The following is a 60,948-nucleotide window of genomic DNA, read 5'->3' as shown; positions in this document are numbered from 1 at the left end:
CAAAATTTTCGCTAAAATACCCCAACTTTAAACTAAGCTGGCCAAGCTAATATCTAATCTATCATCAAAAACCAACGTCAAATTTCAACCGAACGTGTACCATTCTTGTACAACCTACCACACAACCCCCCCCCCCACACAGCAAAGTCTATCAACCACAAACAACCACCACACAACAACACCCACCGATTCGTACACCGGGTTAGCAAAAGCCACCAAAACCCTCCCACGCGTGTGTGCACACGCGGGAGGGCTCGGGAGGGCCCTCCCGCCAGCTAGCCAGCCAGCCCGTCAGCTCGCCCACTCGCACGCCCCCCTAGGGCCCCCCAAACAGCTCACACGCGCTGTGTACACTGCGCTCAGCCACTGCCCTCGCGCGTGCATTCGGCCATTTTCGCGCGCGCGCTCGCTTTCGTGTGCACGCAACTCCTCTACTTTGGCCTCCACGTTCTCGCCTCTGCGCCGGCACCGGACGAGAGAGAAACCGAGACGAGAGCGACGGAAGGGGGGGGGGAAGCCCCCCAAACGTCTCGTATGGTGGGGGGGCGACATCAAGCTGCGGACAGAGGAGGGGGGCTACGGGGCCTGACGTGCGTATGTATGGGGCTTGTGTGACCGTCTCTTCTCCTTCGCTCTCTCGCGCGCGCTCTCTCTCTCTGCGAGTCTCTCACACAACCCCCCCCCCCGGTCTGGTGTGTGTGCGCTCGAGGTGGTATTTCGCCGCATTATTTCATTATTTATGTTGCGTTGCCGCGCTCTTTCATTATTTATATCGCTACTATTATTTCCTCGCCGGCCGCGAAGTGCTCTGTATACGAGGGGCGGCGATCATGCGCACTGCGCATGCGCGGCATGCAACTCTTGCGATCGCCGGGTGTGTGAGGCGGGGGGGGGTGTGACGGAGGGGGGGGGGCGTACCTGCCGCGAGGGATGTCCGCTCCTGATTGGCCATCTCGTTAATTTATTTTTAGTTGCGATTGGTGGGTGCGGCAGGGGGAGGGGCTGGCTACGCTCGTCTCGTTCGCGATTTGGTAGTTGCTTTTGTGGGCGTCGCCTACTTTTGAGGAAGCCCCGCCCTATCCCCCCCCACTGCTGTACGCGTTTAATGTCCAGTGTACGGAGACGGTTGAGCCGCATGCACGCGGATTGGCAGCGTCTGCTTAAAGCGATATGAGAGTGGAAATTAACATAGGCTTTTTACATTATGGGGACGTGATAATAATGCCTTCATATGCTTCACTCAGGGCCTGGACATATGCAGTTAAGACAAAGAATGATTTGCCCATTTAGCTATATTTGTCAAATTCACTCGTTGTGGGTGAAGGCCTTTCCACGGTTGTTTGACCCAAACTTCACCACGATAGTGCGGATTGGTGAAGCTGACCGGTTAAGATAATAATTTCTGTCACTTGTCACTGATATTTAGCCTTGGCTAGTATTCGTACCGAGTCGGATTATTGCGCAATGATTTAAATGGTCTCAATCCCCTGACATTTGACTCGGTAAAAGTACAGAGGTTGTTTTTGTGGACATTATTGTACAATTATACTGTCAATGCGATGCGGCGCAGATAATTACATGCGTCAGTAATCCCGTCTTTATATAAAACAATCAGCAAATCACCAACAATGTACTCAATCTCAGCAGACCTCATAAGCTTAAACAGTGTTGAGCCTGGATAGAGCTTGGGATAGGGGATCACCATCCATACAACTTGTGTAATTCTAGATTTGAAGCTTTCGTGACTGCAAGGATTCATACTCTTAGGTTTTTTTCGGTAAAGTCACGTAGGTAAAAATAATAATATAAATAATAATAGAAATCAAATAATAAATCACGACGTTTCGGAGGCAACACAAGTCTCCGTCTTCAGGTGGGACCGTCACATCTAAATTTACTCTATCAAGTGAGGAAAAATCCAAAAAACAAGCTCTTATATACTAGTGGAGGGGGGAGGGGCTTATCTGAATGTGGTGGCCAAGGAATGGACCGGTGGGGGGGGGGGCTAAAGGAGAACAATTGGTGCACCTCGACTCGGGGTTGTGGCCGGTGTTAGCTGATAATAAACAAAAGAAAGCAGTACTAAATATCGATTTAAAGCTTTCGTCATTGCAGGGATTCATCTTGGTTCTTTCGGTAAAGTCACGTAGAATGGAAATAATACAATAATATAATGTTTTATTTTTATTATTTTATTATTTCCATTCTACGTGACTTTACCGAAAGAACCAAGAAGATGAAAGCAGTACTGTTAAACGCTGGGGACGTTAACACTCGGTAAAGTATGGAGACTAGGCTCTAAGAAAAGCTGTCTCGGGCATGGACCAATCAACTTCAATGACAGTGCATATCATTATCAGAGTTTCTTTTTGTTTGCATTTTGACTGCTTGTGTTGTGGTTATTGTAAACATGATGCCTTGTATAAAGGTGTCAGTTTTTGTACCAGTTGAAAGGGTAAAAACCTATCACTAAAGTAGAATAGTACCTGTCAAATAAGATGGTACAAATATGCGTAGTTAAATATTTTTTACATGGTTAATAACATCTTTCCAATGATTACTCAGTTTGTACCCATCATCACGGTTGAAGTTCAAGTAGTTGTGGACAGTCCAGCGCAATACATGATTGAATAATGTGCTGCTTTAAAGTAACCCAATATCTCTACCGCACTGCCGATTATCTACGTACGGTGCGAAAGAAGTTCAACGTACGGTGCACAACTCAATCGACTAAGCATACTGCAAGGCCACTTATGTCTCTATGTATATTTGAAGTGTTCGTGACTGCAGGGATCCATACTCTTTAGTTTTTCACGTAGTTATAAAATATCAACTTGAGCAATTGTTTGTTGCTGTGGTTGTCCCCACACCTGATGACGGATGCTGGTGATGCGCCCGAAACGTGGTGATTTAATTTAATACCTACGTGACTTTACCGAAAGAACCAAAGAGTACCACATTAGGTCGTGAACACAGATTGTTGTACCGTAATTCTAGATTTGGAGCTTTCGTGACTGCAAGGATTCATACTCTTAGGTTTTTTCGGTAAAGTCACGTAGGTAAATTTTTTTAAATAGAAATAATATAATAATAAAAAATAGATATTATTTGGAAATAATAGAAATAATATGTTTTTCTATTATTATTTCTATTATTATTTCGAAATAATAGAAATAAAAAAGTTTTATTTCTATTATTACTTCTATTATTTTTTTTTACCTACGTGTCTTTACCGAAAGAACCAAAGAGTACTTCTATGTTTATGTAGGGCGATGCTTATGTGCAATACTTATCGCTGGTAGGTGCGATTCAGACGGCACTTGCCGCTGATGTCAGCCGTGGTCTGGAGTCTGAATTCAGGGTTTCGAGTCTCGCGAACTTAACCGCTTTTAAGTTGCATCCTTAGTTCATTTGTCAAAAGACGTGTACATATAGATGTCCCGATTATAAGCGTGATGGAAATGTGGTATAATCGGTATGGATTTGCTACACGGTTTATAATTTAATCACATTTTTCTGAAGCCTTTATCACTTCAATAACCGCTTTTGATTAGAATCCTGTTGCAATCGGACACATCCAGTGGGTATAGAGATTAAGAGGATCAATAACAACCCCAAGGGACTTTTCGTAGCGTGATTAGTTGTGTAGTTAAGAGGCGTTAAAACTAAAATGCATGATTTGATTTAAAGCATTCGTGACTGCAGGGATTCATCTTCTTGGTTCTTTCGGTAAAGTCACGTAGAAGGGAAATAATTATTATGTTTTATTTTATTATTTCCCTTCTACGTGACTTTACCGAAAGAACCAAGAAGATAAAATGCATGATTTGATTTAAACTCGTTTATCAACCTCTGGATGAACCGTAATGCCATTTGAGCTCAAGATATTCACGTCAACTAAATATTTCCAAGTGTTCTCAAGACGTCAATCAATGAAAATCTTCACGCAAACAGTAACCAGTTTTCTATTTACGTGGCTTTACAAAAAGAACCAAGAATATGAATTCCTCCACTCACGAAAGTTTTAAGTCTAAAATTAACCAGTAGCTTTCATCTCGCCAGCCATACACCGAGGCAATATGTGCCGGTTCTATCCTACAAAGATGACTTTGAAGCTTCGTTAAGTTTATATAACAAAAAACGTACACTTTCAAGTTGTACTGCATTTTGAAACGTTTTGCAATCAACGTGCTTAACCACAACCGCGGTGTTCTTAACGCTTCCCGAATAGGGTTGAAAAGCGTCCTGTCTGATGATGGTAGTTGTGGGTTCACGTCGAGGTTGATCCAGGATAAAAGAACATGATTTGAGTGTAAAGCTGTATTGCTATACGAGATGTGCTATGTAGCAAATGGGACATTGATCGCAACACAATAGCTGATCAGGACACGCGTTTGTTGGAAAGCATTTACAGAGTAATTGCAGGTGCATCATTTGTTTAAGATTGTATCGTTAAGGAAGCTTCGAATGTTCACCACAGCCCGGGGAACATGTAGATCTAACGCACATAGAAGACGATGCATTTTGTGTAGGTTTACTTATGACTGACGTGTGCGGATAAAGCGAAACAAAAGCAGAAAAGTGTGCAATAATAATAATAATAAACTCATTTCTAGATTTGAAGCTTTCGTGACTGCAAGGATTCATACTCTTAGGTTCTTTCGGTAAAGTCACAGGAAAAAAAGGAATAATAATAAAATAATAAATGAGTTATTTTCATGTATTATAATTGTATTATTCTTTCACGTAGGTAAAATAATAATATAATCATGTAGGTATTTTCATTTATTATTCTTTCACGTAGGTAGAATAACAATAATAAAATCATAATTGAGATATTTTCATTTATTATTATTTTATTTGTATCCTTTCACGTAGGTAAAATAATAAAAGAATAATGTAGTTATTTTCATTTATTATTATTCTTTTTTTTACCTACGTGACTTTACCGAAAAAACCTAAGAGTAATAATAAACTCCGTTTAACAAAGCGGCTTTCACAGCACGGAGAGATTCATGCTTGGGGGGTTGTATTGAGACACAGAGGGCCACGTGGAACATTCTGAATATCGTCTTGGTTCCTTCGGTAAAATCACGTAGAACCAAGAATATGAATCCCTGCAGTCACTAAAGCTTCAAATCGAAAAATTCGGAATATCGTCTGGACTCATCTTCTTGGTTATTTCGGTAAAGTCACGTAGAAGGGAAATAATAAAATAATAAAAATAAAACATAATAAAATAATTCTCACGTTTCGGCCACAACGCAAGCAGCCGTCCTCAGTATTTTATTATTTCCCTTCTACGTGACTTTACCGAAAGAACCAAGAAGATGAATCCCTGCAGTCACGAAAGCTTTAAATCGAAATTTAACCGTCTGGACTATTACGCAATTTGGTTGTTGGTGGCTATATTGTGCTGTAACGTGGCCCCAAAGGTGGCACGAACGCACGTGTGCGAGCCCGTCCACCATCCGAGGTTGAAGGCCACACGCGCGAGAGATTGCGACAAGCGGAGACCTTATCCTTAATAGATGGAGGGGGGGGGGGGTGTTTTTTGTTGGGTTCGATTGCGTAAATAAAAGTGTTGTTAAACCCGCCACAGTCAATTAGTAGTTAAGATTTGTCACGTAAACGGAACGTGGCCAATTCCAGTACAGCACACCGGTGTGTCGGAGAGCGAATCCACAACATTTACTACAATTTGAGTACCAATAATTGAAACGAGCATCATCAGGCGTTAGCCTGATTTGTGGATAAATCATGTTGTTTCGGTCTTAAATATCCAGCAGTGGATCGATCATTGCTTTGCGGGGGGAGGGGGTGTTTGATTGAACCTGGTGGGGGCGAGGACACTTTCCCGCGCTTTTACACCAATCAGAGCCCGAGGCTTGAGGAAGCCCTCGCGGTGATTGCGCAACGCGGCGAGGCTACGGTAAGCGGCGACGTTCAAAACAACATCGGCTCAACAAAATAAAACGCGTTTTTGTAATGCGATATTTAAAAAAAAACGCGGTTCATTTTTTCCATTCGTTTACATTCATTGCTGTGCGAGAACACGTACGCGAAACGTATTTGTTATATACTTGCAAGAGTGTTAATAGTTAAGGCGCTTTCTAATAAACTCAGGAGACGGCGCGGCACATGGGGGGGGGGGGAGCGCTTCGCAAACACGACTCTAGAAAATATGCACATTCGCCTATAATGATAAACAAAACTTACGCATCATTTGCTTGTGCTGTTGTTTCCCCACCCCCTCCCTTAAACGTTTTGTGCAATAGGCTGGTTTGTGTTTTTGAAACTGTGAGGTAAAATGTGGCGTTAAGAGGGACGTGAGGCGAAAGTGACATCAGATTACTGACAACTCGCCTGTCAATCAATCGGCGAGGAACCCGCCCGAGATTCATGAGCACGGCACAACAATAAATAAATAATAAAATAATAATAGCATTTTTTTTATTTCTATTATTTCTATTATTATATCTAATATGTTATAAATAAGAAAATAAATCAGAACCAATAATAGAAATAATAATATAAATAAAATAATTATAATTTCAAATATTTTATAAATAGATAATAATAAATAAATTTGATTAATTAATAGAAATAATAATAGAAACAAATATATTTCTTATTTTATTTATATGATTTAATATTTGTAATATTTATTTATTTTTTACCTACGTGACTTTACCGAAAAAACCTAAGAGTATGAAAGCTTCAAATCTAGAATTACGATACAACAATCTGTGTTCCCGACCTAATGTGGTTGTACGGCGTCCCTCATGTGTCGAGCACGCCAGTAACTCGTTGTTTGAATGAACGGTGATGCCCAGTGGATTGTCCAATGTTAACATGCCACCTGTTAGCGATGCACACACCACAAGCACTTAAAAAAAACTGAATTGGCCAAACGTGCCAATGCAGAACCCACCTGCAAATGTAGTGTTTTGAGACTCAAGGAGGCTTTCTTAGATATTTAAGGACAATTGTCCTGTATATTAGAAATTACCTGTGTGACATGAATTTTACACGTACGTAAACTGTTATGATACACTGCTTAAACATGCTTTAACATGTGGTAAGGTTAAAGTGATTTAGGATTTTTTTACCACGGCCCACTTGCATTTAAGGCCCATGTGAGCACGTGTTGAGCTCGTGTTGATGAATCACAAATACATAGGAACACCAGATTAAAGTCAATTATCAGGTGGTGAGATGCAGTGTGGGTTACTCCCACTACTCACAATATGCCTGGTCGGCGTGGAATATCCTCAAGAGAGGCTTTCTAAAGCTCCCCCTAGTGGAGGCCCGTTTGCCAGCAGTGGTGTGAGCAAGCAGTGCAGGGCTCTCATTCGCCCATTAATAAAGGGAGACACCTCGTGAATTGACATGCATACGTTGCCCATTAAAATATAACAAACATTCTGTGACTTTTCCCTCGTCACCCTGTGCCCCCCTTGGCAGGGCGAGGAGGAAACGATGTCTTTCAGTGCAACCATTGTGTTCACTCCGCCCGGTGGAGGTGGCACATCCATGTTCAACGCCACGCAGTCCGTGACGCCTTCCTCCTCTGCCGCCGGGGCTCTCGGGGGCGACCGCACGCCGCTGACGGGCCCGTCTGTGGCAGACGTGTCGGCGGGCGCACAACAGCAGCAGCAGCAACAGCACTCGGCCCCTGTGCCCGTGAGAGGCCAGGGTGTCCTGCCGTCGAACCCCGAGCACCTGCTTCACCTCATCTACCAGCGAGTGGACCGCGCCGTGTCGCTGGCCGAGGCAGCCGCACTCGCTCAGCGGGCCAATGCGCGAGCCCTGCAGGCGGTGCAGGCGGAGCTGCGCGCACTCAAGCAGCAGGCGTACGGCGGTGCGGCGACGCACGATGCGTACTCCAATGGGGCCGACTACCGGGACGCAAGTACGGCGCGCTGTCTCTCTCCGCCTCCCCAGGCTTTCGATGTGACACCATAGAAGATTGTGCGCTTGCCACCTGATCACAATTATATGAAAACTTGGATGTAATCTTCCTGATCATGACGTCTTGAATTTGCGATATGACTGCAGTCACTTGACCCAATACCACCTATCCTACCCACCTGACTTCTATGCGATAAGTCATGTGACCTAAATCACCTTACCCAATCGCATTATTCAAACCTGCTCAACTTAACCACATGACTCGTGCCACTTGATTAATTTTACCTGATTCCAACAACGTGACTTAAATCACCTGACTCGACCGACCTTGCTCATTCCACTTGATCCTGTCACTCAACATTAAACACATTCCTGCGGAGGGAGCTGATAGGAATGTTGGGTTGCTCGGTCAATGACCAGGGTCAACGGCGGCGTGGTGTATTCAGCAAATATGCCCGACTGTGAGGGCGGGCACAAGCCGGCGTGAGTAAGTTAAACGTTGAGTTTTATAAGGGCACCACGGGGTGACCAGCCCCTCCCCACCCAGCCCCACTCCTCCCACCCCCCACCCAGCCCCACCCTCCCCACCCAGCCCCTCTCCACCCTCCCCTCCCCACCTAGCCCCACCCTCCCCACGCAGCCCCTCCCTATCCTCCCCTCCCCTCCCCACCCAGCCCCTCCCTCCCCACCCAGCCCCTCCCTGCACGACGGACGGACACAATAATCCCCTGTGGGCTGGTGTAACCAGGAGGTTCCTACCAGTATAATCTGACCCATACCACTTGGTATTTACCACATGACGACAGTCACCTAACCCCAGCTACATGACCTCAAACACTAGATTTCCACCACCTAATCCTTCCATATCCAAAATTCTAAACGATACTACGTGGCTATTGTCACCTGCCTCCAACCACCTGACCCATACCACCTTTTGATTGATATTCTTAGGTTTTTTCGGTAAAGTCACGTAGGTAAAAAAAATTAAATTAATAAAAGTAAAATAAAACAAAATAAAAAAAATCACGACGTTTTGGAAGCAACACAAGCCTCCGTCTTCAGGTGGAACCGTCACAGCCACGACAGCTGAAGACGGAGGCTTGTGTTGCTTCCGAAACGTCGTGATTTTTTTATTTTGTTTTATTTTACTTTTATTAATTTAAATTTTTTACCTACGTGACTTTACCGAAAAAACCTAAGAATATGAATCCTTGCAGTCACGAAAGCTTCAAATCTAGAACTGTTGATTGATATGAGTCCCACTAGCTGTTGAGTAAATAAATTAATTGTTCATAATCTCACCATTGGATCAGAAAATCTATCAAGAGTGGAAATAAAAATGTATTAATATTTCATAATTTTAAAGTTCAACCGATCAATTCACTGTTTTACTAAAATTTACATCGTGACAGATATTTTAATGAAGTCATACTGTCCATAGATCAGCCAGCTATGGAACCAAACAACCAGTGATTGAGTCTAGTTTTCATGATTGAAATCAGTCACTGATTTAACTGCTGTGACACAAATAACACAAAAAGTGGGTTTTTCTGCAAAAAATATGTAACCATGAGCATCGGTTCACATTGTTAAAGGTTATACAATAATTTCTGGGTCGAGGGCAGTGTCAGGGCAGTGTCAGGGCAGTGTCAGGGCAGTGATACGTCAATAATCATGATTCTTTAGATCGGCACCAATATTTCAAACTCTGTAAATAGGGATTACGTAATTGTATGATGTGCATAGCTAACAATACGGTTGACATTGAACATGGCGTACAAACTTCTAGACTAGTGGCAAAATTGGGCTGCAGTGTGTATACGTACTCTCTCTTAGGCTTGTAAGGTATGGTGAGTTGTTCCAAAATGCTTTGCAAACAACCAATTTTTCATCCTTAGTATGTTATTTATCCATGTTCTTAATCACTTACAATTGAATAAGGAATGCAAGCAGAGTCCAATGTTGGCTGTGTTAAAGATGGCTATGTAATTTAGCTCACACTTGTGACTTAAATGATGGCTTTGCTCCTTAAAAAAGTAATGCAAAATACTTACTAGAAAGGAATTGGCCAAACATTTAAATGCAGGACATTTCTGAACCTGAATTATGAAACTAAATAGCCATGGATGGACTATATATACATGATTTGGAGGCAGTGTTAGTGGATCGCACCTATTTCATGATTTACTGAGCCTCCAAAATCGCTAGCTCTGAGGTTGCCAAGAGATAGACATACATATCCTGTATAGGGCTTGTGACCCATTTATGGTCTCATGTTATATTCTCATATTTGTGTATTTTCTCTGGGTACTTTGATTCCTTCCACATGCTTCATATAAATTGTCCAAATATTTCAATGCAAGCCTTTCCTGGATAAGTATATATGTTTTAAAAAAATATATCCTTTTAAAGTTTCCCTGGCTACATAAAGGCCATTGTACTTAACCTAAAACATTGAAGCTGATTCGAGTATGTAACGCTGTTTGCACAGTTGCATGATTTTAGTTGGCGGTGGGCGGTTCAGTGCTGTGGTCAAGATATGTCATCTGTTGTTTCATGACCCCACCTTTATCACGGTGACTTACACTGGCAGTGTGTCCCCAGGACCAGAGATTGGAATGCTTCTTTCAAACCCCCAGTCCACATTTCACCACGGTGCCTACCCACCAGCCCTTCCCGTTTTATTCAAACGCGAGCCATCCTCCATCACCCCAGAACCTCCCATGATGCACATAACTCTCATAGTGTTCATCGGTTTTCCCGAGTCTTGGAGCAGCACCCAACACCACCCCCCCCAACGAATAAAAATTCATCTTCCTGCTCCTGCTGTTATTTATTATTCCCCAGGTGCATTACTGACTTCTGGACTTGGCAAGAGAGTAGCTGTTATGGCTCTTCTTTGAAATTCGCCTTGGCCAAGGAATCCATCATTAATTTTAGCGCAAACTCTTGCCCTAGCATTCGCCCCTCTATTTTTACTTTCACTCGTGCAATTACTACTATTCAACTCCTAACACTGGTTGGGTATTGCTGTGGCAAATGCACTCGATTTACAATCTGAAAGTTGTGAGTTCATATTTTTTCACATTTGAAGGGGTCAGATGATCAACTTTGTAGGAAATCATCAGTGGTTGTCCTGTGGAGAGATTGGTCCCCACAATAGGAATGTAGAAATGAATCTACTTGTTTCGGGCTGCCAGCACAGGTTGGGAGAACCTTCCAAGTTCATTTGAGTGAAGAGATGCTTGACTCTGACTTAACATTAGGGTTAGGGAATGTGTTCCAATTGTTAATGGAAAAAGTGAATTGTGACAGAGAAGCGTAATTTATGCTGTGGTTGACAACATAAATTACGTAATAAAATTGTTATTTGTGTCTTCAGCAAAGATTCACTGCCAGCATACATTTTAGGAATACATATCGTAAAAACGTCTCTACAATGAAATGGCTAACCAACATAAACACAGTATCAGAGTAGAGCAGATGCTGCTTTAATAGTCCACCGAATAAGAGTATTATTAGCATAAGTTTTTTTATATTAAAACATCTCTCTTCTTTAATCTCATGTCCAGCCTCTTTACGGACGCCACTGGGTCCCCGAACTTTCCGCAGAAGTTTTCCACTGTTGCCAATTGTCATCATTTCCCATCTGTTGCTGATGTTTCTGTGTTATTCCCTGTCCACTCTTAATGCCTCCTCCTCATCCGTTCCATCAGTAATGTTTTCAGTCGTACTATGTTTCTCTTACCGTCCACTAGCATTGCCATTCCTCTCACTGGATTCCCGTTTATTGTCATGCTTCGGTCATCTTGAATATGTGAAAATTAAATATCCCCTTATAAACGTGATTCACGTTTTGAAGCTACAACTTGGCACTTAATAATTCATGATATTAAGCACTAATGCCATGCACACACTTGCGGTGTCTGATAATAGTGTGGTCATATGGTGTGATATCAAACTAAGAAGTAATTATGTTTTTAAAGCTCAATGGAAATATTCAAGATCCAAACTGCAGCATATTAGGATTTGTAAGACTCAATGTGTCACAAACTGAGACTCGTATTCAATGGTTATTAAGGTTATGTGAAAATACCCAAAACATGGAGGCAATCGAATGATTATGTAATGATATTGTAGTTTAGCGGACATGTGAAGAATTCAAAACAGCCAGAGACATGTTGAGAATTCTAAAAATCGTGGGAAGAAACATCCCAAACTGACTAGAGTGGCTGTCTTGATTAAGGGTTTCTAGAAGCTCTAAGATCTCATAGCTGATAGCTCTTGTAGAGGTTCCTATATGGTATTGATTTGTTGATTTATGTCCTTAAACCAGAGGTGATAGCCCATTCAGATTCATTACACTGGTCAACACACTTTTTCCGGCATAAGGTATTACAACGGGTTTTAAGGTAATTTTGGGGTGCTGATTCCAAATCTGGCATCAGTTTTTGTCTATCACATCAGGTTTTTGAGATATTAAATATTGCATTTTCAATAAAAACTGCAGAAGAAAAATATTGAATAATTGTGGATATCTACATAAAATGATATTATAAACACACTATCCTAAAAATACAGCACCATATTTTAACACTAAAGCAGTCGCTCACTTGCAACAACTTGCAATCATAAGTGACAGAGTTAATTTGGGGTGAAATCAATGAAAATGGGGTATGCCGATAGCATAGAAAAGAGATGTGATAGAGCAAATCTGAGATCAGATTTGGAATCAGCACCCTGAAATTAGTCTGAAACAGCTGCAAAAGTCCAGGCCAGAATTTTTTTTTTTGTTGTCCAGTGTTATCTTACTCACCCATGTAACCATATGTTACTTAGAGACAGTTTATAAAAAAAAATCATATATATTAAAAAAATAATAATTTACATGAATTATTTCCACTTCTGGGATTCGGGCTGTGGCACAAACCCCAAATCAACTGTGAATTAATATTTACAGCATGTAAAACGTGTGTGCAATCTCGAAGGAAAATTCCATAATGGCCTTTCAGCTCATCACACACACATACAGTATATAATAATACTAAAACAAATTAAAATTATTTATTTGGTCAGGAAAATTGCACTGAATTCCTCTCAGATGTCTTTCCGCGTCGTATTGTGTGTGTTATAACCCAAAAACAGCACAACTGCAGAAACCCTCAGCAAATCTTTAAACAAACTTGACAAGTGCGCTTTACGGAAAAAAACCACCCATAAAATGTAAGTGTGTTCTTACAATAAAATAATTTCCAACTTGGTTGAATAACAACCATTGAATAACATCTTTTTCTTATTTATATTATTGTTAAATGAATTTGGACAATACCCAGTCAACACATTTTCTTACTGAATTTTTTGTTTAACCGCTCATTGTATTAATCATCGCAGTGCGGTTTCTCAAGCATGGTGGTTCAGTTCTCTTATTTACAAATTCAGACGTACAATGGCGGATGCATAATCACGAGCAGTATAAACTGTGGCGGGACTTTAAAAATTAATTTATGGGCAGACCTCTTGCAGTCGGCCGTCCTGCTCTGCACAAATTAATGGACGCAATAAAGGGAGGGAATTGGCATGCTTTTACTGCAGGTTCCTTGACTCGGAGGGGAACGCATTGGACATGTGAACTCATGATTGTTGACGCTCTCATGTGCCGATGGTCGTGGGAGTACGACAGCCAAGGGCGCAGAGCCAATGCATTCCAGATGCCCTTGACTTTTCCATAAACCACTCTTTGGTTAGTTTCCTATTGTTAACATAAATTTCTGTAGACTGTTTAAGTGTGCACACAATCGGTGTATGTTACAACGAGCACGCACACTTCACGTTAGATATAGTATGAGTGGTGAGAATAGTTTTCTAAAAGGCAAAGGTGCATCTCTGCAATTGCTTGCTCATGCCACTGCTGGTGGAAAGGAAGGAGGGGGGGGGGGACCTCGAGAGAGCCTCTCCAGAGAGTACTTGGCCTACTCATCCACGCTGGCCAGATATATCTTGGAATTGGTGGGCGTACCCATATTTTTATCTTTTCAAAAGCGGCCCGCCGATTGACTGCGATTCACCCGCTGCTCCTGCCGGCGGGACAGAGGCAGCAACAGGGAGTTAAGAAACTTTCACCGTCGTGATAACTGGTTTTTTACCCTTCTATCTGGCAACAAAACTGACACCTTTTTTTACAAGGAGTCATGTTTGCATAGACCACAATACCTGCAGTCATAATGCAAACAAAAAACGTAACTCTGATAATGTGCACTGTCCTTGAAGTTGATTGGTCCACACCCAAGACAGCTTTCCTTAGAGCCTCGTCTCACATGGGTTGGACCAGATGACGCCAAAAGGCGTTATGACTGCAGGTATTGTGGTCTATGCAAACATGACTCCTTGTAAAAAAGGTGTCAGTTTTGTTGCCAGATAGAAGGGTAAAAAACCAATTATAATTTTTTTTACTGGCAAATGAGGTTCCAATGGTGTAAATGCTTTCACCGTCGTCTCAACTGCTACGCCGGGAGATCAAACCGGCAACCTCTGCATGACAACTCCAGCATGGTCACCATTACTCCACTATAGCATTCCAAGAATTATAGTTTTGTACCAGTTTTTAATTGTCTTTCCCTTATTTAGTCTGCCAAGAGTTCAAGATTTATACTTTTTGCGAGCTGAACTGGGTGTTCTTGGTTTTTGTAAGCTCGTTTAATATTTTGGTACACTTATTGTGATTGATATTCTTTATGTAAACATACAAGAGCTGTCTGAGAAGAGAGACTTGTTAAATTGGTTAGTGTAAAGAGTGTTTGTTGTTTATTTCACCAGGTGAGAGGTGATTGATATTCATTATTTTGGAACGAAGAGGGTTACCAAAAGAAAATCTGTGAATTGATTCCAATTTAATTAAATATGAGATATGAGAAAAGGCATCAGCACACTTAGACCTGTAAATGATGGTAAAATGGTAAAGTGCTTTTAATTGGGATAATTCCTTGGGTAACTATCGAAACTGAAGTTTCACTAAATGGTAAATTCTACAATATAATGAAATGTCAGGTATCACCATGTTTAAAGATTTTGTCCAAATTGAGAAGACATGCACATTTTTAAGCTTGAGAAATATAGGTATTATTTTTTATTAAGCCTAAGAGATTATATTCTGTAAGGAGTGAGTGAGGGGTATGAGAATATATGTGATGAGGGAAAGACTACAAAATGTTTTTTGATGAAAATGAAAACACTGGGCAGGGAGAAACGTGGAAAGATGACCAAGATAAGGACGTAAACCTCTTACGAGCAGAATAAATACGTTGTAAATGCCAACCACCAGCGAGCGGGTGGTGGTTTGAGGCAATGAGGGCAGCAGCCGAGCGGCAGCAACGGGGACAGCCGCCCGCGTTGACGTGCCGCTTGCCGCCGTGCGGGTGTCCAGACTCGGGCGGCGTCTACTCGAGCTCGCCGGAGACCTCCACCGCGGCCAAGGATTCGCACGCGGCCGATGCCTCTCAGCAGCCCCACCTCATGAAGGACTTCCACTCGGTGGACTCGATGGCCGACTTCCACCAGGCGGCGCAGGGCTACGGTGGGCCGGGGGCCGACGCTTCCGCCGCCGCCCACTGCTACGCCGACTACGGCGAGAGCTGGGACGGCGAGGCGGCGGGGCTGGGCGCATCGCACGCCATGACGCCGCCGGCGCCGCACGGCCACCATCACCACCACGGGCACCACCACGGGCACCACCACGGTGCCGCCGCGGCGGCGGTGCCCGGCTCTTCCGTGCCCACGTCTGCACCCACCGCCGCCTCGACTCCGGCGCCGCTGCCGCAGGTGGCGGCGGCGGTGGTGGCGGCGGCGGTGGCGGCGGCGGCGGCGGCGTCTTCGTCGTCGTCGACGTCGCGCCGCGTGCGGGCACGCGGAAACATGGGCTCGTCGTCGTCCTCGTTCGGATCGCACAGGCGCAGCGGGGGCGGGGGCAGCGGGGGCAGCGGGGGCAGCGGCAGCAGCTTGCACAGCAACAACACAAGGCGGAGGAAGAGGGACCTCGTCGTGTCGGTCAGTGGGCGCGCCGTGGTTGGCTACGTACGGTGCGAAAGAAGTTCAACACAATCAGAATATACTGGTGGAATCCGATGAACTCTAAATCTCTTTTTCCACAGATTTCCAGTAAGGAGTCAGAACGTTACAACAACAAACAATACAAAAACACGATAGGGGTGCAAAGTATAGGAAAGGTAATTAAATCACTTCAAAATATACACAAAACTTAAGTAAATTTTACTTACCAGATAAAGCCTACTGAGGTACTAACTTATTTTTCATAAACGACCTCGCCACAAATGATCACTTCACAAAGTGGCTTATGTGTACATACATGCTGCAATTACGTAGCCGGTACTGATAGTGACGAAATAAACCTCGAACAGCGACAGCACTTCATCAATTCACCGCTGGACGAAGGCCTTTCCAAGTCCGGTCGATTATTCGGGTTGTTTCATCTTACTTCACCATGCTGGTCAGTGCAGGTTGGTGAGCCGGTGCCCAGGATGTTAGCCGTGGCCAGGAATTTAACTCGGGTCAGCAGGTTGTTAGTGCAGTGTAATAATCACTGCACAACAGTGTCATATTATAACTCACTCTGCAGCACGTACTAAATGTTTTTTTTTTACTTCGTGTGGCCTGATACATTTTTATAGCACTGTTCAATTTGAACAAAAAATTCAACAGCAAGACAAAGGGGTAAAGTGATTTTGTTAGCAATGAGTTCATACAAGGACTGCAGCACATCCAGTGCACATGGATTACGTTAGAAGGCTGTGTTAACATATTGCAGTGCACTCTCGCTTGACTGTCATTCTATCAGACTGATATATTTTGAGACTTTATAATGAGGACATAGGATCCAGGATGAAAAAACACAAAGTGGGAATGTTCTAACAGTGTTTACCATAAAGACGTGTTATTTCTTTTCATGTTAAATCAACTTAATATGTGTTAACTTGTAAGCAGTTTTAAAACTAATCACGTAATCATAATAATTTTTAAATCTTGAAATGAATAATCATGGAATAATTTTTTTTTCAAGTGACCCAACACTAGAAACGGTGGTGGTCTCAGTGCCTCTTATATAGGAAATAAAATTCAAAAGTTAAAGAGTTTTTCTTCGATCCATCGAATGGCGGGCGAAGACGGTATCGACAGCACGCTTCCTTGAGTCGCGAACGTTTTTGACTTTTGTGTTGACTTTCGTTTCTACCTGGTTGGGTAAATGTTCACGCAGTGCCTCTGCTGCTGATGTTTGTTCCACAGAAACTGGTTCATCGGATCCACAACCAGCAAGGCAACGACCGGAGGTTTAACGGGGCTGAAGGGTGAGTTTTTACCAGCGGTCGCAACTAAAAGGATACACGAATTCAGAAAAGTACTAAAATTACGCGTGTCTCATTGTACAGATGTATGTGAAGTACGCGCACAAGGTGTCTTGTCTTGACCCCGGGTAGCGCTTGGATTGGTCACCGCCATGCATAATAGGTGTTATAGGCCACTGGGCTATGTGGTGGGTGCAGTACCTCTACGCTCTCCACATCGACTCTCCACCTTCACCAACCCCCACTGACCACCGTGGTGAAGTATGGTTGTAAAATCCCAAAGACTCGCACAGCGTGAAGAAATCTTCCATCAAGCAATGGACTGCAAAGGGGTGTATTCATATGCCGTGAAGAAGCAACCACGAAAAAGCAGTACCTGTGTGTTCCAGGCTGTCTGACCTATAGAGGTTGAAGGCTTTGGTAATGTAAAACAAAGTTTCGAAAGTGACTTTCATAAGTGTTGACTTAACACTCTAATAACATCACGTGAGCGTGACTGCTTTGCTTTTTCATAAAGTGTCACTGCATTTAGCCACTGGAGCCAGGTGATAGCATGGCCTGGAAGGTCAATTTACAATCGAGTCTTCTCATTTATGTGTTTAGCTCCGATTAGCTCAGTTGGCTAAGTACGGTGGAGAAAGAAGTTCAACATACATACATTATCGGAACGTTAATTCCATGCGAGACAGAATGGGACACACAACCAGGTCTGTATCTACAAGATAAAGAATAATTTGGTTTTGGGAATTCATTTTCCTTAAGGTATAGTGATACTTCCCGAAGCTGAGCACAGTAAATCACTCTCATAATGACAAGGATTAGCACTAATACTGGGCTTGAGTTGTATGTTTACACATGCAAATACAGACCCTCCCGATTACTCATTGCTCATTGGGGTGGCACTAAGATGACCAGTCTTTGCAGTTCTGCATGTGCACCTGTATTCCTTAAGCGAGCAAGCTATACACCTTTTTATTGTTATGAAAATTGATGTGCTGTTATGAGCCGCAAACTTGCATCAAATTGCATTGTTGCTTTATCAAAGTTGTAGGCAACATTTAATGTGAACAATTTCGTTAAGGGAAGTTTTTTTTGTATGGGAGGAAAACCGGAGGAAGAAAACTTCCAAGTATATGAGTGGACAGCGATCACAGCTTGGCTCACAACTCTATTGCTCTACTGCCATTTTCAGGCCACCTTGCATTCCAGCATGTTTGAAAGTTTGACAACCTTGTGTGTTCGATCAATCCTTGCCTCCAGGGTGCTGGATTACAGGCGCGCACGTCCATATGTAAGGGGGGGCTGGGTTCGTGGATGACCACAGTTGGGGTTCCACAAAGTGATAATACAATTGTTTTACTCTGGAAGGTATGAAGGACTGAGATTACCTTCAATTGGAATTGAAACTTGCAACCTATTTTAAAAAGAGACACACTGTACCAACGGTGCTGTTTGGCCAGATATTTTAAGTCTTAGGTCCACAACATTATATACCAAGGAATTAGTATACAATCCCAAGCATAATTTTCATGATTAAGTGTCTTACAAATTCCTGTGTCGCTGGATAAATATCTGATATAAACATACATTGCTAGATGTTATAATAGCATTTAAAAGTCAACAATGTGTGCTTAAACAGTGAGCAGGCACACACACATTGACTGGTGTGCATGCGTTGAATGGTTTTATTATTGCACGGTGTTCACCTTACATTACTGCATTCCCCGTAATTTAAATTATTACTAAAAACTTTTGGCCTATGTCGGAATCACCAGCCACTCTTCTCGGACAGAGTGCAGTGTCATTGGAGTAGTTTCCCCTTATAAAGAAGAGCAGTAAGGAGTTAAGATGCACCAGATATTCAGCCATTCTCCATGGCATTCAGATGCAACAACTGATGTACCTGTTTCATTCACGTAACCAGTTTCCTCGTATTGCTACAGTGGAACACCCATAACTCGTCAACTAATCTCGTTCACAATTTCTCAATTAAGTCCTAGGGGTAGCCAGATGCAGCTCGCAAGTGTCACAACTAATAAGTGTAAAACACGTCTAGTTTTTTAAATTAAATTCAATTTTTCACGTTTTTATTTTTTCTTGCTTAATTTCTCTGCAGCCACGAGTGTTAGAAATATTTAGTCAGGACCGCTGCATAAAAACCCTGCTGCTGGTGCAACACGAGCAAGGACTGCAATCGAGGCTGTCGTGTGCTGTTGTGTGTGCTGTTGTGTGCTGCAGACTCAAGTCTGGCTGGAACATCACTGTGATGCGGTACTTGCTGGAGAGACTACGGGAAGAGCTGGCAGACCAACACTACACGGAGAAGGAGTTGAAAGGTGAGGCGTAGTGTTCACTGATGGCATACATCGGTTACTGAAGCTGGAAAGCCGAGATGGTTGATAGTACTCTTTTCTGGCTTCCGTGAGCCGAGCGATTTAAATTAAGTTCTGTTTGGCAGTGTTATGAGACGTGTTTGTATGCCGTTTTAATTAGTAAAGAGTTTAAATTCAACCTCATCCCAAGACTCGACAGTTTAACTAGATTTATAGCGGATGTGTCGGCAGAAACTCTATTGAAAGGGGTAAATGAGAGAGCATGTATGGAAGTAGAAAACAGAAAGAAGAAAATGGCTATTGTTTGGTAATAATGGCCATAGAAGCAGTGACAGACTCGGACTAATAATGGGTCCAGGCATTTGTAAACACACCAGCGCAAATTCGGGCTCTTGAAGTAGCTAGGTTTGCGATGTGACGTATTAGCGTGATTTTGGCGTGCGATCTCATTGGCCCATTTGGGACTGGGTCCAAAAAACAAATGGGCTGGTGAGGAAGAATCTTTGGGGCTGCCGAATATGGGGACGTAATGCCAACTGAGAGTGTAAATAAGCAATGAAGCGTACACATTCGAGATAATAAAATGTTTAAATAAATTAGAAATCATACTTTCTTTACTCTGATCACATTTGCAATTTCCCCACACAGACCGGCCCTCGGAATGAACCGGCCCACGGGCGTTTGCCCTGACTGCCCTATGGCCAGTCCGGGCCTGCATAGAAAACATGGAGGAAGGCAGGAAATTCTTAGTGGAGGGGAAAGAGGAGAGTCCAACACCTGGATTTAAATATGAGTGGCAATGTAAACTCTAGATAGCTGAGGGGATGGAGTTTCAGACAAGAGGGGCAGCAGAACAGTAGCGATCTCCCATTAAGAGGAGGTTGACTGGGTGTAAAGACAGGGGAGGGCTTGCTTGTGGGAGTTTAGGGCATGAGGGGACTAGAGTGAGATGAGAGGAGAAGAGAGGTATTTTAGTCAGATACCGGCAAGTATTTGAAGAGAACATTCGGCACGCGCGAAGTTGCGATTGAGCTGCCACCTGATATGCGACCTAATCGAGTTGTTCTTAAATGATTGCCGTTTGAGTTAAAAATGCAGCTCTTACTCGAGGTGTATTGACTACGAGCAACCCGAAAGTAACACAATGGGGCACTTGATTTCTCGCGCGGTTTCATCGGTTAGACTTCGGTGCCACGTTCAGCTACGCGTGTGCGAGGTGCAGTCACATCGACGCGTGAGAAACCCAATCTAACCGTTTGCGTGCCTTGAAATCCGACAGGTGCATGCGTGTCGTACTTCTTGACCAAGAGGCGCGAGTACCGCAACTCCCAAAACCCGGACCGGAGCCTGCGGGAAAGGGAGGAGAAGAAGCTGAGAAGCCGGCGATATCGGGTAGGAGAGCCCCCAGGCATTGTGTGCGCGAAAACGGGGCAGACGGGTTCCGCGCCCGCCTTGGCTCGCAGATGTTGTGTACATAGCGGAATTATATTTCATGTTTATACAGTGTCCTTTTGTTGGACAACCACTCCAAACTGCATTACAATAAGCGTGAGGATTTTCATTTCTTGAATGCTTAAATCCAAAGAACTTTGCAATACAAACAGGAAATACAATAATTGCAGATGTGTGCTGCATGTATGGCTCATCTGCCTTTATTTTGGATTTTGTAGTAATAATGCCTTGTCAGTGAATGTGACGGAAAGTTAATTGTTTCCTATTGGTGGGTACGTTGAGGCTATTAAACAACGAAGCACAGTGCATGGCTGGGATATGGCTCGGCTGTTGGTTGAGTAGAAGTGCCACTAATATAGTTTCAGTTAAAATCCCAGTAAGGCTCAATTAGGTCTCATCATCGCCATCCAATGTCAATCCTTGGTTCATCCAACATGAGCATCACGTGGTGAGGCTGCACAACTTGGTAGGAAGTGAACAGCTATTTGACCTGGAATAATATATATATAAAAAAAAAACTTTTTAAAAAACACGCTTTTATGAAATGTACTTAAAAGTATATATGTTTAATATACTGTTATTGTAACTGACTAAAAATAAAAGCGTGGGACATAACGTAAGGGACCGTGGGTAATTACAGCCAAAGTTAGTTGACCGTGGACAATTAGACTCAAGCCGAAACATAACATATAAAACAATGTTTAAAAATATATATTTAGTATTTTTCATGATAGAATATAGTATTGTCATCAGTATGACATAAGTATACCAAGTTTGCAGTCGATACCACATTGGAAAGTGGGTTAAATTTGGTCCCTTTCATAGGAATGTGGCATTTCCACCAATGGCTAAGCGTGACCAACATAAGTTAGCACCCCCTATTGCTTGTTAGGTCACTGGAACACTAGCAATAACCACTGTGGTGTTGTGGTTATTGAACCGTTGTATGGTTACGGTGACTCAGTTCATGGCCATGTACTACATCAGCATGGGCATTATCAGGAACACCTGAGCAGTTAACCCTGCGTACTGGCGCATGGAACTGGCAGGATTTCAAGGTCGCATGATTGGCTTTTGAAACGTCCGGAGATTAAATTACCATGGTTGAAGACTCAACTTCGTGGTCAAATATTTCCATGCCATTATTTCTTCATGCTTGATAACAGCCTGTAAGACTAAGCTGTGGATCTCTGTATGTGTGTATACACTCTCCATTGTGTTTGCGTGTCAGGTTAATAAGTGTTGCAGCTTGTCATCTGTGCACTTCTCTTTCAGACTCAGAAGGACTTACATTTTTTTCGGTTGTGACTTTCACAAGGGCACACCTGCTCAATAGGTGACTGTGTCAACAAGAAATGTCCTGGCTCACATCCAGCGTCTGAATCCGAGTGTTGCAATTCCAGTAATGTGTACAGTGCTAGGCACGTAACAAGTGTAGTGGATGAACTGTCAAAATGTTAATTGTGTTTTATGTACTTGTATGACTTTGTGTGTGTGTGTTTCACTGGTTAGCATGATATGCTGCTATCGCCATCCATCTAGGTTCATTTCTAGGTCACACAAATACAGTCGTGGGAATTGTTCTCCTAATCAAAGCCATCCTTTGCTAGGATGACTCATCACAACGTTAGTGTCCGCTGTGATATGTCATCACCGACATGTTCCAGACCGAGGGCGGATGGCGTTTGTGGTGTTGGTCACAGCACTCCACCATGTGCAAGTGCCGATCTTAAAAGTTCTTCGCTCATAGCAATAGACACAGCCAGTCTGCCCAAGATGAAAAGGAGGGTTTTTTTGTAATATGTCAAATATGCCAGATATGTCTGTAACGTTTGTTGTTCATGGTTGGGACAAGTTGCTGTGTTGTTGACACAGTGTGCTAAAAACCCTGCTGACCTGTGTCTGCACACCAGTGCGAACTGAAGCATGCACAGTGCGTGCCTTGCATTGGCCTCCCCAGGTCACATTGACCTGAAAGGAGCAGCTTGTGCTGTGCATTATCTTATTTCTTTGTTTTCTTCAACAGCAGTGATAAGCAGACACATGCTGGAGGCTGGGGGGTTCTTGCCGCACGACAGCCTTGCATCCTTTGCTGGCCTTCATAGACAACAGACATTAGCAATAATACTAACACAGTGAGACCCCTTGCTTAGCGCTCAAGATGCGTTCCTGGGGAAGTGAGTGCTAATCGAATCAGCGTTAAAAGGGGTCATTATAACATTGTATATATGGGGATGTGTTCCTGACAGCGTTATGTCTTTCGTATGAGCAATATAGGACGACTTCATTGGGGGATTGGTAATTTAGCCAATAATTCAGATGGTGAACATTTTATAACTTAAACAGTGTATTAGAATAACATCAGTAAGTATTATGCACTATGGTCACGAGTGTATTCTATTGTACTCCTACATGGCAGCGGTGGGAGACGAGGTTGGATGAGCTGCTCTGCTTCCAATCCGGGTCACTCTCAGAGAGAAGCTCCAGGACCTCTGCGATCTTAATGATGCCCTCAGTCTAAATTTCTGTGGTGAGGTTTCTTTTAGGTGAAGCCTGAGACTCTTATCCTGGTCTCGTGAGTTCTTACCTGGCTAAACAATTACTGTACTGTAATAACGGGTCGGCCATAGAGACTCTTTTTCTTAGCAAGTGCATGCTTCCATCACGCCATTCACAGGTGATGTGGCAGATGAAGTTAGCCACCTTCAGTGGGTGTGGTAATTAAAAAGCGACAACATTACCAAAAAGTGTTACGTAAAAATACCGACAGAGTAGTTTTAGTTTTGTTTGGTAACCTGGCAGTTAAGTGTGGAACAAAATGTGAAAAGTGTGAAAAGACGAATGGAGAGGTACATCTTTGGAATTAGGCAGGAAGAGGACCTCAGAAAAAAATTGCAAGTTAGAGACTTCATATTGACCGTGAAGAAAAACAAGCGGGCTTGCGTAAGACAGGATGACTATTGGTCCAGACTAACGTCAGAGTAGCGGCCAAAGGAGATAACATGAGAGTACATCCACCATGAAGATGGGGCGATTAAATGAGCTCATGTGCAGGAGCTAGATTGCCGTATCACGAGACTGAGAGATGGCGACGGCTTGGGGAGATCTTCGTCTAGCACTGAATAGAACATGGCTTCTTTTAACTTTTATTAAAGCATCACCCCACTTGCGCTAAATTTCTATCACTGTCTTTGCCGCTTGCGTGGGGAACTCACAGCTCTTCGGAAACCGCACGTCAACGGTGAAGCTGTTCCCACCGGAGGACCAGCAGCTGTGGGCCGGCGTGACGGAGGAGCTCATGTCGGACGAGGAGGACAGCGCCGTGGAGCCCGGCGTGTGGGTGGCGCGGCCCCCTCGCTTCCGCACGCCGGCGCTCACCGACCTTTGCCGGCGGCTGGACGCGGCGTCGCGTCACGGCGCCAAGCCCAACCGCGTGCTGGGCCCGCCGTCGGAGCGTGCCGCGTCGCACGAGGCCTACCGCCTGGCGCCGCATCTGGTGTGCCTGGACGACACGCTGCCGCCGGGCCCCGTCATCGACCAGCACGGCGTCATCTCGTTCCCGCTCAGCGACGACCCTTCGGAGCTGTGCGACGATGACCCGGACGGCGCCCATGGCTACGGCGACGAGGAGCAGCACGGGGACCCCCATGACGACGGCATGGAAGTCAAGGAGGAGAGGGACCTGTCGTGAGCATGCTGACCGACCGCGCGCGCTGTGAGCCGCGGGAGTGGAGAGCGAACGGAGGGGAAAAGGCACCCCCCCGCTAGTCCATTGGAGCGAGTGGCAAAACTGTTCGGGGTCGGAGCTTTTGAGCCAACCAGGCACTTGTGTTCCAGAGCTATTCCTAACCCTAACTAATCAACCAAACACTAGCCACAATGCTAACTCTCCTTCGAACTCAAACACAATAGAGATATAACGATTTATTGATTCGTCGATTAAAGTATCTTATTTTCAGGATAGGTTTACCGAATCGTGAGCATAACAATTCACTGTTTGCGATTAACATATCTCGTGTGTGATTGGTTCATGGAAACCCTGCCGTGTACCACGCTGGCAAAACAAACAATTGGCAATTAAAATATTACCCTAATTGTCCAACATTCATCATCGGTGAGGGGGCGAATCATTACATCCCTACAAACGAGTCAACTAGCGCTAGCCCAACCCTCGACTCGTAACACTAACTCTGCTTGCGTCTCACCGTGGGTGTTCACAGCACCCTATTGGCTGCCTTGCTGGACTGCGCTGCTCCGTTTTAAACGTCGGGTTTTCGTGCCGCCCCAACTCGCCGACCACGCGGCCCTGTGGGAAGAGCACTGAACTCGCAGTCGGCAAATCACGACTTCATATCTTGCTTGGTCGGGGCTCTCGATTCAGCCCACCCGCATCACTATCGTCCCTCCAGGGATGATAACAAAAAAAATAGTACTACTTTGTGGGAAGCCAGCTGTGAGGTTTCTAAGGATAAACGTGTCATTGCCATGGGAATGTGAAATTCACACCTCTGGCTCCCAAAGGAGATCATCACCATCATCATCCAACACTCGTTTTTTGTGGGGAGACACTAACTTGATTGCCACAATCCCTTTTACCACACAACTGTGCTTTTATTATGTTTTTTTCAGCTGTCTTTGTTATTTAGACATGCTATTTTAGTCATATTGGTCTTGGTGGCACCGTGGCGAGCATTCCAATTCACAGGGTCCCAATTGTGATATTTGGACAATTCTTGATTAAGTATTTCAGCAAGTGATAGGGAATTAGGGTGTCAGGTGAAATACAATTATTTTTGAGATACACGTGGCACCTTTTTGGCACGAACCTGCCACCCAAAGTGCCACGCAGGTGGAGAGACTCAAAAAGTTGTACCTCTATGTCAGCCACCTACTTGCTGTACTGCCATGTATCGGTCACCTCTCAGCCCAGCAGACTGGGTGTCTCATGTACAGAAACCTTGTGTCATCTATCAGATCCACCTCCACAGTGCTGGATGAAAGGCCTCTGCCACCATGCCAGACTTCATTATTTCTACGCTCAATATTATTGCCTAAACACTTGTGCTGGCAATGTTTTTTTGTCTTGCGTTGTTTCACTCTTGCTATTATTTTTGCTTTGCCGTGTTCATTATTAGTTTTATTTATAATTGCTATTCATTTCAAAGTGATTATTCCATCAGCTAGTGACTTTATTTATACTTGCACTGCTGTGATGTTAATGTACTTTTATTACTCGTTTTATGTTTATTTTACAATTTATGTTATTTATATTAACATTTTTTATTATTATTGCAGCTCCCACAGGTGTGCTTTTCAAATTGTGTGAATATTTTCATACTTGGAACAGTTATTTTTTAGGTTTTAAAAAGTCAAGGAAATGTTTTTTTAATGCTCGTAATTTTTACATCAACGGCTCTGCTAATATTTTTTTATTAACTTTATTGTGATGGTATTACTATTATTAATGTTATTATTGCTAATAGTAGTGCCAGTGATCGAGCAACAGGTTAATGCTGTAATGCACTCATCAACTTTGTTTCAAGAGGCAGCTCAGCATCGACTGGGAACCTCATCCGAGCTGTAAATCTTCTTTAAGATTTCATGACTTCAATGACAAACTTTAAACGCGGGAAAAACACGCAAAAGTGCGAAACAAGTCAAGCACGTTCTGCTCTCCCTCCAACTTTCTGAACGAGCCCTGAGCGTCAAACAGAGGGTAACACCTTCACTCCAGTGACTCCAGTGACGGACTTACGCTGGAAACTGCTGGGGCAAAGGGCGACCGGCCAGGCAAAGAGAGCGCAAGGGAAACAAAGAGACGTCAACGAAGCGGACTTGGGCGGGGGGGGGGCAGAATGAATTATGTTCGTTTCTCCCCGGGGATGGACTTTGGATTTGGGGACGCTGACAGTGCCGCGCACGGATGTCCGTCGACGAAAGGCGCGGGACAGATTCTCCTGCACTACGCACGCACTGCATTGTGCGTGGCTCCTTCGCCCACCGAGATGATGCTACTCCTCCTTTACGTCGACGCTGTGGAATTTAAAATGTAATGAGACGCTGGCAAAAAAAAAGGAGCGACCCTTTACGACACCGCGTTGAATCTGTGACGAGTTGATTGATGACCACGCAAAGCTACAATTCCAACGGTTCGATGTACTTTAAACAAGTGCGCATTGTTCTTTTTGTTTTAAGGCCAGGCACTAGGATATATGATTGCACCGACTAAAATGACGTATGCGCCGTAACAACGTGCAGGGACCCACCAAAGTTTTACGAATCTTCCACGTGGGAACATCGTCATTAAATCAAGTAAAGTTTGACTATGTCAAATATTAATATTACTGCACCCATGTGCCCATATATAGGAGTGGTTGTTTTATTTATTTGGCCTTGTTTTCTTTCTACTGTAATTGTGTGGGTAGTCTTTACATGTAACGAAATAAATTTGCTTAGATAACACTGGAACAATGACGTGTATATACATTACATGTAGAAGTGCCATGTAAAAAAAAACATGCTGTAATAAATTTAGGCAACAAAAAAACTAATCACAAACTTTATAAAATATAACATCTCTTGTTGGACCACACATTTGAACAAATGACAATGGTGCTAATCACAATACTGTAAGGGGTGGCTATAATGCTATGTGCTGAATGATGTGCGTTTGTGGCCATGTGGATACAATATATGGATATATCTGTACCTGTGTTGACTTGGACTAAAGTGAGGCACTTTGTGAACACTAGTTCTGGGTGGATCAGGTGGGATTCCACCCCATGTGTGTGTAATGTCCACTGAAATCGGTGCTTGCCAACAGCATTACTCCCCAGTTACCTGGCCAGACTATGCTGGAGATCTTTTGTATCGTGTCTGCGTGTACACACATTGAACCACGCACGCTTTGGGTTTCAACCCTTCAGTAAGAGGGTTATTTCAATAACAAATGGTACTTTCAAAATGTGCATATGAATGACATCCAAGTATAAAGAAGTGAAATGTCTTCATTTGCAGCAAGAATCTCGTCTTCACTCCTGCACAGTGATTACAATTGTAACAAAACACCGCTTTCTAGGCTGAAAAAACGCAAGCTTGGAAGCCTAAAAGACAACTTTTGGCAGGGAGGCACAGTTCTAGCTGCAAATGCAGACAGTTTGTCATCACATTCAGAAGGCACCGTTAAGGTTTAGCGGGTACCTGGAAACCGAGCGACAAGTAAACAAAATGTTTTATATTCAGGGGTGGGCAGACGTTTCCAAGAGAGCCGCATTGGGAATCTCCTAGCTCCCCGCAGGCTGCCATGCTCGTGAACGTGATGTCTCTCTTGGTCGCCTGTGTTCCCAGCTAACAGTCACGCCGAGTTGTTCCCTCCCTGGGTGTTCTCGTACCCAGGGCCGGATTAAGTTTGAAAGCGACCTGGGGCTGTTAAAGAGTTTTTGGGGGCCACTCTTTGTCTATATTCAGTTCCTTGCATTGACTGATTTACTAACACCCTTTGCCCGATGCCTTTTGTTATTCACCTTGTTTCAGTTCGAGTTTCAAAATGTAATATGGGAACTGTCAAGCTTAATCAAATTTTAAACGAACGAACCCATTTTAATTCGGGGCATGACTATGTATGTCTAACGCCGTACGTAGCCAACCGTGCTAATAATGTGTAGGAACACAGTGACGCTATACGGCTTTACCAAATTGCCCTTGGGGATTCATCACAGTGCCTGCAGTATTGGCATTCGACCATCATGAAGCTGGTGATATGGGCTGCAGCCCACAGAACAGAGGTCGCAAACGGGTTTTGATTCCTTACCCGTACCCATACCCGGCCGCACCAGGGTCGCAAACGGGTACCCGTACCCGGCCGTACCCGTACCCTACCCGTACCCTACCCGTACCCAGCTGGGTACGGGTACCCGGCTGGGTACGGGTGGAGTACGGGTATCGGGTACCTGATTGCGACCTCTGGGATGAAGCCATGTTACAGGCGCGGTGGGTTGATTCTAGGAACTTGAATTGTGAGAAGAGACAAGACGTTGGGAAATGAGTGACAAACGGTTACTCACCAGTGACTCACGGCCTACCCGTACCCGTACCCGGCCGCACCAGGGTCGCAAACGGGTACCCGTACCCGGCCGGGTACGGGTAGCCGGGTATCGGGTAGGGTACGGGTATCGGGTACCCGGTTGCGACCTCTGCCACAGAAGCCCCTGCGTTAATCCGCCCCTGGTGCTCGTGGGTCCTTTCCGCAGTTACAAACAGCCCCCAAGCTGTACGCGGCTCGCACCTGGTATAGACAATGACTGTGCACAGTCGGGGGCTGTACGCCACAAATATTTACAAGTAAACAGTGCAGTGACAATGGCTGCCTCTTGCTGGTGCTCTCTTTATTTCAAGCACGCGTGCGCTTCTTTTTGCAAGGATACATCGGTGCAGTATGCAGACTTCGCATCTCACTTGGGGCTTTCGATTTTCCAACCCGGGGCATAACATGGTTGCGCGTGATGTAATATCGTTCAGAGGTAGGGTTTCACTTAACAGTACCTATCAATTCACCGATTCACTCAGTCATTCACAGGCGGTCAGTCACATCTGTACCACTTTCTCTACTACCATGGGTATTGTTCCCATGAACCTCACCCATTGCAGCTGTTCTGTGACACAAGGTGGTCCACTGCTCGCTGTAAGAGTTGAATTGAAAGTTCAAGGATATATATATATATTTATTTTGTTACATCTTGAGAAGAAATTTGGAATATAAATGGAAAAAATATATATATTTCGATTTAAAGCTTTCGTGACTCCAGGGATTTATCTTCTTGGTTCTTTCGGTAAAGTCACGTAGAAGGGAAATAATAAAAATAAAACATAATAAAATAATTCTCACGACGTTTCGGCCACAACGCAAGCAGCCGTCCTCTTCATCTGAGGACGGCTGCTTGCGTTGTGGCCGAAACATGAGAATTATCTTATTATGTTTTATTTTTATTATTTTATTATTTCCCTTCTACGTGACTTTACCGAAAGAACCAAGAAGAAAAAATATATAGTTACTGGGTGAAATGTCGATGGTTAGTGGGAAGTAAACGGTGATGAACAACGGTGAGATTTGGTTGATGTGAACTTATCACTGCCGGCACATGACAATAGAGATAAACACCACTCGATACTCGTATGGAGAATGACGACCCACTTTTCATGTGTAATATAATGAGAGATTTAATCAAGTCACAGCGTGAATACATACGCGTACATAAGTATGGCCTGCCATGCGTGCGTGTGTGTGTGTATTGCATCTATAATGAACAAGCAGTTTGCGATGACTCATTCATGAGTTGGTGTTGAGAACAGATGGAACGGCTTGTTCCAGTGGACAGCGCGTCCTATTGACATCTGCCGTGTGCTCTCAACGGGACCCAAAATAATTCCCCAAAAGTAAATATTGACCAATCTGTTACAACATATGTTTTACGTTGGGCGCCTTAAAACACATGACATGAAGTGGTACAGGTACTATGAGTTTACTGCACACCTCTGCTTATAATGCACATCACATCAATAAATTAAGTTCAAACATCTTAGCAAATAATATCATTCAGCAGCCTATTATAACCAGATCCTCGCAATGTACATGCATATGACACAAAAATGGTGCAATGTGATCGCTTCTAGTGAATAAGTTAATTTAAAATTTGTACTTTACCACAAGAAATGTTATCTCACGTTCCTGTGCCAAAAGGGGGTGGGGAATTCACACCTCGTTAGCTCACAAACCGGATTCTAGGTTATACAGTATTCAGAGGGAGTGAAGGGCAAGAGGTAAGTGAGACTGTGATGGCATAAGATAATGAGATAGCAATATTGTACAGGTGAGAATGCATTGCATCAAATCACAGGCAGAGATGAGAAGGCATGATATCAGAAGGGCGCAACGCTGGCGAGATGTTAACTACCTCGCCTGGTATACAGGAGGTCGTGGATTCCATCTCAACCCTGACGCCTGTATATTTGGAGTTTGAATGTCTCTTTCCCCGTGGTCGCGTGGATTTTTCTCCGGGTTCTCCCTCCACAATTAGAATCAACATGCGTTTAGAATATTTGGCTGCTACAAATGTCCGCATTACATGAAGCCACTTCGTTGAGCTATTATTTGCGATAGCCAGGCCGTTTCTGAAAGAGCTATGATATAGCTCAGTGGTCCTTACCTGGTAAAATACAAATAATTGTATTTAGTTTAATGTCTTGGGCCTGGACTTGAGCGTTGCAGCAGCAGTGCCAATGTCCAGAGGGGGAGCACGGGATCCGATAATCACATCGACGTCATTCATTATCTCACCTCCCGGACATAGCAGCAATGCTCTAATTTTGTCATGAATCAAAACTTTGAAGTTTAGAATTTGTCCCCTGTAAAAGTTCACCGAGTTTTTAACAATTCGTGTCCTGTAATCGTGCTTCCTGAGGAATTAACAGACACCGATGGATAGGATTTGGTTGTTTCATGCGATGGACAAATGATCAACAGCAAGAGCATGTTTCGAGTCCTCACGAGTTGTATGTTTATTACTTATGAGATTTACCACTCATCACATTATTGCTGGATTTTTTAAAGTCTTACTTGAAAAGTGTGGCACACTGACATACACCATTTAAGTAAAATGGCTTTTAACCCCTAAACTGCAAGCTGTTATAAATGTGTACGCTGCTCATGTTTAACATTGTGACTTGTAGCTTCAATAATCATAATGTAATTCAGACTATTCACAAAAAAGTCCACTGCAAAAATATTGTACAAACAAAACATCCAAAAGTAAATCTGAGTATGATCCCCTTATGTGTATCCCCCCCCCCAAAAAAAAAACTGGTTTATTTCCACGTGCAAATGACCATTACTTGGTTAAACACCCCAATGTAGGACCATCCTCAACAAAAGGGTCTTGAGATGTGGTGACGGTTTTTCTGGTTAAGTAAATGTGATTTTAAATTCGTTGCACAACTGAAACTGAAAATCAAATGCGCATGGGGCAAATGTGCAACTTTTGGCGGTGCTGAGTCAGGTGGTGAAAATTCCACCCACTCAGGGCATCGGCCAATTTCTAAATAATAAAAGACAACAACCGCTGGTGCATCCTCAGTTTGTGGCACTTATTTTATCTAGCCCGTAAAGATGACGGCCGCAGTTGACCATTCAACGAGGATGTTGAACTCAAGACCTTGATCGCGCGTCGAGTGCTCCGAATGCAATACCACCAATTTGAATGGATCGCAGTGATTGTGCGGTGAATGAGGACCGGCGAGCGTTCAGATGCGCTTCTGCGACCGTCTGGAATGCTCCTCATTCCGGTATTAGGAAGCCACTGGAGCCATGCACTTTAAAATCTAGATTAAAAACTAATTTCTTTAGAACTGCTTTTTGTATTCAGTCTGTTGTCCTTCCCCCGCACCTCTGGTGCGAAAGAAGTTCAACACTATCTTTGGTTTTTTCGGTAAAGTCACGTAGGTAGAAATAAAACAATAAATCACGACGTTTCGAACGCAACAGCGGACACTGCGGCTATCGCGATTTTCACCTGAAGACGGGCGCTTGTGTTGCGTTCGGAACGTCTTGATTTATTTAGTTTTATTTCTACCTACGTGACTTTACCGAAAGAACCAAAGAGTATGGATTTATGCAGTCACGAAAGCTTCAAATCAAGATTGAAGTTCAACCCAGGTACATACAATGACACTCCGTGGTGAATGAGGACTGGTGAGCGTCACTTGGCCGAGTTTTGGTTTTTATAAGCAAGGTGAACTGAAGGCCTCGTTTACCAGAAACGTCAAGTTAAAAGCATCCTAATCTGCGGTTCAGGTGAGGGGATAAGGATGTGAATAACTACACTGGATTCTCAGTTGCAAACGGTTATGCGGGACTGCGTCGGAGCATAGGCAGCTTCCACGAGTATTTGGTTTAAACTTGGACAATTCAAATTTTTTTTTAAATGAATGATTCAGTCATGTGTATAAAATAGAAAACTAGTTTTGGTCAACAAAATAAAGATCCTTTGTTTAAAAAAAATTCAACTGAAGATAAACATCCTTATCAGTAACAAGTGCAGAGTCTACAGATAGTCTTACCTCTTTCAAAGATTGGCATTTAAAGTGCAACTTTGCAGATCTTACTTAGTTGCTGCCAAGTCACGTAGCCAGACCCCTAGCTACTGATTGTATCACTAGGCACACGCACCTGAGTAGACACACACGTGTTTATCTTCTTTGTTATATGGAACAAGGGCAGTGGCAGCTCTACATGGGAATGTGGCTCACCCTGAGAACCCAGGTTCCAATACTGTGAACCATACGAGTATGCGCAGCATCTTGCACTCACTTTCCTAAGGTCACTTAGGATTTACACGTACGGTCTGTTGTACGTCCCTGTTGGATGAAGGCCTCCCCATCCCTTGTGGGTCGTGGGAGTTATCTGACAACACTTCACCGCGCTGGTCTGTGCAAATTGCTGACGGTGTGGAGTATAGACGTGAATGCATAGAAGGACAGTACAATGATGGAATTTGCTGCACTGAGCTCTGCTGCCTATTACGTAGCCAACGGATGATGCCTATATTTAGTTAATATCATTGGGGCAATGTGGAAATGTGTAATGTGACCTGAGCAATACACCGACATTAATCTTTGTAAAAGTTTCATAACGTAACAGTTGACTATAAAATGAAGCCGCATTGCTAGCAGCATGGAAAAAGGCATGCCAATGAGCTGGGGCTGTGGCTCAGCACTCGATTCACATCTCAGTCGGGAGTCAATTTAGCCCACCATCCATCCTGGCCTATAAAATAGGTACCACATTGTGCAGATTAAAAAGAATGATGCATTTTTACCACAGACACAGTACCGCTCGCAGAGTTGAGCAGCACCAACATGTTTGAACGTGTATGTTTTACTGCAAAACACATCGCCTGTGCGGAGTGTATGTATTTGTGGGCTGCCCTTGTAGTAGACGCTTTGCAGTCTTCAAAAAAAGTAAAAATGCAAAACATCGAAAATGACACTTTTGCAATGACAATAAATACAAAATGAAAGCTGTACTTCAAGATCTCAACTGAGTTGTTTGCAACATGCGGTGCCTTAACTTCGTGTTTTTATAAATCCAAAGTAAAACATTGACAACTTTAACATCCATTATGGTTTGCCAACAAGTATACTACGGGGGGAACATGTTTCTTTAGCGCTTATCTGTTCGAAGTTCCACAAAATTTCGCTATGATGCACTCAACGCAGTTGTGTAGTTAACTCCCGGATAAACAAAAAAAGCGTCAAGCATCCACAGTAAATGTGAACATTGACAATGCAGCTTTCTAAAAATTACCCAACATTCGGCTCAAATACGGATTCAGGGAATGGGGACTTTTTGCAAGCCCAAATTAATGTCTGTTCATCTCTTTTTGGAACACCTGGTGATGAGTATTCAAATGCATTTGTTGAAATTGTAACCTTGAAGGGTCTCCCTCAACTCACTGTAATTCCCCAGGTCTCCCTTGAAAGAGGATTGTGTATATCAGCAGGTCTCATGGTTAAAACGATGTATCTGCACTCTTAGGACTATCCTACTTTTTGGTGGTGCTGTGGCAGAAAGCCTAACTCGCAATTGGAAGTTTGCTCGTCCACGTGTCATTCTGGATTCAACTCAGCCCATCATCCCTTCTCAACAGGTAAAATCAGCACCTCTTTGTTGCAATGAACAGTGGATATGAGACAAAGAGACTGGTCTCTACAATGTACACGCCCAGCCCGTTTTTGTTTATCCACTTCTGGCTGAGGCCTTCACCACGCGCTGTGGATCACGAGGGATATTGGGTCACACTTCCACATGCTGGTCAATGTGGGTGAATGTGGGGTGTGCAGAACAATGGATTTGGCAGCACTGCCCTCTAATGCCCACGACGCCTCCCGTTAAAAAAAAAAAATTCCCGAGATTGCGGTCACCCATCGAAGCACTGTCCACGCTCAAACCTGCTAAACTTTGGAGACCTGACGATAACAGGCGCATTCCGGGAAATTTGGTCACAGTCTGTCCCTACTACCACATGAATGTGAAAATTCCACCCCTGGCTAAAGACTGCAGAGATGAACACCGCCGAACACTCCTTTCAGTACGGAGACACTTTGACTTTTAAGTGCTAAAAGAACATTCACCCAAAGCAAAACCCATGTTTGCTAGGCAAATATGGAACCAAGTACTTTAAACTGGTTAACTTCTCTGCAGACACGCCGTGTATTTTCCAGCGTGGTGCATCATGTTCAGGCATGTACGCACGCTGCGAGTGAACATGTTTTACATACTGTTGCTGTAATGCCGCCAGGCACGTTGAACTACAGTACACATCGACATAATTCAAAGTGGACATCACTTGTGTAAATACAAACATGTTGCGCTGTTCGTAGGTGTTGCACAACTTTGCTAAAATTGTGCATATATTTCACAGACCCAGTGCACAATAGCTGTCAAGCCTGATTGGTAATCTGAACACAATTCAACGTGTGCAAGCGATGAAATCACATTTCATCCATGTTAATAATAGTGCTCTGGTCAATTGTACACCGGTGGTATTTACATTTATATCGAAGTCATCATTGTTCAAAAGATGACTGATTTGATTTCAGCACTCCAGCACAATGTTTACTGTTCATCTGGCTGTCGTCTGATGAAGCTATTTATAATTACTGGCGAAACGTCCTACTCCGACTGTAAATGTGGCTGGGCTCTCCAACACACCGGTGTGCTGTACTAGTAACGAATTGGCATGCTCTGTTTACGTGACAAACCTTACTAATTGACTGTCGGGTGGTGGCAGGTTTAACGACACACTTAAATGTGTATGCGATCTAACCCTCCAAAAAAACTATTATGGATATTGGTCACAAAAGCATACGTGTTATTACTGTGTATTATCAACAACACAGCCAATAAAGCACACGTGTGCAGTAGGATTTCGATGCTTGAACCTGTGCTTCCAATAGCCTAGGCTGCTGGTGGATGCTTTGCTGTGGCACGATGCAAAATGTGTCTGCAAAACACATTATATAATGAGAATAGGTTTTCCCCTTTCTGGCAATAAAACAGATGTTCAGATATTAAAACACCAAACAGAATTTTTTTTGCAAGGAATCCAGTCTGCATTAACCACACACGGTACTTGTGGTGAACATGCAAAACAAAACATGCTCTGATAATATATGCAATGTCTTTTAAACGGATTGGTCCACACCAGACATCTTTCTTTAGAGCCTAAGCGTTAGACCAGAGAACGCCAAAAGGCAAACAGCACAAAGACAATGCACTATCAGCGCATTTATAGCTCGGGTGAGCAGCTACACATTCTATTTAGAAGACTCATCTAGTTTGAGGCTCTGAACAGCTCACAGGCAGCAATTGTCAGCATTTGTATCTGGAAGCAAGTTTCCCCTGCTGCATGGCAAGACTATATTTGTGCTATTTATAAAACATTGATGTTGCAATGCCAAAAATGTAAATAATTCTCTTAATCGAACAAAGCAAAGTCATATCGTGCCAAATCAAAACAATTGCATACATTTTCCCGTGATTCTGCTGACGACATTTAAAGAGTTTGACAGAAACTGTATGGTTAGCATGCATTAATAGTTATTCAAATAGGTAAAAAACCATAGCCCTTGAAAACTATAATCAGTCTGTAGGTACACAGGCCAATTTGTGGTTGAGTTTACGAGATTTAAGAGCATCCAGCCATAATACTGTTAACATGTTACCCACAATCGAAATGCTTAAATTTAATTGTCCCAATCAAATACCAGACTGCATTTCTGTACTTGTTTAAACTTTTTACTGCAATAAAACGTTGACCTTCAGTCCAGCGATTAAATGCCCTTTAACAGCGTAACGGCCACTGGATTTTATTCTGTTGGTTTAGGTGTGCAAGAGCAATTTGCACAGTGATGTGACACACACATGGCATGGAAGTGTGGACAATTATACAAACTGCCTCTTAGGCAAAGTCCAGAGAGAACCAGCCACCAGCCATCATGTGTCCAAGTGACAACTACGCACTGCATTTCAAAAATGTAGACACTTACATAACATCATGATGCGCGGTCGTGCAGTCACGATGTGTAACTTGTTACAAGCACGATTGTATTTAGATTACCAAAGACCGACTATACCAGTAGTCCTGTAGTACTCCCTTGTGTGTAATCGCACGACTGCCACTTACCATGCACCAATTACCATAAAAAGAGTCCAGGTTAGATTATTTAAAATACCAGCAAGTGATTTACAAAAAACCTCAAGCAATCTGTAATCGGACTAATGAATTTTGTTTTAAGTAACCTTCCATACATACGTCATTTTAGAGATCCAGGTCACTCCTGTAAATTCGATCATTCTCGTCTTTTGAGGTCCCACCCGGCTAACACAAATGCAGTTGAGCTAGCCAGCTCGGTTAGCTACGCAAAGCTGGTAAACAGCAGTGCCGTGTCATGTACACATCTCTCGCAATGCATAGCAAAGCTCGTATTCTCTTTGGGCAATCTTTAGCATTGAGCCAGATGTTGCAGTTTTATCTCGACAACACTAATTAGCTAGGACACACCTCATCAATAACACCTTAAAAAGGAAAAAAATATATCGGTGGCATTTCAGACAATGACCCACCTTCACAATGTTTTTTTTCCTTTTAGGCAGTGTTTGTGACGTCTGTGTCGAGATTTTATCGTATCTGTACACCACCACCAACGCAGTGTCACCAAATAATGTTTAATCCGCCAGGAGGTGGTGGGTGTGAGGGGCTTTGTGTGAACAAGCAAATGTGTTGAATCAAGCAGAGCTGACCGCACAGCAGTGGGCCGTGAGACGACACGGGTGAGTGAGGGAGCATCGGGGGAAGTGAGCAGGGCAAGTGGAAGGAGGCGTTTCATAACTTTAGCTACATCAACGCCAGGGCATTAGTTCTGACCAGGTTACAGGCTGGTCAGAGCTCATAATGTAATGCTCAAAAGATCGTATGAAGATCAAGTACAGTGCCATTTATAACGTCACCAATGCCCCCCCCCCCCGTCTGCCCGTTATGAGACGACATCAGACCTCCAAGGTTCTGCTCTTACAGCATCCCACGGTCTTGGGTATCTCCCGTCCTTTGGTCATATACGTTTGGGTGCCACTCTGTGGCTGTCTCAGCAATGTGCCCTTCTCCCCATCCTGCACGAGTTATCTAAACCCTGTGACCACCTTTTCTTAAATCTCTACAATGCTTCCCAGCCACATGCTTTTCTGAACTTCCAATCGCTTACCAAACATTTACATGAAATCCAAAAAGATCCTCCACACGGACTCAAATGCCAGTAGCCTATTTTCGAATTTCTATGCTCAGAGTCCAGCTCTTTGACATATAGTCAAGTGATTCTAGATTTGAAGCTTTCGTGACTGCAAGGATTCATACTCTTAGGATTTTTTTCGGTAAAGTGACGTAGGTAAAAAATAAAATTAAGTTAATAAAATAATGTAAATAAAATAAAAAATCACGACGTTTCGGAGGCAACACAAGTCTCCGTCATCAGGTGGGACCGTCACAGCTATCACTTGATACAGTAATCACTTGATGCAGTAATTTTAGCTGTGACGGTCCCACCTGATGACGGAGACTTGTGTTGCCTCCGAAACGTCGTGATTTATTATTTGAATTATTACTTTTATTAACTTTTTATTTTATTTATAGGATATAGTCAAGCGGACATCACTCCTGCCGCAAACACTTTGTTTCCACAACTATAGAAACCCACAGGCAATACACCTCTTTAGCTCATTCTTATAACTCCTTGCATTGTCCATTATTACAGACACACGTCCTATACTACCACCTACCGCCTGATGAAATGACCTGTCCAATTCCCATCCTCTAGGATTTAAGTCCCACCCAGCGTCATGGGGTTTTGAGGCGACGTCCAGAGCTTGGACGGGTTGTCAACGAGCAATCTCGTTTGACATTTGCTGATGATTCTCCCCAGCTTTGTTTAGGAATCACGTGATGCGAACAGTCTATATTGGTTTCAATTGTTTGTTCAGAAAGCTCCCCGATATCCATAAGTAAAGCCTGACAAACTCACGCGAGGGCTTGGCAGCGCTTAATCTCCACTGGCAGTACCCCTGCCGATTTCACATTCCTACGATAGGGATCAGGGGAGCGGTGGTGCAGTGGTTCTGGCTGTGAAACCAATGACATGCTTTCAATTCCTGGCCACAGCCGACACGAGTAAAATGATATCTGAACCAGTCCTCGAGTTCCCCGCTCTTCAAAACCATACCGACCAGCATAATGAACGAAGTAGGGTCAAACAATCCCCACGAGTGACACAGCATAAGAATGCCTTCATTCCAGCAGTGGATTGACAAAGGGAAATACATTTTTGTTAAAAGGATTGGTCTCTGTATGGGAATACCACTGTTGACTTCCCATAGAGTTGTACTCATTTTATCAACCCTGGAGGGATTGTAGGCAGCATCCACTCCTGACAAAGGATGTAAATTCACAAACTTCTGACCACGAACCGAAATTCTCTACCACATACCCCATACCCACGGCTCAAATAAATAGTCCCACACATGCAACTGAATAGCGGTTAATAAAGTTTACTGTATATAAATCAAAATGATAAACACAATGAAGCCGTTGCGTTTTTTTGGTGGGAAGAGGATGAGCTGCAAAGCGGTTCGATATTTTTCTTTCCATGGAATGAGTCATGATTCTCAATGTCAACTGCAGTGAAGTCATGTTTGACCGCAGAAAATGTTTTCGGACGACGATCGCAGAAGTCCTCACATTAAGATAGTCAGTGTTGAACACGTGTCAAGGATGTCAGGCTCTATCATTGAATGCCACGTCAGCAACCGGCAACATTAGTCGCTTGGAAGTGTCCTTTTGGATTCTTGCGTAAAAAAAGCACATTGCGCGCGCGTTTTCTTGTGCGAGCGTGAGCAGAGCGGTGGATTCCGTGCTTCTCGTTGGTGCGCGTGGCTTCAGAGAAAAGCGCGCAGGCACTGCAAGAAGAAGCAACAACACAGGAAAGGGCAGTCGCCCTTTCTTAAGACGGAATGAATGTTATTGTTTGTTCGCAAACACACTCGGCAGATCTTTGTTTGTTTGTTTCCTTTGCCAATGCATTTTGCAAAAGAGGTCTTTTAGTTGCAAGATGCAAGAATGGCTGAATTTCATTGTAAAAACAAATGCGACCCTCGGAAAGGCAGAAAAGATACAAAGTGGAGGTTTCCCAGCCATTCACGCAGAGCACGCAGTGCATTCCTAAAGACTGTGCCGTTTTGCTTTGTCATTGGTGGAGACTCGGCAGAATACTTGAAAAGAGCAAAGTGTGCAGTGCAATCCGTCTGATGCTGACAATGTTCTTTAATTTCTCGCAGGCCGCTCAGCGCCACGTCTCAGAAGGGCGATTCGTCTTTGCTGAAAGGCTGCGTCGTGCCAGGCTTCACCCAAGACAAGCCTGCGTTTCTCGAGTGCGGTTCCTCTGGCTTCTACTCAACAAAGGAAAAAAAAACAAGCGCGTCCACGTGCATGCAATTACATTACAGCTTCACGACACTTTCATCACTAAATGTGCATTCATTGCTAAGGGTCTACAGGTTGAGACGATGAAATGTAAGGTGTTATAACCACTCATTGTATTTTATTTTTAAATCTAATATATTTGTTTGACTCAATCTAAGGTGGCACATTTAAACCCCAGTTTATGCAAATGTGATTTAGTACAGTAATTCCTCGCTTAACATGACACTTTTCAGGAACGCATCTACCGTGTTAAAACAGCGATTATTGTACATAGAAAAGCTCACTTTTAACGGGCTGGCCCATAATGAAAGCAAAGTTATCTGGGCTCAAATAAGTGTTGGTTACAAATGTTGGCAGCCCTGAGCCTTATGATTGAAAGCCCGTGAGGTGCTGTGGTAGTTAATAGTCTGTTCAAAGGACCGACCACCGTTCATTTTCCGCAAAGTGGGACTGTTCATTAAACAATTCTGAAGGGATGATGGGCTGAGTTGAACCTCGACAAAGAGTTGAGCAATCTGCTACAACACCACCTGTTTACTACTCATTCATCTTGAGTTCTCTGCAATCGCAAGCCTCATTCGGTAGTTAAAATCCGGCATCGCTGAATACAGACAGGGCTGCTGGACTTACCTTTGGAGACAACATCTTTTCTCTGGCACCTTCATGCAGTTGGGGATTCCATGGAGAAAACCTGAACAAGGCAAAACACCTTTGTCAGCACACATTTCACAAGATAGCTTGTCAAGAGCAAAGGGTGTCGAACGTGGGCCTGCAAGCCTAAACGTAGCCCACAAGGATATTTCCGTGACTTAAAAAGCTTCACTTTCTTATAGAGGCTTCACTTTCTTGTGAAGCCTCTATAAAATGCATACTTTGTGCATCCCCAGGTACAACTGGCACACGTGTGGCACACAAGCGTCAATTCAATACACTATCACCTGTCCACTGCACAAATTGTGCTTGGTACAATGTTCCCAAGATATTACTATCAACATTTTTTATTTTCCCAGAAAAATAAACTTTGTTGGATCACATCACTGTTATTCAGTACAGTCCTGCTTGGAACAATTGGTCAATTTCTTTGTGTATTTCTTGATCCAAATCACCTGGTCTATACCTAAATAAAAGAGACAATTGAATAAGGCACAAATTAGATTTTATTCATCCTTCCATGTGGTCAAATTTTTGGTTGTTAAATCCGAATAACGTAAAAGCTGCCAACTTTAACGAGTGAAAAACAATTAAGTCACCACATTTAACTAAAAATAGAGTCGTTAAAATTTGCCAGAGCAAACACAGCACAGTGATATCCGGTGTGGTGAATGGAGGGGGTAACAAATGACACCATTTATACTGAACCCCGAGAATGATAGAATTCCCGTGAGTGTCGAAGGTTAACTTTCGATCCAGCCGAGTGCCACTGGAGTTAAGAGGCTGCGTGTTCGCTAGTTGACTCAGCCAATCAGCCCTCCACGGTTAACAACATGAAGACGTGGGAAGTCAACAGGGGTTGTTCTAAGGAGACACTCATCTCTGCCATAGGAATGTCGAATTTAAACCAATGGCTCAGGACCACCAATGGATTTGGAGCACCACTCCTTGCATGTTTGAGAAGCGAGATGAGGTTTGTCCAAGGCTCAACATGAGTCTTACACAGTAAATCATAGTATCACCCATTCTTCACCAGGGTGCAACAAAGCCACGAAAATTGGGGCTCAAAAACAATCATCCAAAAATACTGGGAACGCTCCATTAACTGTCAATAGTTAGCAGTTCGTTTTGCCTTTTTAAGGGGTTTAACTTAATGTGTTGAACATGAAGGCTTTCGCGACCAATATAAAAAAGAGGTTTTAAGGTTTACACTCCAACACACCGGTTGTGCTGAACTAGTAACTAATTGGCATGTTTTGTTGATGAGACAGACCCCTTAGTGGCAGGTTAAACGACACATTTATATCCACGCGATCTAACCCAACAACCTCTAGTATGGTTAACGTGTGTGACTTTAAATAACAGCAATGGACAAGCGGGAGGTCATACCGTATTGCATAGGCATCTTCAATCTTGGGAGGGTCAAAGATGTGACTGTTGCATAGTTTCACCGAATCCATAACCTTGCTCCGGAACTGCTGAATGTCCTTCTCATACCTGGGATGGAGAATTGCAATCAATTACCTATATTCGAATACACGACACATACTGGACATCTGGATTGCTAAACACAGAGAGCTCAACCTCAATGCCGACTCACATTACTAGACACTCGGCAATAAGTGCAATTCTCTTCACAGGCTTGTCTCAGCGTGTTAACAGCAAGGGGAGCCAACGGGATATGTATAAACTGACCGTGAACTTCTTTCACACCGTACGTAGCCAACCGTGCTAATCGGAGGTGGTGGGTAGGGACGGGGGTGGTGCTAGGAGGAGGCTCGTGAATGACGCTGCTACTGGGCAGTTGGAGGCAGTCGCTCTCCAACAACAACGGAGGGCAGAGGAGCGATGCTCACAACGAGTGGAGCGAGGGGTTACATCAGCGAGGCTCTTTGAGACGATATGGAAGAGCAGGAACTCACAGAAGAGCTGCCTCCGTGCTGAGTGGGTTGGATGTCTCAATCTTGTAGAAGACTTGCCTGGCGTACAGCATAACCTGCCAGATGTGGTTCTGATTACGCCTAAAGAGTAAAGGGGTTAGGGAAATAAACAAACGCACACATGAGAAATGAATTCCGCTGTCAGAGTAAACGTGATTATTCACTCCAATGTAGCTGATGCATGAATAAACCAACAGTCCAGGCAGATGGATATTCTAATTATGGTTAATTTAATACCGAGTGAGAGCAGAGCATCTCATTTGTAAGAGAAGGCAAAAGAGACAATAGTATTCTGAGGTGGAAGCCATTTAAGCAAATAGAATGCAAACATTGTATACTTGATGACAAAAGTATAAAAAATAAACATTTAAAAAGTGATAAATATTTATTTTACAACGCTAATCTAATATTCATAAGGCATATCACTATAGGTAAATAGATGAACTCAATTGACAATTACATCTTACTTTGAAGCTTTCGTGACTGCAAGAATCCATTCTCTTTGGTTCTTTCGGTAAAGTCACGTAGATGGAAAATCAATAGATCACGACGTTTCGATCGCAACACAAGCGACCGTCTTCAGGTGAGAGAGAAAGAGAGAAAGCTACTGAAACAAGGTCTTATGTAGGCCTGAGATGGGTACACAATTACATGTTTGAGAGTTTGAACCCCAGTCAGGTGTGGGCTCAACCGACCTCTCTAGCGGAAATAAAACGAATACCACTCACTGGATGGTGGTTGTATGCAGCACCAATGGTCCATACAATAGAAATTAGTCATTTTCAAGACTAGCTCAGGGCTATCAGTGGTGATGAGTACCCCCCCAATGCTGATTTAAAAATAGATATAGACGCCCAATATGTTTACTTTAAATACTCCATAGGTCAATATCATCTGGATGGTATCGACCAGAATTGCCAAAAGAATGAAAGAGGCATCAGCCATAAGTTTCAATAGCGATTCCACGCGGCCAGCAAGGCCCCACACACAGTCTATCCACCGCTTGTTGCCTGGATGCCACGCCGGGCTAGACTCGGTCGGGACCCAACCACATTCCTGCCAGGAATAAAATTTGATACAGGTAGGAACAACAGGTTCCACACTGCCCACCAGGGATTATTTGTCTGTCGTGCATATCCGGAATTCCGCCCACCCATGCCCCTCCCCACCGACCACCGAGCTACGCCGCGATTGGTTGACGATGTCGGGGAGGGTGGGGGGGAAGGGGGGGAAGGGTCAACACGCCCACTCATCCAACTGCCCCCCCCACCTGAACGCCGCGCTGTCCAACCAAGTTCCTACCTGCCCACTCCGAAGGAACGTGTTTTTAAGGATTCTCCATTGCAGGCTGGGAATAACGAGAATAGCACAGCTTCCGTGAACGCCATGCACATCGGTGCTGCGGTGGCGGGAACTCCCTCGCTTGGTATGCAGGGGCTCGTGGGTTCGACCCCGACCCTGACGCCTGTATATTTGGAGTTTGCATGTTCTCCCCGTGGTCTCGTGGATTTTTCTCCGGGTCCTCTGGTTTTCCCCTCCACATTTAGAAATGTGCGCTTAGGATATTTGGCTGCAATACATTTCCACATGATAAACCACTTCGTTGAGCTATCATTTGTGGCCAGGTCACGACTGAAAAAGAGCTGTATAGCTCTGTGGGCCTTATCTGATGAAATAAAACACATTTTGACTTAAAGCTTTCATGACTGCAGGAATTCATATTCTTTGGGTCTTTCGGTAAAGTCACGTAGATGGTTAAAAGAAAATAACAAAAAACTACGTTTAGATCGCTTGTGTTGTGATCGCAACGTCGTAGTTTTTTGTTATTTTCTTTTTACCATCTACGTGACTTTACCGAAAAACCCAAAGAATATGAAAACGTATTCTAGTTCATAGTTGTGTGCGTAGATACACACACACACACACAGGTATTCTAGTTCATAGTTGTGTGCGTAGATACATACCTCCACTTGTTGAAAGCCCTTTTGACATCCAGCTCCCCGGTGGTTTCGTTAATGACCGGGTGAAAGACTGGCCAGTCGAACACCAGTCTCTAGAGCACAGAGATCAGAGTGGTGAGAAGGGAGACCAAGGCGGCGCAGGTAGACAGAGGCAAAGCCTCACTCACATCAAAGTGCCTGTGCCCTGATATGGCCAGTCGGGTGGTGCTAACCACTTTTGGCAGCCCTGAGCCACCGTGACAGGGAGCAGTCTCACATTCGATCCACAGGACTATCGCTATGCATACCAATGACGAATTGTTTATCGAGATTAAAAAAATTCGTTCATAAAGCTTTGCATAATTGGAAATATTACGATTAATTCGTAAACATTGTACATGGATCCTGAAAACATTGTATCCGCTAAAGATTCCACATGAGCCACAACAGCAAAATATATATACAGATCCTCGAATCGAATCATGGACCCAAATCTTGAACACAAATGGAATTGTGTACGAGTGAATCATTACATATCTGACAACTGCTGTTGTCCTCCCACAAAATGGTACTCATTTTACCAAGTCTGTTGGAATTATGGATTGGGGCATTCCGTCAACCATTCCATCCAGCCAGAAATTGTTGTGTACAGTTGGAAATGGTTAGAAGTTTTAAAATCCTTACAGTCTGCACTGAAATTACTTTAGGGTCTTAAAAAATAATTTACCAGTTTTCCCCAGTTAACAGCAAGCATACTTTTTGCTTAAGCAGTCAATATGACTCAGGAATCATGTTAGAATGTATTATGAATTCAAGGCCCAGTCCAAACTGGCTTAGTCCATTCCTCCCTTAGCGCCGATGAAAATAGTACCGCCTGATTTGCAGGCATGCCAAGATTCATTCCCACGACAATTTAATGGGTTGTCATCAGGTCACGATTCGATCCAAGAAAAAAATATTTGTTTTCTTAATTTGAGTCTCTGGTTTGTATGGTTTATTGACATTTCTCTGTCTCACTTGCAGTTTCATATTCTCATTTAGCCTAAACATAACATGGACATTCATTGTGACTAAATTGTAAACTATTTATTCTCACGTACATGGTTCAATGCATGCATAGTGAGTGAAAAACAATCGATTTTAATTGATGATTTAATAAATAATTGAATACATTCAGGTGTGCAGTACTTGGTGGTGGTAACAAGAGACTTGGTCCCATTATAAGATTGTAACTTCTACAGCAAACGGGGAACCAGAGAAGGGAGATGCATGCCATGCAAAATTCACTTAAAGCTTAAGGTGAGTGTCTGATGAGTGTGGTGTATGAGTGGTGACTGCTGAGCAGTGTCTAACCAGCGCATGCGAGTTTCAGGTGAGTAGTATCACGTGAGTGGCGAGTATGTGGCAAGGGCCAGGAATGTCAGGTAAGTTGAGTATCCGGTGAGTAAAGAGTGTCAGGTGAAGGGTGTGTGTGTGTCATGTGTGTGGTGAGTGTCTAGGTGAGTCCAAGATATGTGTGAGTATCAAGTGAGTGGTGAGTAATGAGTGTCCCGTGAGTGTCACATTGCCCCTTCTGTCCTTAGGATGGGGTTTCCCTCTAATGAACCAATACTGAGATGGGGGACTCACAGGGCAGTCTCCATCAGGGTAATTGTCTGGGATGTAGACGGTGAATTTAAACACGCCGTCTTGGTACAGGCCTTGCCGGATGAAGATTACACCAAACCAGGCTGCAGTGAAAACAGATCAGACATGTAGTTAATGTGTTAAGAACAGGCAAGACACTTTAACGACATAAAATGTCGCCATTTTCATCCTGCTCGGGCCCACAAGGCAACAACCCATTTAGCACCTGCACACGTGTTGACTTCATTGCTTCATCTCTGAGACAGGCGTACTCTCTCGGGTGTGTTTGTCGATTTGTCTGCCACTCCATCACGAGCCTGGACTACCGGCCATCATCCCTCCCCATGTCCTCAACATGGCTACTTACTTTTTCCGTCATTCAGCAGTGGATTGATCACGGGTGATGATATCAAATGTAAAAAGTGGTTTTCCACTGAAACATAGCGTGGGGAGGCGCTCAACTGTATAAAGCGCTGGTTCAGTGGTGGAAATGATACATTCTTATGGCGGGAGTGAGTCTGTCTAAAGGACAACCCATGTTGAGTTCCCACAAAGTAAACCGTCAGATTTCATATCAGTGAAAATAGCCCCAGAATATTATTTCAGTTTTCAGTTTCATGTATTTGGTATAGCCCTGTGAGCCATTCGGCTCTTGAATCGGGTGCAACAACAACAAACAAAAAACAAAAACATGAACAAGAAAACATCTTAAAGTGACTATGTGCAAACAGAAAATCCAAGAAAAGACAGCAAAATATTGCGACTAAAGTAATTTAAAAGTCCCCTCTCATTGAAGACAATTTGACATCCCTGTAGATATGCAAACAATGATAATAATATAAAGGGACATTTCATGTTTTAGAAGAGGAAAATTCTAAATTAGGTATAAAAATAAATCACATTGATGTGTGTATGCATCCATTGTTGATCAAAGCTAAGACCATCAATTTACTTAACCGAATTCTCAAATACAGAATGTTAGTGATGCTGGCTTGGTGTTCGAACCAAGATGTTAAGAGCCTGCCTGAGTTATCTCGCCTCCACTGAAACTACAGAACTGATGAAGGCTATCACCATAAACTACTTACAGGAAGACAGTGAAGGCACCTTAACGGAAAGAGCTCTGGAATGAGGCACTAGCGGGCTTCCCCAGATTATTTTATTATTCTTCAAGGAGATAATTTTATCTAGCACTAACAGGTGGCTCAGAGCTGTGCAAAAGATTAAATATTTCACTCCGACTCTGTTGCATATTCCACTGGGACTGCTTGGTCAAATCAAGTGCAACCATGTAGAATAATTGTATATTCTTTGTGAGGTCAACTGTGAGCACATTACAATATTCAAACTGCGCAGTCATGTGATGCAAGCTGCGATATTCAAACTTCTACCACCAGCAAGGTCATTAAACTGCATGCCTTTTGATTTCTAGAAATGCGGTCTATACGGTGGCTGGCTTCTCATCCATGCTGTGTGCAGGATGGAACATTTCTATTTCTCTGCACACGTTGCTAATGAAACTCCATCTCTTCTATTGTCTTTCCTCCCTTATATAACCTGCGTCTATTCAAGAAGCCTGTCAGCTCTTGTCTACTTTTATTATTCCAGCTCTATTGCAAACCAATTTATATTATAGACACAGAGCCTCTGGTAATAAAATGTATACAAAAATAGCTTTATTAAACTTGAAATCAGACTCTGTACCCTGAAAACAAGTTTTGTTGTGTTCTATCTGCTGTGTGCTTCTGAGTAGCAGAATCTGACTGCGAGTATTCCTTGTTGCGCTCCTGCCATGGGCTGAAACTGGACACCAAGGTAGACTTTGTGCTTCTAAATATTTCACGAATGCCACCAATCAGCACCTGAAAACAAACACTTCCTGGACAAGATGTGCCTGAATAGCTTGGCATCGCTAAATAAAATAAAGGGGCACGGGATTGGATTGCCAAGGATGCTGCTGCCTCTGTAGAAGCAACTTCATGGGTGGTGGACTTTGGCCTATAAGGTAGTGTGATACCACATTGGCATGATAACTGGAACGCGGTAAGAAAACAATTATGCTTCTATCACATTATTCAGTCCTATTTCACGTGAGTGCTCAATGCTCCAGGACCACTTACTGAGGGCAGACTTGCACGATGGCTGCACATATACTCCAGGGAGCTTCTGTCTGACCAAAAGAGCACTGCATAGTAAAACGCAAATAGAGCAGAACCTTGATTAGCCACACGTTGATTATACGCGGAATTAAATTATGCGTGCCAGTTAAACTGTAATTAAAGGATCAAAATCATTTTTCTAGATGGCTCAGTGGTACAGACGACTAATAATACGCCATGTCAAAGTAATGACACAGCGCTGCTGGAATCTTGGGACCCCACCAGAGGCTAATTATACGAGGTCGTCATGCGCAAGAGATTTGATGATCTCAGCCCGTTAATCCATACGCGCACAATAATACCACCACACCCTTATAAAAACTCAGTAGGCAAAAGCAATCCGGGGCTTACATTTTTTAAAACAAATACTAGTTGAAAACATTGGTGTTTCCATATGCACAGCTATGAGTACATTGGTGCCCCTATCCGTAGGTATTAGTGCACCTTTAACATGTAATCAGTGTCCGAGTGGACACGGCTCTCTCTCTCACTCGTTTATGTGTCATTCCTGCACCGCACGTGTGCAGAGTGAGAACTCCAAAGAGTGTCGACACTAACCCAGTCTCGATACTGCACTCACAAGCAAGGAGAGCGCCAGTCCCAGCTATATAGTTCCAGCTACATCATAGTTGCCATGGTGGAGAGATGTTAACTACCTCGCCTGGTATACAGGAGATCGTGGGTTCAATCCCGACCCTGACACCTGTATATTTGGAGTTTGTATGTTCTCCCCGTGGTCACATGGATTTCTTTTAAGGATCCTCCTTGTTTTTCCCTCCACATTTTTAAACGTGTGTTGAGTATTTGGCTGCTATAAATATCCACATAAGTCACTTAGTTGCGCTATGATGTGTAGCCAGGTCGCTTCTGAAAAGAGCTATATAGCTCAGTGGACCTTACCTGTTAAAATAAAAAGTTTAGTTTAAACTGCAACCCAGCCCATGTTGGTCTATGGAACCATATGCAGGGAGAGGATAAAAAAAACCTGCAATGGTGACAAGCTGCCCTGGAGCAGAGCTCGGTTTTGAGAGGCATTTAACATTTGGAGGAACAGATTTTAACCACCATATTAACTCAGAAGCAACAACACTGATATAAACGTAATGTCCCACTGCATTGGTGGTGGTGGCGGCATCCGTTTTTAAAGATGGCTTCCAGTCCACGGCCGACAGCTGCTCACAATTCTGAGAGGAGAGAGTACTCGAGGAAGTAGGGCCCGTATGCGGCGTGCGTTCCATTGGAGGCATTGGCCGGCGCGGTCGGCGGGGAGAGGGGTTTTGGTGTCGATGCCGACGGTTGCTGCCGGGGGATGGGCGGCAGTTGCTTCTTGCCGGGGCCCACCCGCGATGCTTGGCCACCGCTATCCCCGGCATTGGCGCTTCCTCGCCTCTCGTCGCCCTCCCCCGCTCTCTGCACGCCAGTGGTGGTCACAAGTGAGAATAAATGCAAACATGCTCAAAGCAAGGTATCGCCAGTATCCCCACACTCATGTACGGAACATTTTTCTTGGCAGATGAGGCAAATAGGAAATGGGGGGGGCAGTATATATTGTATATACACACACGAGGGTGAATGAAAGTTATTTCGATGAATGCTTTTCAGTAGTCACTGCATGTTGTACATGTCAACTGTCATAAAGTTTGGGGGCATTTTGCCCCTGCTATCCTCAATGTTCCGTTGCCCGTGTGTCAAGATTCGCACAGTTGGCACCTCCGATTAGCATGGTAGGCTACGTATGGTACAAAAGAAATTCAACATACATACAGATTGTGGGATAATGCAGGAGCAGACTGTGGTGATCAGATTTTGACTTTGCAACAGTTGTGAGATATGGCAGAGGGAAGAAATTGTGAGATGTGGTGGCATTAAAGACAATGACAGTAAGGATCTCTTCATCTTGATCAGTGTCTATTATGACGCTGATGACATTGGATGGATTCTGGCTGATTTTGTGACAGATGGTTACTGTTTCCATAAACTTCACTCAACGATTCCACAACCCATGTTGAAGACTCATTCTACCAGACTGACAATATTGTCTAATCCACTGTGTTCCACCACCACACTGCAGGTCATAACACTTCTCTTCCAGCCTATTCACTTGGACTGCTCGACTTTGACATCCTCTTCCATCATCTCGTTTCCCAAACTGTTACTCAATTCAAGAAATGTCTCATCTCTAATCTGTATATTACAACTTAGGCAGTGGTTTTTGTTGCTGGCCATTTGTAATGTTGAGACTTTGGGCCTGTGCTCAACAACTGTCAGGGCTAAAAAGGGGTCATTATACCGTTATATTTAAGAAAATGCGTTCCCGACAGCGTTATTTCTTTCGTATGAGCAATATATGAGGGCTTCATTGGGGTATCAGCAGGATTGCTAACAATTATACGGATGGTAAACATTTAATAAATACAAATCCTCATTTATAACATCAATGAGTATACTCTACTCATGAGTACATTATACTGTACTCCGACAAGGCAGCGGTGAGAGACGAGGTTGGAGCTGTTGTGCTCCCAATCTGGGTCTTAGGGACGCCCTGAACATTTCTATGGTGATGTTTCTTTTCGGCAGAGCCTGAGACTCTTATCCTGGTCTCGTGAGTTCTCACCTGGCTAAACGCACCATCATAACGTTGAAAAAATATAATTTTTTTATGTAATCGTGACCACGAATCGCGATAATCGAATCGCGTGGGGTGGAGTATGGTTGGCTCACAGCGTACGTCTCTCTCGTTGGTGGAGCAGATGCTGGGGACGGGTACGTTTCCCCGGCCAGCGCTGCTGCTGTGTATTCTCGCTCGCAAGCGCTTAATATGTTTTGATTATACATTTTTGGTTAAAATGTTTTCCAGGACAAAAAGGGATATTACAAATCAGCGTTCTATGGGGTGACGCTAAACAAGGTCTGCCGCCTGTACTCTGTACTAAACACATATTAACAAGTGATGCTCCTCAGAACTTGATTGGGGAGAGATGCCAATATCGCAAGGATCAACTGTCACCCGAGTCATGCAGTACCTTTGCAGCTGAATAAAAATTTCCACTGAAGATTTACATCTTACAAAAATCTTTGCCCATGTGAAAAAATCAGCACCGATGATAGAGTGTGCATTGTTCACCTACTGAGTAAAGAGCAAACTACATGGGGTTTTACCTTCCCACTGAAGCCTGATGCCATGTTTGGCCTTGTCAGAAAAGGTCAGTGGTTGTAAATCTTCAAAAGGCTTTCAGTGATTTCTTCTCGAAGACCCAGTTGCTTCTTTTCACTTCAGTTTTTCTTCCTTGATCTGTCAAGAATAAAAAATATCAAAGCATCTTTTAGTCATCATAATACATAATTCAACAACAACACTAGTTCATATTTGATGCGTTCAAAAGCACAAGCAAATAAACTGAGATAAAAAAATGGAAGTTGCTATTCTTCGAGCTTAAGTGAATAGCCTTCTATCTACAAAACATTTTCTATTGACCTGAAATGGAAAAGAATGGAGAAAATTTGTGCACACACGAAGATAATTTTGTTTTACCAGTTTACTATGATTTCTGTTGGAAAGGACACTTAGGGAGCACCTGTTGAGGCTGGCATTGCCAAGGACAAAGTGTGGAACCAGCACCACACCTCCCCACCTTTGTCTTCACAGTATTTGTTTATTTATATAGCAAGTGCCTGACTCGTTTTATGGGTGAAGCTGTGGCAGTGGTTGGCGCACTGCACTATGAACCCAGCAACCATGGCTAACATCAAGTGCCAAGTGATATTTGAAACGGTCCCTAGCCACCAAACCAAACTGACTAGCTATGTGAAGTATCGCACTACAACTCCTATAACCGACATGGTGTGGGGAAACCTTTATCAAGAAGTGGATTGACAGAGGAGTGATATATTGCTCTTTTAATTATTTTCACATGACAACAAAATGCACACGCTGCATTGGGCACTCATTTTTAGGCTGATTCAACCTAGGGAAACACCACACCTGGTTCAGACGCAACGACCACTTATGTGCATGTCCAAGAGTGTAACCCATGGCAGTGTGGCAAATACAATACTGTACCACCACTACCCACACTTCCCACATTACCTCTTTATGTATTTATGTCAACCTTCAGACTAGTTAGTTAAATGCAAACTCATTTAACGAACCAGCAGTAGCACAGACATGAACAGACCGAGACAATGTATGTCTTAGACAAAAGCACAGGACACTTGGAGTAAATAAAACATGAAGAATGCAAAGATAACAAAAAAGTCAAGTGCAAAACAGTACAGTACAAACAGAAAATAAACCATTCTTAGAAAGCCAAAGGTTCATACTGTCAGATAATCCTATTAACTAATAATTATAAAGCTAAAAGCACAACAGATGTGTTAAAATCCATAAATGAGTATATAGTTATTATAGTAGCTAATCGCCAATAAACTCTGGCCTTTAGTGGATTACTAAATTAGTATTTACAGTCATGCAGCTCTGAGGTTTGTCTTAATGACAAGCATACATGCAGTAGCAGACACAAAGCATCAGTTGAACTACACTGGAATCAAGGTATATGCAGTGAAGTGACACCATTAGGATATGGACTATGATATTCCTATAAAATAATCTTAAAATCCTAAGGCACATTTAACATTAATTGGTAAGCGCTATTACTCAAGATGTGTGAAAAATACTGAAACATTGAATTCTGAAAGAAGCACAGGCAGACACGTAAACTGAAATACTGCATAGTAAAATACACAAAGGTACTGTACAGACACTATACCTGTCAACCCATACGGTTTATCCGTATTCTTGTACGGGGAAATTGAGTTTTCAGCTCCATACGGCGTACATCCGTTTCAATACAGGCAACATTTTTTTCGTCTACTTGTTTGTGTTTCTCCCTCATGATGGGAGTTTGTAGGATGAACGCTGAGATTTATAAGGGCACGGGCGTGACCAAGAAGGTCTGAATCGGTCCATAATAAGGTAGGGCTAGGGCACTGTGACAAGGGGTTGACAGGTATGAGACACAAGGCAACAACAACGACGGGATGAACGCTCTGTTGTACCCACGCGAGCACAGCCAACTGCGATTCAGGGTACAAAGTAGAGAACTGGTAGCAAACAAGTGCAAAAGATCAACACCTTAGGAGGGAAACTTTAAATAAAAAATGAGGATTCGATTTTAGCTCTCCGATGTGATCCAGTGGCTTCACATCCAATTCAATGCATTAGGGGTGTATATCATCACACTCAAGTAGCAAGATAGATGTTATTGCGTAGGTTTTCGCCATTGTGCTAAATAGTTATGATCTGTTTTCGGGTTGTGCCAAAATGTTGTTTGGCATGACGAAGCTCCCAGTACATGGTCCGAAAAAGTTTTAGTTCCTGAAAAGGCTCTCAGCACGTGCAGCGAAACGTCTGGCACCATGCAAAACAACACGCGATACAACTCGAAAACACATCTGAGAGCTATACCATGCAAAGTGCTAAGACGTCCTTTGAAATGACAGTGGTGGAGAATTCCTGAAATCGAATTACCCGGTGGTGGGAGTTGGCGGATCACACACACAAGGAGCCATCACATGTGTACAACACCCATCTTGAAGTACGTGCATGAGGTGCATGTGGTAGTCATTATCACAAGTATCTGAGCAGTTTTTTGTGTGTACAGTACTGAGCATTACTGGGTTGTCTGGATACTTTGGTTTCCTTCAACACACAATACGAAATACAGTACTCAAAAAATCGGACAAACAGGAAGCTCCTGAAAAGGAGTTTGACATTCAGTGAAGGTTTTCCGAGTAAACTAAATATTATCTCAGGTTCCAATTGAAATAAAAGTGTTAAAAAACGGACGTTTGCCTCAATGGGCTCTATAGCCTGGTTCTAAAGGTTACTCGTGTGTATAGGACAAGGACCTGCACTGTATATTCATGACACAGTTGCTCTTACACAACCAGTGGTAAAGTAGGTAAGCTGCCAATACACACTTTACTTCATTGTCGAAAAGTTTTGACACACGTAAACGTGACTATTTCATCAGCCTGTAGGGAAAACCTATCCTGAATGGACGAATGTCTTTTTGGAACTTAAACATTATTCAAGGACTCCCTTGCAATCTAAACTTCTTCCCATAATGAGTCCTCACCTGCTAATGTTCATTCACACACGACTAGGTCTACAAACAGGGACCTGCAGAAGATCGGTGATGAAGCGAAAGATCCAAAGATGATGGTGAGGAAGACTGCAAGAACAGATCTTGGAAGTTGGGTATTGACTGTGCAACTGTGTTTTTTTTATTATCATAAGGGCATAATGGGGAAGCACAATGACCTTCAGTAAAATTGGCATTTTCACTGTATTGATTGAGTAATATTAGTCTTTCGGTAAAGTCACGTAGATAAAGAAATAATAAAAAATCACGACGTTTCTTTCGCAACACAAGCAATCGTCTTCAGGTGAATATATTTCTTCCTGCCTCAGCAGTCCGCCTGCTGTATTTTTGTCACCAGTAGACGATTGCTTGTGTTGCGATCGAAACGTCGTGATTTTTATTTACTATTTTTCTATCTACGTGACTTTACCGAAAGACCTAAAGAGTATGAATTCCTGCAGTCACGAAACCTTTAAGTCGAGATTTAATATTAGTCTGTTTATTATCTTTCTCTGCGGCATGCTTCTATATTTACCGAGTGCAAATAAAGGAACCGGCATGACCTTTAAACCTTCACACAGTGGCGGACTTTGGACGAAATCTGACGCTGGAGCATGGCAAGCATAGGTCAAGCAATGGACAGTGTAGAGGACTAAAACAAGGCGTGGAATGTGTAAGATTAATTATCACCAAAACAGTATTAACATGCATGCTACAATGCTGTTACATTACAATATATACAATTTGACACATTATGCAATTAGTTTGTATAATACTAAACTGAATTTTTTATTTAGCATTGTTTTGGTATCATACTATTGCCACCATTGGGATGTTGGTCCGATACATTTTTAAGGAGTGATTTTGTTTTAAGTACAGTATTTGTGTAAAAGTGCAGAAATTATCCTGACACCAACGTTAAGTATTGTTACCACCCTGTGAGCAAGTCAGCAATGGATTGGCTAAGGATATACTGGCCTCGGCCAAAGGAATGTGGAATTACCAACACCGATTCAGGGCCGCACTTTCGTTCATTGACGCACACAAAAACACTTTGACCATTTTGCTTTTGACTGTCACAATAACATCGCTCTTGATATAGTTTAATATAAATTACTAATGACAGTAATGTAAATCAAGGGACCTTCTTTGCCAGTACCAAGATATGAGAATAGGGTTTTTCCCTTTTATCTGGCAACAAAACAGGTGTTAAGTTGTTAAAACACCAAACTGAAACCTTCCACAAGGAATCATGTCTGCATTAACCACAATAATTGTGGTCAAAATGCAAACAAAAAAAATCATACTCTGATAATATAAGACAATGCAAATATTATCAGGTTTCAGTTTGGTGTTTTAACAACTTAACACCTGTTTTGTTGCCAGATAAAAGGGGAAAAACCTATTCTCAGTAATGTAAATGCTGCAACCTTCTCAATCCAAAGCTGGCTGAGGCCTCCCCCCCACTCCGTGCTGGTCCGTTCATTTGACCATACTTCACCACGCCGGTCACTGCCTGCTTGGCACATGCATTCGCGTTAAAAATACAAGGATTTCTTTACTCAAAGCGGAGTGCTGGATTCACCACAGCTGACCGCTCAATTGGCGGTCCCGAGCAAGTAATGGGCCATTCCACGTTCCCATGTGCGAGATCAGTCCATCCACGAGTCACACAACGGCCGACTTTCGCGTTAAGCGGCACCTATTGGCCTAGTCTCTTAAACGTTACAAGGGGGGGGCATTTCCGTAACAATTGCGCAAGTAAAGCTAAACAAATTGCAGCTCCCGTAACTGATTGTTATTGTACCACAACAATAACCACCGCATCGAGCCGTAGCACCGGAGCGAGTTTACCTCGGGCGATGCCACCACCCTCCCCACACACACAAATCCCCTCAGCGCGTCTCGCTCACACGGAGGAAGCCGCCATCGAGCCGCGTTGCGCCGAATCTCCTCGTGGAGGCGACGGCCGCGATCGGCGACAACAACGACGACGACAGCGACGGCCGCGAATTCCTTTTAGGAAGACGGCGGCGGCATCGGCGGAGCGGCCATGGCGACGTCGCCTCGCGTCACTTCCGCCCGCGCGATGACGTCATCGCGCGGGCGGAAGTGACGCGATGACGTCATCGCGCGGGGGGGGGCAAGGGGCCCGAAAAGTGACGTCATCATCCAATGCGATGGCGGATGACGAACAAATGACAACAACAGATTTGCTCCGCCGCGCTCACGAGGAGACTGTTGGGGCAAGGGGTGTTTGCGAGCGAGCACCTAATGAAGGCCGGGCACGGCGCACGAGGCCGGCACCGCGCCCGGGCCCGCCTTTGTCTCCCCAGTGGCGATGTTTAACACACCTCACTTGCGGCTGAGTCGACCTAAGGGAGGCCCACGACCGGCTCAGATAATCGTCACCGGTGTTGGCCGTGAGCGGGAATCGAACTCGGGCGGGCCGGGTTCGTAGCGCAGGAGCGCTCCTCACTCCCCCCACCGACCTCCCCGATGGACGTGACGTCATGGCGAAAAAGCAACTCTGTTAACGTTCATATTCTTGGTTCTTTCGGTAAAGTCACGTAGGAGGGACATAATAAAATAATAAAAATAAAACAATTTGCGAGAATTTTGTGAGAATGTTATTGTTTTATTTTTGTTATTTAATGATTTCCCTTCTACGCGACTTTACCGAAAGAACCAAGAATATGCTTCAAATCGCTTTAAACTATTGTCAATGTAGTGCGTATTTAACGTGGCGCTGCACTCTAATGTTGTAGGAGAAAACATTAAAAAGTCTATTTAATTAAGTAGAACGTGTTCTCTATATTTATTTGAAGTTGCGCATTTTGATGTGACGTCACATTTCTCAACCCCCCCCCCCATGTCACACATCGTCACAAATTCTAGTTTTGAAGCTTTCGTGACTGCAAGGACTCATACTATTTGGTTTTTTCGGTAAAGTCACGTAGGTATTTTATTAGACTTTTTACTTCCATGATTTTACCGAAAAAAACAAAGAGTATGAGTCAGAGGTGTGGACTCGAGTCATGTGACTTGGACTCGAGTCAGACTCGAGTCATGAATTTGATGACTTGCGACTCGACTTGGACTTGCATAACAATGACTTTGTCCCACCTCTGGTATGAGTCGTCACAAATGTCTGACCCCCCCGCCCTAGGTGCGTGACGTCATTTATGGACGGCCGTTTAGGGAAGATGGCCGGTAGACAAGACGGGTGATAGATTGGTAGCTATATAGGAGCTTGGCAGGATGACTAATGCTAAGAGCAATGACAACAGTTCGTGTTGAAGGCGGGGGTTCGATTGTGGCATTGCAGGACCATAACCGATGGTGAAGGCCTGGGGAGTCCTTCATTCAGCAGTGGATAGACAATGGATGATTATATGACGTCCTTACAGCCAGCAAAACTTTTGCATTGACCAGTGCCTTGTGTTGTAGCTGGACTGATCGCCAATAACATTTGGCAATCCAGATGACGACCGCTTGTGTTGCGATCGAAACGTAGTTATTTTGTTATTTTCTTTGAACCTATCTACGTGACTTTACCGAAAGACCCAAAGAATATGAATCCCTGTAGTCACGAAAGCTTTAAGTCAAGATTCAATCCAGAAGAGTTTGTTCAACACGACTGACTAATGAGATCCAGATGATTTTAAAACCGGTCTATAGTTTGCGTGTTTAAACACATTGTTTGGGATATATTATTATTGAAACTCCATAGGCTGAAAGACTAAAGATAATATTTCACGTTTAGTTACGGAATGAAGGTGCATTTATTCGATATAGATTACAGTGCAAATGTATTATTTTCTCTGTAATTTATGGTCATGATAAAGTCTACTGAGCAACTGTCCACTGCGACTTACTCGTCAGAAACATCCTCAGAGATTCACTCCACATCTTGCCAAGCTCTTGACTGGGTTGTCAAATTTCGATTTAAAGCTTTCGTGAGGGATTCATATTATTAGTTCTTTCGGTAAAGTCACGTAGAAGGAAAATAATAAAAATAAAACAATAAAATTATCACGACGTTTCGATTGCAACACAAGCAATCATCATCAGGTGTGAAAACCACAGCCACTTTTTTCAAAAATGTTCTTGCTGTGGTTTTCACACCTGATGATGATTGCTTGTGTTGCAATCTAAACGTCGTGAGAATGTTATTGTTTTATTTATTATTATTATTTTATTATTTCCTTTCTACGTGACTTTACCGAGAGAACCAAGAATATGGGTTGTAAAAGCTTAACGTCATACAGTACAGTACTATAAATGATTGCTGGTCAAATCCATACGACTTCATTATGTCTCCACTAGATGGCACTATGGCACCACAGAGGCAAATGGTGTTTCTTTTCTTTCCGCTTACAGATTTGACCAAGGATTTATATGTATTACATTGTATCTTTATACCCACAATAACCTGAGGCTGTGATTCCAATATCAATACGTTGCGTCACCATTAGATGTCCCCACCGCGCCACTGAGAGACAGTGGGAGTTGCTTTTTGTCTTTCTTGACGCACACGCATCGGGTCCCAGTTAGGAAAACACGGCAGTGGTTTTATTCCAGCCGTTGCTAAAACTGCTCCCTCCCTTGCAGGTGCTACGCGACACGCTCGTTCGCACCGCCGTGGCTTTTCGCTAATTATCTGTAAACAAATTTCACCGCTGAGTGCTAAAAACTCGAACTTCTTTTCTTTTACGGCTGGCTGGAATTTGGAAAGGCGACAGAAAAACGCGCGCGGCCACGTAGCTTCTGGATTTTTCAATGGCCTAAAATGACCGCAGAGCGCGCGGCGCGATTGTATTGCCGTATTGACCGCTCGATATTGATAAATTCATGAATTCTGTGACACTCAAGGAGGCCGCCTGTGGCCCAGGGGAATCGTGCTAATGCTAACGCTAATGCCTGTGTCAGAGCACCGAGCCAGCAGTGCTCACATCTTCCGTGATCACCCAAGGGTGCAGTAAGCCCAGGGCTTTTGGATGTGTAGTGGAGTTGATGTCCCCAACCTGGTCACGAGTCACTGCGGCAAAAAAAAATGCACTCTGCAACGTAAAAATGTGGTAATTGCACTAAATTCGATGAAGCAAAGTTTTTTATTGTGTTTTTTTTTAAAGGTGCAGAGTGAAGCACGGCTTTCGTGACAGTGGTTATATTCGACCCTATAAAGTAAACGCATCCTTTCGATTTAAAGCTTTCGTGACTGCAGGGATTCATCTTCTTGGTTCTTTCGGTAAAGTCACGTAGAAGGGAAGTAATAAAATAATAAAAAATAAAACAATAAAATAATTCTCACGACGTTTCGGGCACAACGCAAGCAGCCGTCCTCAGGTGAAAACCAGGTCTGTCGAGGCGACAGCGTCTAAAGCCGAAACGTCGTGAGAATTATTTTATTATGTTTTATTTTTATTATTTTATTACTTCCCTTCTACATGACTTTACCGAAAGAACCAAAAAGATAAACGCATCCTCTTTGTCAATCCACTCCTGGATACAAGTCTATTACACACACGTTGACGAAGATTATACACTCTACCCTTTAAACCTGCTATTTTTATTTAAAGTCATTCCCGAACGTCACGTGTGACATTAACATAGACAAATAAAGTCATTCATTTACAAAGTCACACTTGTTAAGCAGTGGTCTGGAGGCCTGCGATGCAAAGCAGACACCTTGTGTAGTAACGATGGCTGGCTATAGGTGATGAGATTTTCAAATTGCGTTTGGGTATAAGATGTTGAGAAAATAGATGAAGTAATGGATCTAAACTTAACAACTTTTTCTTTTTTAAATCCTTTATATTTCACTTGCTTGCTTGCTTGCGCGCTTACGACCGTG

General features: G+C 43.4%; 2 protein-coding genes across 4 annotated transcripts; one reads left to right on the top strand and one right to left on the bottom strand.

The window, feature by feature from the left end:
* Positions 1-344: 344 nt before the first annotated feature.
* Positions 345-29,416, top strand: C26H14orf93 (chromosome 26 C14orf93 homolog). Its single transcript, XM_078606912.1, has 8 exons — positions 345-590; positions 7,468-7,915; positions 15,335-15,852; positions 15,895-15,954; positions 17,209-17,270; positions 19,506-19,603; positions 20,880-20,992; positions 24,270-29,416. Exons 2-8 carry the CDS (start codon positions 7,483-7,485, stop codon positions 24,741-24,743), a joined length of 1,758 nt encoding a protein of 585 aa, XP_078463038.1. The 5' UTR covers positions 345-590; positions 7,468-7,482; the 3' UTR covers positions 24,744-29,416.
* A 10,269-nt stretch (positions 29,417-39,685) lies between these two features.
* AKTIP (AKT interacting protein) lies at positions 39,686-57,182 on the bottom strand. 3 transcript variants are annotated; one of them, XM_078606614.1, is made up of 10 exons: positions 56,946-57,182; positions 52,108-52,240; positions 50,129-50,358; positions 48,910-48,974; positions 46,793-46,893; positions 45,188-45,276; positions 43,206-43,304; positions 42,673-42,780; positions 41,263-41,323; positions 39,686-40,598 (listed from the first exon to the last, which is right to left on the bottom strand). In XM_078606614.1, exons 2-10 carry the CDS (start codon positions 52,129-52,131, stop codon positions 40,506-40,508), a joined length of 870 nt encoding a protein of 289 aa, XP_078462740.1. In that variant the 5' UTR covers positions 52,132-52,240; positions 56,946-57,182; the 3' UTR covers positions 39,686-40,505. The 3 variants fall into 3 exon arrangements, with proteins under 3 accessions (XP_078462740.1, XP_078462741.1, XP_078462742.1); XM_078606615.1 differs by having other exon boundaries at positions 57,005-57,182; XM_078606616.1 differs by lacking the exon at positions 56,946-57,182 and adding an exon at positions 53,715-53,843.
* Positions 57,183-60,948: the final 3,766 nt, after the last annotated feature.

Source organism: Lampetra planeri, chromosome 26, assembly GCF_965212315.1.
Source record: "Lampetra planeri chromosome 26, kcLamPlan1.2.h2, whole genome shotgun sequence".
NCBI lineage: Eukaryota > Metazoa > Chordata > Hyperoartia > Petromyzontiformes > Petromyzontidae > Lampetra > Lampetra planeri.
The sequence above is the reverse complement of the archived record's forward strand: the minus strand, read 5'-3'. Positions and strand labels throughout refer to the sequence as shown.

Coding starts and splice junctions, on each gene's coding strand:
- C26H14orf93 (XM_078606912.1), top strand. CDS start 7,483: ATGTCTTTCAGTGCAACCATTGTGTTCACTCCGCCCGGTGGAGGTGGC. Junction 17,271..19,505: donor AGGTTTAACGGGGCTGAAGG/GTGAGTTTTTAC, acceptor TGTGTGCTGCAG/ACTCAAGTCTGGCTGGAACA. Junction 19,604..20,879: donor CACGGAGAAGGAGTTGAAAG/GTGAGGCGTAGT, acceptor GAAATCCGACAG/GTGCATGCGTGTCGTACTTC.
- AKTIP (XM_078606614.1), bottom strand. CDS start 52,131: ATGGCATCAGGCTTCAGTGGGAAG. Junction 48,975..50,128: donor TACTCTCTCCTCTCAGAATT/GTGAGCAGCTGT, acceptor TTTACTATGCAG/TGCTCTTTTGGTCAGACAGA. Junction 42,781..43,205: donor AGCACGGAGGCAGCTCTTCT/GTGAGTTCCTGC, acceptor TCTCCATCCCAG/GTATGAGAAGGACATTCAGC.